Source organism: Nerophis ophidion, linkage group LG18, assembly GCF_033978795.1.
Source record: "Nerophis ophidion isolate RoL-2023_Sa linkage group LG18, RoL_Noph_v1.0, whole genome shotgun sequence".
NCBI classification, from domain to species: domain Eukaryota; kingdom Metazoa; phylum Chordata; class Actinopteri; order Syngnathiformes; family Syngnathidae; genus Nerophis; species Nerophis ophidion.
The window spans coordinates 42,749,158-42,805,116 of NC_084628.1; the positions used below are offsets into that span (position 1 = coordinate 42,749,158).

At 38.2% G+C, this 55,959-nt stretch overlaps 1 protein-coding gene across 4 annotated transcripts; it reads right to left on the reverse strand.

The window, feature by feature from the left end:
- Nucleotides 1–4,260: 4,260 nt before the first annotated feature.
- On the reverse strand, nt 4,261–52,805 carry relb (v-rel avian reticuloendotheliosis viral oncogene homolog B). 4 transcript variants are annotated; one of them, XM_061878147.1, is made up of 11 exons: nt 52,306–52,803; nt 52,216–52,236; nt 49,655–49,818; nt 29,035–29,412; nt 28,729–28,895; nt 17,440–17,531; nt 17,242–17,373; nt 12,567–12,671; nt 12,276–12,491; nt 6,548–6,619; nt 4,261–6,481 (listed from the first exon to the last, which is right to left on the reverse strand). In XM_061878147.1, the coding sequence occupies exons 1-11, from the start codon at nt 52,328–52,330 to the stop codon at nt 5,988–5,990; spliced, it is 1,866 nt and encodes a 621-aa protein (XP_061734131.1). In that variant the 5' UTR covers nt 52,331–52,803; the 3' UTR covers nt 4,261–5,987. The 4 variants fall into 4 exon arrangements, with proteins under 4 accessions (XP_061734131.1, XP_061734130.1, XP_061734132.1 ...); XM_061878146.1 differs by having other exon boundaries at nt 4,261–6,619; nt 52,306–52,805; XM_061878148.1 differs by lacking the exons at nt 49,655–49,818; nt 52,216–52,236; nt 52,306–52,803 and adding an exon at nt 33,263–33,465 and having other exon boundaries at nt 4,261–6,619.
- Nucleotides 52,806–55,959: the final 3,154 nt, after the last annotated feature.

Genomic DNA, 55,959 nt, shown 5'->3' on the forward strand with positions numbered 1-55,959 from the left:
CATCATGTGTTGCCTTCATTATAACACTTATATAAGACTTTTAAAGTCATTTTAATAGTAAGCTATTATAGCTAATATAGACACTTACATCATGTGTTGCCTTCATTATAACACTTATATAAGACTTTTAAAGTCATTTTGATAGTAGGCTAAAATAGCTAATATAGACACATCATGTGTTGCCTTCATTATAACACTTATATAAGACTTTTAAAGTCATTTTGATAGTAGACAATTATAGCTAATATAGACACTTTCATCATGTGTTGCCTTCATTATAACACTTATATAAGACTTTTAAAGTCATTTTGATAGCAGACAATTATAGCTAATATAGACACTTTCATCATGTGTTGCCTTCATAACACTTATATAAAGCTTTTAAAGTCATTTTGATAGTAGGCTATTATAGCAAATATAGACACTCATGTCATGTGTTGCCTTCATTATAACACTTATATAAGGCTTTTAAAGTCATTTTGATAGTAGGCTAAAATAGCTAATATAGACACTTACATCATGTGTTGCCTTCATTATAACACTTATATAACACTTTTAAAGTCATTTTGATAGTAGGCTATTATAGCTAATATAGACACTTACATCATGTGTTGCCTTCATTATAACACTTATATAAGACTTTTAAAGTCATTTTGAGAGTAGGCTAAAATAGCTAATATAGACACTTATATCATGTGTTGCCTTCATTATAACACTTATATAAGACTTTTAAAGTCATTTTGATAGCAGACAATTATAGCTAATATAGACACTTTCATCATGTGTGGCCTTCATTATAACACTTATATAAAGCTTTTAAAGTCATTTTGATAGTAGGCTATTATAGCAAATATAGACACTCATGTCATGTGTTGCCTTCATTATAACACTTATATAAGGCTTTTAAAGTCATTTTGATAGTAGGCTAAAATAGCTAATATAGACACTTACATCATGTGTTGCCTTCATTATAACACTTATATAAGACTTTTAAAGTCATTTTGATAGTAGGCTATTATAGCTAATATAGACACTTACATCATGTGTTGCCTTCATTATAACACTTATATAAGGCTTTTAAAGTCATTTTGATAGTAGGCTAAAATAGCTAATATAGACACTTACATCATGTGTTGCCTTCATTATAACACTTATATAACACTTTTAAAGTCATTTTGATAGTAGGCTATTATAGCTAATATACACACTTACATCATGTGTTGCCTTCATTATAACACTTATATAAGACTTTTAAAGTCATTTTGATAGTAGGCTAAAATAGCTAATATAGACACTTACATCATGTGTTGCCTTCATTATAACACTTATATAACACTTTTAAAGTCATTTTGATAGTAGGCTATTATAGCAAATATAGACACTTACATCATGTGTTGCCTTCATTATAACACTTATATAAGACTTTTAAAGTCATTTTGATAGTAGGCTAAAATAGCTAATATAGACACTTACATCATGTGTTGCCTTCATTATAACACTTATATAAGACTTTTAAAGTCATTTTGATAGTAGGCTAATATAGCTAATATAGACACTTACATCATGTGTTGCCTTCATTATAACACTTCTATAAGACTTTTAAAGTCATTTTGATAGTAGGCTATTATAGCTAATATAGACACTCATGTCATGTGTTGCCTTCATTATAACACTTATATAAGACTTTTAAAGTCATTTTAATAGTAAGCTATTATAGCTAATATAGACACTTATGTCATGTGTTGCCTTCATTATAACACTTATATAAGGCTTTTAAAGTCATTTTGATAGTAGGTTATCATAGCTAATATAGACACTTACATCATGTGTTGCCTTCATTATAACACTTATATAATGTCATTTTGATAGTAGGCTAAAATAGCTAATATAGACACTTACATCATGTGTTGCCTTCATTATAACACTTATATAAGACTTTTAAAGTCATTTTGATAGTAGGCTAAAATAGTTAATATAGACACTTACATCATGTGTTGCCTTCATTATAACACTTATATAAGACTTTTAAAGTCATTTTAATAGTAAGCTATTATAGCTAATATAGACACTTATGTCATGTGTTGCCTTCATTATAACACTTATATAAGGCTTTTAAAGTCATTTTGATAGTAGGCTATCATAGCTAATATAGACACTTTCATCATGTGTTGCCTTCATTATAACACTTATATAAGACTTTTAAAGTCATTTTAATAGTAAGCTATTATAGCTAATATAGACACTTACATCATGTGTTGCCTTCATTATAACACTTATATAAGACTTTTAAAGTCATTTTGATAGTAGGCTAAAATAGCTAATATAGACACATCATGTGTTGCCTTCATTATAACACTTATATAAGACTTTTAAAGTCATTTTGATAGTAGACAATTATAGCTAATATAGACACTTTCATCATGTGTTGCCTTCATTATAACACTTATATAAGACTTTTAAAGTCATTTTGATAGCAGACAATTATAGCTAATATAGACACTTTCATCATGTGTTGCCTTCATAACACTTATATAAAGCTTTTAAAGTCATTTTGATAGTAGGCTATTATAGCAAATATAGACACTCATGTCATGTGTTGCCTTCATTATAACACTTATATAAGGCTTTTAAAGTCATTTTGATAGTAGGCTAAAATAGCTAATATAGACACTTACATCATGTGTTGCCTTCATTATAACACTTATATAACACTTTTAAAGTCATTTTGATAGTAGGCTATTATAGCTAATATAGACACTTACATCATGTGTTGCCTTCATTATAACACTTATATAAGACTTTTAAAGTCATTTTGAGAGTAGGCTAAAATAGCTAATATAGACACTTATATCATGTGTTGCCTTCATTATAACACTTATATAAGACTTTTAAAGTCATTTTGATAGCAGACAATTATAGCTAATATAGACACTTTCATCATGTGTGGCCTTCATTATAACACTTATATAAAGCTTTTAAAGTCATTTTGATAGTAGGCTATTATAGCAAATATAGACACTCATGTCATGTGTTGCCTTCATTATAACACTTATATAAGGCTTTTAAAGTCATTTTGATAGTAGGCTAAAATAGCTAATATAGACACTTACATCATGTGTTGCCTTCATTATAACACTTATATAAGACTTTTAAAGTCATTTTGATAGTAGGCTATTATAGCTAATATAGACACTTACATCATGTGTTGCCTTCATTATAACACTTATATAAGGCTTTTAAAGTCATTTTGATAGTAGGCTAAAATAGCTAATATAGACACTTACATCATGTGTTGCCTTCATTATAACACTTATATAACACTTTTAAAGTCATTTTGATAGTAGGCTATTATAGCTAATATACACACTTACATCATGTGTTGCCTTCATTATAACACTTATATAAGACTTTTAAAGTCATTTTGATAGTAGGCTAAAATAGCTAATATAGACACTTACATCATGTGTTGCCTTCATTATAACACTTATATAACACTTTTAAAGTCATTTTGATAGTAGGCTATTATAGCAAATATAGACACTTACATCATGTGTTGCCTTCATTATAACACTTATATAAGACTTTTAAAGTCATTTTGATAGTAGGCTAAAATAGCTAATATAGACACTTACATCATGTGTTGCCTTCATTATAACACTTATATAAGACTTTTAAAGTCATTTTGATAGTAGGCTAATATAGCTAATATAGACACTTACATCATGTGTTGCCTTCATTATAACACTTCTATAAGACTTTTAAAGTCATTTTGATAGTAGGCTATTATAGCTAATATAGACACATCATGTGTTGCCTTCCATAGAACACTGCATGATGGATAAAGCAGGAGCTGTCCCTCAAACACAGGGAATGAACACCTAAAGAAAAGGTCAAAACCTGAAAAAAAGACTTGGAAAAGAGATGAGTGGTAGTTGAAGTAACATAAACAAATAAATTCACGACAGGAAACGCGACGACCGTTGGAGGTCGGCCCAGAATGTCTGAGTGGGGTTTCCCTTGAGGAAGGTGACCGGATCATTGACGTGAAGATCTGTGCTTCACAGAATGTTAAAAAGTGAGGCGACACAAATGAACAGTGGAATATAATTCAGACTATTCCAGACATAAAGTATTTGTCCGATCAGGTTTGACTTCAACAAAAGACTGAAGAAGTTTGTTATTTTCTTGCTGAGACACGGACTGCTGGTGCAAACATGTGGAAAGTACTTTTTCTTCACAAGAAGTACAAAAAAAAAGATGTGACATTTTGACTATTTATTTACATTTTTACATGGGAACGTTCCACTTTCTATTTAGGTCCTGAACTACGTTGTGATCTGTTGTTTTTCCCAATGATTGTTTTCCAAAGCTTAGTCACCTTTCATGTGTATTTCAGTGTAAACTTGTGTTTAAAAACCTTGTTTAGGGGAAAAAGTGCCAGCATATTTTAGCATAAAAAAGTCCTCACTGACAACAACAAACTAATAGTTACTTCACAAAAAAAATGTCAGGGTTTTGATTTGGTAGCCAAACAAAGTATTTCCTGAAATTGGCTATCGAGGGTTGGGGTCGGACGATGACATGGTTTAAACTTGGGTTTAAAAGGCCTTTTCGTCCTGGTGGTGGAACTGTGGACCAGCTCTATAGTCTGGGCAGGGTTCTAGAGGCTGCCCAACCAGTCTACATGTGCTTTGTGGACTTGGAGAAGGCATTGGACCGTGTCCCTCGGGAAGTCCTGTGGGGAGTGCTCAGAGACTATGGGGTATCGGACTGTCTGATTGTGGAGGTCCGCTCCCTGGAGGATCAGTGCCAGAGCTTGGTCTGCATTGCCGGCGTTAAGTCGGACCTGTTTCCAGGGAGGGTTGGACTCCGCCTATGTCACAGATTCTGTTCATAACTTTTATGGACAGAATTTCTAGGCGCAGTTGAGGTGTTCCGGATTAGGTCTCTGCTTTTTGCAGATGATGTGGTCCTGATGGCTCTTCAGCTCTCACTGGATCGGTTCGCGACTGGGATGAGAATCAGCACCTCCAAGTCCGAGTCCATGGTTCTCGCCCAAGAAAGGGTGTAGTGCTATCTCTAGGTTGGGGAGAAGATCTTGCCCCAAGTAGAGGAGTTCAAGTACCTAGGAGACTTGCTCACGAGTGGGGGAAGAGTGGATGGTGAGATCGACAGATCGTCTTCAGTAATGCGGACGCTGTGTCGATCCGTTGTGGTGAAGAAGGAGCTGAGCTGGAAGGCAAAGCTCTCAATTTACCGGTCGATCTACGTTCCTATCCTCACCTATGGTCATGAGCTTTAGGCTATGACCGAAAGGACAAGATCACAGGTACAATTGACCCAAATGAGTTACCTCCGCCAGGAGATAGGGTGAGGAGCTCTGTCATCCGGGAGGAACTCAGAGTAAAGCCGCCACTCCAACCGGTAGGAGGCCAAGGGGAAGACCCAGGACACGTTGGGAAGACTATGTCTCCTGGCTGTCCTGGGAACGCCCGGGATCCCCCGGGAGTTGCTGGACGAAGTGGCTGGGGAGAGGGAAGTCTGGGCTTCTCGACCTCGGATAAGCGGAGTAAAATGGATGGATGGATGGCCTTTTCAAGTGATGACTGCTATGAAATGCTCTAGTAACTACTAAAATGTTTGCATACATTGTTACCTTACAGAAAATGGCTGGATTCTGATTTCAGGTGCCACCTGCCCTCCCAGGTCACAGCAGACTGCTGTGCCAGTTCACCGCTTTTATGTTGTACAGCTAATTTTTTTGGCGTTCTGGGGGCGGAGCCACAATCTCTCACCTGATTGCACTTTGCAAGCAGGTCTTATTTAAGCCCTGTGGTTTGCCCACCCGTCACCTGACTGTTCCTTTGAACTGTCAGTAGCTCCGGTATGTTTATTCTGGGTGGAGACTAATTTACTTTTTGTTCTTCTGATCTGCATTCAGTTTACGTTTCGTCCCAGTCTTGTTTGTACTTTGTTGTCCTCTCAAACTATTGTGGTGTGGCTTTTTCCCTTTTGTGAAATAAATCATTACAGTCCAACGCTGCCCGACTCTCTGCTTTGGGGTCCAAGTACTCCTCCACACCGGCTTGTGGGATTTCTGTCTTCACCTGGACCGCGTCGGACGGGCTGGCCCGTGTCTCAGGCTGCATGTTCCGGTTCTCGTTGACCAGCATGTTGAACTGCAAGTCCGAGTAGTGGGAAAAGTCCTGGGTGTACGAGCCAAAGGTCTGGTTGAGGTTGGCGTCCATGTTGGCGAAGGGGGCCTGGCCGCCCTCCGGGCCCTGATCGAATCCAGCGGGGATGGCGGAGACTATGGCCTCGTCCGGGAGCAGTTCTAGCAGCTGGCTGATGAGGTTTTCCGTGTCCATGTCTATGTCCTGTGACTCGGTGTACCACATCTCCGCCTGCGCAGAGCACGGCCTCTCGCTCGGCGACATGACGGCTCGAGGGACGTGGAAGGTCTGCTCTGGTGCTGACTCGGCTGCGAGGAGAGGCCTGCTTTCACTTTCCTCAACAGGCACGCAAAGTTGATGACGACCATGCTCACCTTTTATGTTGGCTTTTTCCTGGAAGTTGACATCGGGCTTGATCTTCCTCTTCCGCTTCACATCATAAGGATCTGAATTCATGAGACACTTTTTAGCGTCATCGATACATAAAACCATCTTTTCCTTATTACTAGGGTTGTCCCGATACAAATCATAATAATAATAATAGATTTTATTTGTAAAAAAGCACTTTACGTTGAGCAAACAACCTCAATGTGCAACAGTGTAAAAAAATAGTAATAAAAATGTAATAAAAATAAATAAAATATAAAACTAGAAACAGCCCAATAGCTAGAACCAGCATTCATGTGTATAAAAAGGCTTTTTTTTTTTTTTTTTTAAAGATGGGTTTTTAAGCCTTTTTTAAAAGCATCCACAGTCTGAGGTGCCCTCAGGTGGTCAGGGAGAACGTTCCAATATTTTGGAACTGGTACCAAATTGTATTTCCATACTTTTTGATACTTTCCTAAATAAAGGGTACCACAAAAAATGGCATTGTTGTCTTTATTTTAACAAAATATCTTAGGGTACATTAAACATTTGTTTATTATTATAGCTCGGTTGGTAGAGCGGCCAATATCTAATGTAACTTAGATATTGGGTTTAAATAAATAAATGGGTTGTACTTGTTTAGCCCTTTTCTACCTTCAAGGTACTCAAAGCGCTTTGACACTACTTCCACATTCACCCATTCACACACTGACGGAGGGAGCTGCCATGCAAGGCGCTAACCAGCACCCATCAGGAGCAAGGGTGAAGTGTCTTGCTCAGGACACAACGGACGTGACGAGGTTGGTATTAGGTGGGGATTGAACCAGGGACCCTCAGGTTGCGCATGGCCACTCTTCCACTGCGCCACGCCGTCACTATGTAAAGCGCTTTGAGTCACTAGAGAAAAGCGCTATATAAATATAATTCACACTTCACAGTCTGAGGTGCCCTCAGGTGGTCAGGGAGAGCGTTCCAATATTTTGGTACCGGTACCAAATTGTATTTCCATACTTTTTGATACTTTCCTAAATAAAGGGTCCCACAAAAAATGGCATTATTGTCTTTATTTTAACAAAATATCTTAGGGTACATTAAACATTTGTTTATTATTATAGCTTGGTTGGTAGAGTGGCCGTGCCAGCAACTTGAGGGTTGCAGGTTCGATTCCCGCTTCCGCCATCCTACTCACTGCCGTTGTGTCCTTGGGCAAGACACTTTACCCACCTGCTCCCAGTGCCACCCACACGGCTTTCAATGTAACTTAGATATTGGGTTTCCCTATGTAAAGCGCTTTGAGTCACTAGAGAAAAGCGCTATATACATATAATTCACACTTCACAGTCTGAGGTGCCCTCAGGTGGTCAGGGAGAGCGTTCCAATATTTTGGAACCGGTACCAAATTGTATTTCCATACTTTTTGAAACTTTCCTAAATAAAGCGTACCACAAAAAATGGCATTATTGGTTTTATTTTAACAAAATATCTTAGGGTACATTAAACATTTGTTTATTATTATAGTTCGGTTGGTAGAGCGGCCGTGCCAGCAACTTGAGGGTTGCAGGTTCGATTCCCGCTTCCGCCATCCTAGTCACTGCCGTTGTGTCCTTGGGCAAGACACTTTACCCACCTGCTCCCAGTGCCACCCACACTGCTTTAAATGTAACTTAGATATTGGGTTTCACTATGTAAAGCGCTTTGAGTCACTAGAGAAAAGCGCTATAAAAATATAATTCACACTTCACAGTCTGAGGTGCCCTCAGGTGGTCAGGGAGAGCGTTCCAATATTTTGGAACCGGTACCAAATTGTATTTCCATACTTTTTGATACTTTCCTAAATAAAGGGTACCACAAAAAATGGCATTATTGTTTTTATTTTAACAAAATGTCTTAGGGTACATTAAACATTTGTTTATTATTATAGCTCGGTTGGTAGAGTGGCCGTGCCAGCAACTTGAGGGTTGCAGGTTCGATTCCCGCATCCGCCATCCTAGTCACTGCCGTTGTGTCCTTGGGCAAGACACTTTACCCACCTGCTCCCGGTGCCACCCACACTGGTTTAAATGTAACTTAGATATTGGGTTTAAATAAATAAATGGGTTGTACTTGTTTAGCGCTTTTCTACCTTTAAGGTACTCAAAGCGCTTTGACACTACTTCCACATTCACCCATTCACACACACATTCACACACTGATGGAGGGAGCTGCCATGCGAGGCGCTAACCAGCACCCATCAGGAGCAAGGGTGAAGTGTCTTTCTCAGGACACAACGGACGTGACGAGGTTGGTACTAGGTGGGGATTGAACCAGGGACCCTCAGGTTGCGCACGGCCACTCTTCCACTGTGCCACGCCGTCACTATGTAAAGCGCTTTGAGTCACTAGAGAAAAGCGCTATATAAATATAATTCACACTTCACAGTCTGAGGTGCCCTCAGGTGGTCAGGGAGAGCGTTCCAATATTTTGGTACTGGTACCGAATTGTGTTTCCATACTTTTTGATACTTTCCTAAATAAAGGGTACCACAAAAAATGGCATTATTGTCTTTATTTTAACAAAATATCTTAGGGTACATTAAACATTTGTTTATTATTATTATTGCAGTTACCGTATTTTTCGGACTATAAGTCGCATTTTTTTTCATAGTTTGGCCGGGGGTGCGACTTATACTCAGGAGCGACTTTTGTGTGAAATTACTAACACATTACCGTAAAACATCAAATAATATTATTTATCTCATTTGCGGAAGAGACGAAGAAAACGTCAGCAATCGTCACACACAGCCTGTTGTTCACTATTCTTTATTTATTTTAAATTGCCTTTCAAATGTCTATTTTTGGTGTTGGCTTTTATCAAATACATTTCCCCCAAAAATGCGACTTATACTCCGGTGCGACGTATATATGTTTTTTTCCTTCTTTATTATGCATTTTCGGCAGGTGTGACTTATACTCCGGAGCGACTTATACTCCGAAAAATACGGTAGTTGTTTGGGCTACATTCCATAGTGCTTGAAAAGTAGTAAACGCAATGCATCATGGGAGGGGGGGGACACACCAATTAAATGGGTTTTAATTCATTTCACGTTGATTTGAGATACAAGTGTTTTGGGTTAAGAGCTCTGTCACAGGTTCCGGTGTCGTTGATGAGAGGCTTTTGATGTTCTTTAAGTTGTGACTGTTTCAATGATCATGATCCCTGCCTCTAGCTTGTCATACAAACGGCCTGGACATTTTTTTTGTCATTGGTCTGTTTGGTGTGGTCTGTGAATTCCGCTGAACAAGAAAAGAGCACGAAATCTACAAACCCCGTTTCCACATGAGTTGGGAAATTGTGTTAGATGTAAATATAAACAGAATACAATGATTTGCTAATCATTTTCAAGCCAGTTGAATATGCTACAAAGACAACATATTTGATGTTCCATCCATTTTCTACCGCTTATTCCCTTTCGGGGTTGCGCTGGCGCCTATCTCAGCTACAATCGGGCGGAAGGCGGGGTACACCCTGGACAAGTCGCCTCATCGCAGGGCCAACACAGATAGACAGACAACATTCACACTCACATTCACACACTAGGGACCATTTAGTGTTGCCAATCAACCTATCCCCAGGTGCATGTCTTTGGAGGTGGGAGGAGCCTATCCCCAGGTGCATGTCTTTGGAGGTGGGAGGAAGCCGGAGTACCCGGAGGGAACCCACGCATTCACGGGGAGAACATGCAAACTCCACACAGAAAGATCCCGAGCCTGGATTTGAACCCAGGACTGCAGGACCTTCGTATTGTGAGGCAGACGCACTAACCCCTCTGCCACCGTGAAGCATATTTGATGTTCAAACTCATAAACTTTTTTTTTTGCAAATAATCATTAACTTTAGAATTTGATGCCAGCAACACGTGAGAAAGAAGTTGGGAAAGGTGGCAATAAATACTGATAAATGTTGAGGAATTCTCATCAAACACTTATTTGGAACATCCCACAGGTGTGCAGGCTAATTGGGAACAGGTGGGTGCCATGATTGGGTATAAAAACAGATTCCCCAAAAAATGCTCAGTCTTTCACAAGAAAGGATGGGGCGAGGTACACCCCTTTGTCCACAACTGTGTGAGCAAATAGTCAAACAGTTTAAGAACAACCTTTCTCAAAGTGCAAGAAATTTAGGGATTTCAACATCTACGCTCCATAATATCATCAAAAGGTTCAGAGAATCTGGAGAAATCACTCCACGTAAGCGGCATGGCCGGAAACCAACATTGAATGACCGTGACCTTCGATCCCTCAGACGGCACTGTATCAAAACAGACATCAATCTCTAAAGGATATCACCACATGGGCTCAGGAACACTTCAGAAAACCCACTGTCACTAAATACAGTTGGTCACTACATCTGTAAGTGCAAGTTAAAGCTCTACCATGCAAAGCGAAAGCCATTTATCAACAACATCCAGAAACGCCGCCGGCTTCTCTGGGCCCGAGATCATCTAAGATGGACTGATGCAAAGTGGAAAAGTGTTCTGTGGTCTGACGAGTCCACATTTCAAACTGTTTTCGGAAATATTCGACATCGTGTCATCCGGACCAAAGGGGAAGCGAACCATCCAGGCTGTTATCGACGCAAAGTTCAAAAGCCAGCATGTGTGATGGTATGGGGGTGCATTAGTGCCCAAGGCATGGGTAACTTACACATCTGTGAAGGCACCATTAATGCTGAAAGGTACATACAGGTTTTGGAACAACATATGCTGCCATCTAAGCGCCGTCTTTTTCATGGACGCCCCTGCTTATTTCAGCAAGACAATGCCAAGCCACATTCAGCATGTGTTACAACAGCGTGGCTTCGTAGTAAAAGAGTACGGGTACTTTCCTGGCCCGCCTGCAGTCCAGACCTGTCTCCCATGGAAAATGTGTGGTGCATTATGAAGCGTAAAATAGGACAGCGGAGACCCCGGACTGAAGCTCTACATAAAACAAGAATGGGAAAGAATTCCACTTTCAAAGCTTCAACAATTAGTTTCCTCAGTTCCCAAACGTTTATTGAGTGTTGTTAAAAGAAAAGGTGATGTAACACAGTGGCGAACATGCCCTTTCCCAACTACTTTGGCGGCCATGAAATTCTAAGTTAATTATTATTTGCAAAAAAAAAAATAGCATTTATGAGTTTGAACATCAAATATGTTGTTTTTCTAGCATATTCAACTGAATATGGGTTGAAAATGATTTGCAAATCATTGTATTCTGTTTATATTTACATCTAACACAATTTCCCAACTCATATGGAAACGGGGTTTGTAAGACTCGACCAAAACTTCTGTCAGGGATTCCTGGTTTGGATTTGTTTTTCCGAACTAAATATTTTTTTTTATTATAAATAAATAAATAAAATGATAAATGGGTTGTACTTGTATAGCGCTTTTCTACCTTCAAGGTACTCAAAGCGCTTTGACACTACTTCCACATTCACCCATTCACACACACATTCACACACTGATGGAGGGAGCTGCCATGCAAGGCGCCAACCAGCAACCATCAGGAGCAAGGGTGAAGTGTCTTGCTCAGGACACAACGGACGTGACGAGGTTGGTACTAGGTGGGATTTGAACGGCCACTCTCCCACTGCGCCACGCCGTCCCATCAAATTTAATCAAATCTAGCATTGAAAATGGTGGGAAACGCTTACAACACAGTGTTCGGCCAGTATATAAGACGACCCTGTAAAAGTACGTCCGTGTGAACTGACCTGTGTTGTCTGGCGAGTAGGTGAAGCTGATGGGCTCGCTCTCGATCTGGTCTGAGAGACGGCGTAGCGTGACGCTGACGTCCACTTCCTCCGTGATGTCCTGGTCACAGTAGGGCGGGGTTTTAAACACGATGGCTATCTGCCGGTGGACGTCCGTCTGGGCAAACTCGGCGTTTGCCTTCCACGAGCCGCGCCTGAAAATGATCTCGATGTCGTCTGCGAATGATGAAGGCAAAAGTGCTCTTTTGGTGGAAATTGACAAACAGGAGAAGAGTAACAACAGTAATATACCTTTCTGCACTTTGTCACACAGCATGTAGATCTCCGTCTTGCCAGTGCAAGGTCCTCTGTATTGGTTCAACTGGCTGATTTTTAACTGCGATGTGGTGGTTGCCTCTGACGGACAAAAGCAACGGTAGCATGTGTAAGTATCAACTGGGATCAAGGTTGCAACTGAGAAAACTGTGGACCAAACTAAATAAACGCGACCTTTCACCCGATGCATCTTGATTGCTTTGTGTCAAATATCGCAAAGATCAACATGAAATTAAATCATCTGACCTCAGCTACATCAAACACCTAGATCCGAGGTCCCCGAACTTTTTGACCCCTTTTTGACCCCTGGCTAAAAAAATTTTAGCCAGGGGCAATAAACAGAACTTTCCTCCAGAAGGTCTTATCTTTGTCCATGTGATGTCAGATGATACAAAAAGTGAGCTGTTTGGCCACAATACCCAGCAATATGTTTGGAGGAGAAAAAGTGAGGCCTTTAATCCCGAAACACCATGCCTACCGTCAAGCATGGTGGTGGTAGTATCATGCTCTAGGCTTCACCTCCAAATTCTTCAGGACAACCAAGGTTGGGTCTTGGGCACAGTTGGGTGATCCAACAGGACAATGACCCCAAACACATGTCAAAAGTGGTATGTTTGGAGGAGAAAAGGTGAGACCTTTAATCCCGAAACACCATGCCTGCCGTCAAGCACGGTGGTGGTAGTACTATGCTCTGGACCTGTTTTGCTGCCAATAGAACTGGTGCTTTACAGAGAGTAAATGGGACAATGAAAAAGGAGGATTACCACCCAAATTCTTCAGGACAAGCTAAAATCATCAGCCCAGATGTTGGGTCTTGGGCACAGTTGGGTGTTCCAACAGGACAATGACCCCAAACACATGTCAAAAGTGGAATGTTTGGAGGAGAAAAGGTGAGACCTTTAATCCTGAAACACCATGCCTACCGTCAAGCATGGTGGTGGTAGTATGTTCTAGGCTTCACCTCCAAATTCTTCAGGACAACCGAGGTTGGGTCTTGGGCGCAGTTGGGTGTTCCAACAGGACAATGACCCCAAACACACCTCAAAAGTGGAATGTTTGGAGGAGAAAAGGTGAGGCCTTTAATCCTGAAACACCATCCCTACTGTCAAGCATGGTGGTGGTAGTATTATGCTGCCAATAGAACTAGTGCTTTACAGAGAGTAAATGGGACAATGAAAATTCTTCAGGACAAGCTAAAATCATCAGCCCAGAGGTTGGGTCTTGGGCACAGTTGGGTGTTCCAACAGGACAATGACCCCAAACATACGTCATAAGTGGTAAAGGAATGGCTAAATCAGGCTAGAATTAAGGTTTTAGTGGACTCTCACAATATTACACTAGATCCCCTTGACGTCCATTGCACCGGTTGCTCCTCCATTGTCCCATTGGGTTGAGTTTTTCCTTGCCCTTATGTGGGATCTGAGCCGAGGATGTCGTTGTGGCTTGTGCAGCCCTTTGAGACACTCATGACTTAGGGCTATATAAGTAAACATTGATTGATTGATTGAACTTCAGCTTGATCCATTGTCTAAGGCATTGGTGTCAAACTCTGGTTCGCGGGCCAAATCTGGCCCACTGTGTAATTTCATTTGGCCCTTGAGGCAATATCAAATGAACATTAGAGCTGACCCGCTGCTGTAACACCACATTCACCACTAATACTCATACTCGTCAACCCTCCCGATTTTCCAGGGAGACTCCCGAAGTTCAGTGCTCCTCCCGGATTTCCACCTGGACAATAATATTGGGGGCGGGCCTTTGGCGTTCTCTACATGTCGCCACGTTCGCTTTTCCTCCATACAAACAGCATGCCGGCCCACTCACATAATATATGCGGCTCATACACACACACACAAGTGAATGCAAGGCATACTTGGTCAACAGCCATACAGGTCACGCTGAGGGTGGCCGTATAAACAACTTTAACACTGTTACAAATATACGCCACACAGTGAACCCACAGCAAACAAGAATGACAAACACATTTCGGGAGAACATCCGCACCGTAACACAACATAAACATATGGAATTTAAATGAATTGTGTATATATATATATATATATATATATAAAATTGTACAAATGTATATGTTTGATTTAAATGTTAAGCTGCGTATATGAGACGTGTGCTGCATATTTGTTGCTTATATATTGTTTAAAAAAAAAGTAATAAAGTGAAGCATGTTTTAGATTTTATATATTTTTAACCTTGTTCTTGTTGTGATGGGGTAGGTTTATATAAGCGTTGCTTCAACCTACAACCTTTCGGCTCAGTCATTGCTCAAATGAGTGTTTTTTTTTTCTTCTTTTTTTGTTGTTGTTCTTTGCTTTATGTGAAGATTGCCGAAATAAATAAATAAATAAAATAAATAAATAAACACACCCGAACTCTTCCGGGACGCTACAATATACACCCCAGCTACCACCAAACCCCGCCCCAACTCAAACCCGCCGCCGAAAAGAGGCATTCAATTTGTATTTTTATTTTATTTGATATGCCATTGATATTTTTTAATTATTATTATTATTTTAAACTCGATTTTGCATGTCACTATAAAGTTATATAAGCCTTGCTTGGTCAATATTCAATTCAAAACTTGTTTGGGTCCCTATTAAAGGATTAATTTGTTCAACCTCGGCCCGCGGCTTCGTTCCGTTTTAAATTTTGGCCCACTCTGTATTTGAGTTTGACACCCCTGGGCAGAGGTGGGTAGAGTAGCCAGAAATTGTACTCAAGTAAGAGTACCGTTACTTTAAAGATTTATTACTCAAGTCAAAGTAAGGAGTAGTCACCCAAATATTTACTTGAGTAAAAGTAAAAAGTATGTTGTGAAAAAACTACTCAAGTACTGAGTAACTGATGAGTAACCTGTTTGTTTAATGATTACGGCAACAAGTAATGCACAAAAATAGCAATGAACAAATTCAGAGCCAGGAATATATCTTAAGCAACTAAAAAAATAATATATATTAAATATTAGTACATTAAATTTAAAAAAAATAAGGCAAATTGAGCCACAATAACTTAACAGCACCATAGGCTCAGTAGGCATTTATTGATTTGATTGATTGATTGATTGAAACATGTATTAGTAGATTGCACAGTACAGTACATATTCTGTACATTTGACCACTAAATGGTAACACCCCAATAAGTTTTTCAACGTTAATCAATTACTTAATAAATGACCAAGTCGAGGTGATCTACCTCATATACACACACATATATATATATATATATATATATATATATATACTGTATATAATTTATATTTATTTATTTTGCCGTTTTTGTTGACATGTTGAAGGTGTTTTAATGAATATACATGCATGTTTAACATATAGATTCCTATCTTTCATGAAGACAAGAATATAAGTTGGTGTATTACCTGATTCTGATGACTTGCATTGATTGGAATCAGACAGTATAGTGCTGATAATGTCCACATTTTCAAATGGAGAAGAAAAAAAGTTCCTATTTTCTGTCTAATACCACATAAAAGTTGTTGGTTTTTGGCATTTTATTTGTCCAGCTTCCATATTCGTTTTCTACACTTTACAAGAAATACATTGGCGGCAAACTCCGTAGCTTGCTAGCGCTGGCTTTCGGAGACTCTTATTTTGTTAGTGCAGGCGCGATGGAGCGGCACTTTTATTGTGAAGACAGGAAGTGTGCGATCAGTCTTTAGGCTTTTGACGGGAAGTACGGTTGAAATAAAAAGTGTCTTTTTTCCTTTACACTTTTGATTGATTGATTGAAACATGGGCTTCACGGTGGCAGAGGGGTTAGTGCGTCTGCCTCACAATACGAAGGTCCTGCAGTCCTGGGTTCAAATCCAGGCTCGGGATCTTTCTGTGTGGAGTTTGCATGTTCTCCCCGTGAATGTGTGGGTTCCCTCCGGGTACTCCGGCTTCCTCCCACTTCCAAAGACATGCACCTGGGGATAGGTTGATTGGCAACACTAAATTGGCCCTAGTGTGTGAATGTGAGTGTGAATGTTGTCTGTCTATCTGTGTTGGCCCTGCGATGAGGTGGCGACTTGTCCAGGGTGTACCCTGCCTTCCGCCCGATTGTAGCTGAGATAGGCGCCAGCGCCCCCCGCGACCCCGAAAGGGAATAAGCGGTAGAAAATGGATGGATGGATGGATGATTGAAACATGTATTATTAGATAGCACAGTACAGTACATATTCCGCACAATTGACCACTAAATGGTAACACCCCAATAAGTTTTTCAACTTGTTTAAGTCGGGTTTTACGTGTGACGGTCACGTGACCGCCTGGCTCTGTGACTGCATGTGATTGGTGAAAAACAGGCATGCGTAGATCCTACTTTGAAAACCAAAACAAACATTAATAGATCGATAAAAAAAAAAGGTAGCGAGTAGCGAGCTGAATGTAGATAAATGGAGCGGAGTAAAAGTAGCGTTTTTTCTCTATGAATATACTCAAGTAAAAGTAAAAGTATGTTGCATAAAAACTACTCTTAGAAGTACAATTTATCCCAAAAGTTACTCAAGTAAATGTAACGGAGAAAATGTAGCGCGTTACTACCCACCTCTGCCCATGGTCTAAGGTCTTGTTTAAATAAATGGGGACCTTTGTTTTACAACAGCACACAATTCCAAGTTAGTCGCCGACGTGTTTCCTACTTTTGTCATAGACGGGGTTGGACACCACGGGGCTGAGGCTGTCCGTCCTGCCGTCCTCCCACTCCAGTTCAGACTGGAAACACAGACGCACCGCGTTCATGTCCATGTCCTCGATGCCCTTGGAGTGACCAGCTGGAGGAAGACCAAACCATGACACGGTGTTGAAGCAGGCCTGAAGTGAGACTGTGTGGGTCTTACTTTGAAAGGGGTCAATATTCTGGCTTTTTCTCCTCTGAAGTGAGATGTCCAGTTCTCTCCTCGTCACACACTGGATGCCCAGGTTAGCAAAGCTGAGGAATCGTCACAGTTTGAGATCATTTGGAGCATGCAAGCATACGACATGATGCATCACAATTTACAGTTTCTCTATTCAACATGTCGGAAAAAAAGTAGGAAGAAGCAGAGCTTATTTAATCCTAGAGTGTAACGGTACACAAAAATGTCGGTTCAGTACGTACCTCGGTTTAGAGGTCACGGTTCGGTACAGTAAGAAAACAACAAAATATACATTTTTTGGTTATATATTTACCAAATTTGTAAACAATGCCATAAGACACATACTGTATACACACAAGGTCCATTGCCAGGGTCAATGTGGTCAACATATATAAATTAAAAACTAAATAAGATAAGGCTCAGAATGGTTTCTTAACAAAACCTTTCTACATATAAAGTGCTTTTTTTGATTGATTGATATAAACTTTTATTAGTAGATTGCACAGAACACTAAATATTCCGTACAATTGACCACTAAATGGTAACACCCCAATAAGTTTTTCAACTTGTTTAAGTCGGGGTCCACTTTCATCAACAATAAACTGCCTCAAGTTGTTGCTCAGAACAAAATAAATTACAAAACTTTTCTTCTACATATAAAAAGTGCAACAAAGATATATGGGCTTATTGTTCTTCCACCATAGAAGTGGGTCAAAATATAGTTTTAATGCAATACAGCAGGGGTCACCAACCTATTTGTAACCAAGAGTTACTTCTTGGGTACTGATTAATGCGAAGGGCTACCAGTTTGATACACATTTAAATAAATTGCCAAAAATAGCCAATTTTCTCAATTTACCTTAATAAATAAATCTATATATATATATATTAAAAAATATGAGATTTCTGTCCGTCATTACGTCGTGCATTTTTTTTCCTTTTACGGTTGAACGGTTTAAAAGAGAAGAAAACAGGGAAAAAAATAAATAAATTTTGAAACATAGTTTATCGTCAATTTCGACTCTTTAAAATTCAAAATTCAACCGAAAAAAGGAAGAGAAAAACAAGCTAATTCGAATGTTTTGGAAAAAATTAAAAAAATAATTTATGGAACATCATTAGTAATTTTCCCTGATTAAGATTAATTTTAGAATTTTGATGACATGTTTTAAATAGGTTAAAATCCAATCTGCATTTTGTTTGAATATATAACAAATTGGACCAAGCTATATTTCTAACAAAGACAAGTCATTATTTCTTGTAGATTTTCCAGAACAAAAATATTAAAATAAATGTAAAAGACTTAGAAATAAGATTTAAATTTGATTCTAAAGATGTTGTAGATTTGCCAGAATATTTTTTATTTATTTTTAAGCATAATAAGTTTGAACAAATATTTCACAAATATTGTTTGTCAAAAAAACAGAAGCTAAAATGAAGAATTAAATTAAAATATATTTATTATTCTTTACAATAAAAAAAATTATTTACTTGAACATTGATTTAAATTGTCAGGAAAGAAGAGGAAGGAATTTAAAAGGTAAAAAGGTATATGTGTTTAAAAATTCTTAAAATCATTTTTAAGGTTGTATTTTTTCTCTAAAATTGTCTTTCTGAAAGTTATAAGAAGCAAAGTTAAAAAATAAATGCATTTATTTAAACAAGTGAAGACCAAGTCTTTAAAATATTTTCTTGGATTTTCAAATTCTGTTTGAGTTTTGTGTCTCTTAGAATTAAAAATGCCAAGCAAAGCGAGACCAGCTTGCTAGTAAATAAATAAAATAAAAAAAAATAGAGGCAGCTCACTGGTAAGTGCTGCTATTTGAGCTATTTTTAGAACAGGCCAGCGGGCGACTCATCTGGTCCTTACGGGTTACCTGGTGCCCGCGGGCACCACGTTGGTGACCCCTGCAATACAGCAACCCCCCGCGACCCCGAACGGGACAAGCGGTAGAAAATGGATGGATGGATGGTCTTAAATGTGCTGCTATAAAAACATTTGTTATTGCTTTAGCCCTGCCTGGCTAGCCAAGGAGAGGCTGCTTGAATGCGGTGTTTGTACCACGCTCCTCTTTCGCTTCCTTACAGTGAGCTTGACTTAGCATGTTTGACGTGTTGGCAGAAGCGTACCCTACTGCTGCTGAACAATGTCGGCAAACCTCCGTCCTCCATTGTTGTTTCGCACCGCGAAGCCAAAGTGTTCCCAAAGGGGAGATGTTAACGAGGCAGGAGGGTCTTCCAGCTCTGGCTTTTGCATGTTGTCCTAGCCTGGTCGCTGCTAGCATGCCATGTGTTGTGCCTCGCTCTGCATTGTTTACACAACGTGCGGTGCGCTACCTAATATGTCCGTGTGGAAACCCGTCGGTTCAACTCCGAACCGAACCGGAACCCCCGTACCGAAACGGTTCAGTACAAATACACGTACCTTTACACCCCTATTTAATCCCACTCCTTTTCTTTTACATAAAAGTTGCTAGAACTTTTGATCACTTCCTGTTCTTAATTTATCCACAATGTACTCCATAAGTTATCACAATAAAAAATAAATAAATGTTTCTCGGTGAAGTAAGTTACATTTCATATGGTGAGATGAGTAAGATTATCTAGGAAATGAATGGATGGATGAAATGAATTCAGAATACTTATCTTGGTTCTTCTTCTTTGTAAACACTTTATTTTGAAGAGTTTCTTGAAGTGGATCATATCAGTACATTTCTTAGCTTAATCCAATCCATCATTTAATTCCACATACTGATATACTAAAGGTTTTAAGTGTTGTACGAACAAACCATAATCGAGCTCGCCTGCAGATGATTTAGCAAAGCTGTCTAGTGTGAAACTACAGAGGAACATTAATTTACAAACCCCTTATAGTACACACTTGTCGATTTATTAACCACACACCAAATAAAAATATGCTTTTTTGTACAAACATTGTCTTAGTGTACAAACATTTCATCCACCCAGTGAATAGAATAGAATAGTCTATTATACAGCATTATTCACATGTGAATAATATAAATACAGTCTATTATACAGCATTATTCACATGTGAATAATATAAATACAGTGTATTATACAGCATTATTCACATGTGAATAATATAAATACAGTCTATTATACAGCATTATTCACATGTGAATAATATAAATACAGTCTATTATACAGCAGTATTCACATGTGAATAATATAAATACAGTCTATTATACAGCATTATTCACATGTGAATAATTTAAATACAGTATTATACAGCATTATTCACATGTGAATAACATAAATACAGTCTATTATACAAGCATTATTCACATGTGAATAATATAAATACAGTCTATTATACAGCATTATTCACATGTGAATAGTATAAATACAGTATTATACAGCATTATTCACATGTGAATAATATAAATACAGTCTATTATACAGCATTATTCACATGTGAATAATATAAATACAGTCTATTATGCAGCATTATTCACATGTGAATAATATAAATACAGTATTATACAGCATTATTCACATGTGAATAATATAAATACAGTCTATTATACAGCATTATTCACATGTGAATAATATAAATACAGTCTATTATACAGAATTATTCACATATGAATAACATAAATACAGTTATTATACAGCATTATTCACATGTGAATAACATAAATACAGTCTATTATACAGCATTATTAACATGTGAATAATATAAATACAGTCTATTATACAGCATTATTCACATGTGAATAATATAAATACAGTCTATTATACAGCATTATTCACATATGAATAACATAAATACAGTTATTATACAGCATTATTCACATGTGAATAACATAAATACAGTCTATTATACAGCATTATTCACATGTGAATAATATAAATACAGTCTATTATACAGAATTATTCACATGTGAATATAAATACAGTCTATTATACAGCATTATTCACATGTGAATAATATAAATACAGTCTATTATACAGCATTATTCACATGTGAATAATTTAAATACAGTATTATACAGCATTATTCACATGTGAATAACATAAATACAGTCTATTATACAGCATTATTCACATGTGAATAATATAAATACAGTCTATTATACAGCATTATTCACATGTGAATAATATAAATACAGTCTATTATGCAGCATTATTCACATGTGAATAATATAAATACAGTATTATACAGCATTATTCACATGTGAATAATATAAATACAGTCTATTATACAGCATTATTCACATGTGAATAATATAAATACAGTCTATTATACAGAATTATTCACATATGAATAACATAAATACAGTTATTATACAGCATTATTCACATGTGAATAACATAAATACAGTCTATTATACAGCATTATTAACATGTGAATAATATAAATACAGTCTATTATACAGCATTATTCACATGTGAATAATATAAATACAGTCTATTATACAGCATTATTCACATATGAATAACATAAATACAGTTATTATACAGCATTATTCACATGTGAATAACATAAATACAGTCTATTATACAGCATTATTCACATGTGAATAATATAAATACAGTCTATTATACAGAATTATTCACATGTGAATATAAATAGTCTATTATACAGCATTATTCACATGTGAATAATATAAATACAGTCTATTATACAGCATTATTCACATGTGAATAATTTAAATACAGTATTATACAGCATTATTCACATGTGAATAACATAAATACAGTCTATTATACAGCATTATTCACATGTGAATAATATAAATACAGTCTATTATACAGCATTATTCACATGTGAATAATATAAATACAGTCTATTATGCAGCATTATTCACATGTGAATAATTTAAATACAGTATTATACAGCATTATTCACATGTGAATAATATAAATACAGTCTATTATACAGCATTATTCACATGTGAATAATATAAATACGGTCTATTATACAGCATTATTCACATATGAATAACATAAATACAGTTATTATACAGCATTATTCACATGTGAATAACATAAATACAGTCTATTATACAGCATTATTAACATGTGAATAATATAAATACAGTCTATTATACAGCATTATTCACATGTGAATAACATAAATACAGTTATTATACAGCATTATTCACATGTGAATAACATAAATACAGTTATTATACAGCATTATTCACATGTGAATAACATAAATACAGTCTATTATACAGCATTATTAACATGTGAATAATATAAATACAGTCTATTATACAGCATTATTCACATGTGAATAATATAAATACAGTCTATTATACAGCATTATTCACATATGAATAACATAAATACAGTTATTATACAGCATTATTCACATGTGAATAACATAAATACAGTCTATTATACAGAATTATTCACATGTGAATAACATACATACAGTCTATTATAGAGCATTATTCACATGTGAATAATATAAATTACAGTCTATTATACAGCATTATTCACATGTGAATATAAATACAGTCTATTATACAGCATTATTCACATATGAATAATGTACATAGTCTATTATACAGCATTATTTACATGTGAATAATATAAATACAGTCTATTATACAGCATTTTTCACATGTGAATAATATAAATACAGTCTATTATACAGCATTATTCACATGTGAATAATATAAATACAGTCTGTTATACAGAATTATTCACATGTGAATAACATACATACAGTCTATTATACAGCATTATTCACATATGAATAATGTACATAGTCTATTATACAGCATTATTTACATGTGAATAATATAAATACAGTCTATTATACAGCATTATTCACATGTGAATAATATAAATACAGTCTATTATACAGCATTATTCACATGTGAATAATATGAATACAGTCTATTATACAGAATTATTCACATGTGAATAACATAAATACACTCTATTATACAGCATTATTCACATGTGAATAATATAAATACAGTCTATTATACAGCATTATTCACATGTGAATAATTTAAATACAGTATTATACAGCATTATTCACATGTGAATAACATAAATACAGTCTATTATACAGCATTATTCACATGTGAATAATATAAATACAGTCTATTATACAGCATTATTCACATGTGAATAATATAAATACAGTCTATTATGCAGCATTATTCACATGTGAATAATTTAAATACAGTATTATACAGCATTATTCACATGTGAATAATATAAATACAGTCTATTATACAGCATTATTCACATGTGAATAATATAAATACGGTCTATTATACAGCATTATTCACATATGAATAACATAAATACAGTTATTATACAGCATTATTCACATGTGAATAACATAAATACAGTCTATTATACAGCATTATTAACATGTGAATAATATAAATACAGTCTATTATACAGCATTATTCACATGTGAATAACATAAATACAGTTATTATACAGCATTATTCACATGTGAATAACATAAATACAGTTATTATACAGCATTATTCACATGTGAATAACATAAATACAGTCTATTATACAGCATTATTAACATGTGAATAATATAAATACAGTCTATTATACAGCATTATTCACATGTGAATAATATAAATACAGTCTATTATACAGCATTATTCACATATGAATAACATAAATACAGTTATTATACAGCATTATTCACATGTGAATAACATAAATACAGTCTATTATACAGAATTATTCACATGTGAATAACATACATACAGTCTATTATAGAGCATTATTCACATGTGAATAATATAAATTACAGTCTATTATACAGCATTATTCACATGTGAATATAAATACAGTCTATTATACAGCATTATTCACATATGAATAATGTACATAGTCTATTATACAGCATTATTTACATGTGAATAATATAAATACAGTCTATTATACAGCATTTTTCACATGTGAATAATATAAATACAGTCTATTATACAGCATTATTCACATGTGAATAATATAAATACAGTCTGTTATACAGAATTATTCACATGTGAATAACATACATACAGTCTATTATACAGCATTATTCACATATGAATAATGTACATAGTCTATTATACAGCATTATTTACATGTGAATAATATAAATACAGTCTATTATACAGCATTATTCACATGTGAATAATATAAATACAGTCTATTATACAGCATTATTCACATGTGAATAATATGAATACAGTCTATTATACAGAATTATTCACATGTGAATAACATAAATACACTCTATTATACAGCATTATTCACATGTGAATAATATAAATACAGTCTATTATACAGCATTATTCACATGTGAATAATTTAAATACAGTATTATACAGCATTATTCACATGTGAATAACATAAATACAGTCTATTATACAGCATTATTCACATGTGAATAATATAAATACAGTCTATTATACAGCATTATTCACATGTGAATAATATAAATACAGTCTATTATGCAGCATTATTCACATGTGAATAATTTAAATACAGTATTATACAGCATTATTCACATGTGAATAATATAAATACAGTCTATTATACAGCATTATTCACATGTGAATAATATAAATACGGTCTATTATACAGCATTATTCACATATGAATAACATAAATACAGTTATTATACAGCATTATTCACATGTGAATAACATAAATACAGTCTATTATACAGCATTATTAACATGTGAATAATATAAATACAGTCTATTATACAGCATTATTCACATGTGAATAACATAAATACAGTTATTATACAGCATTATTCACATGTGAATAACATAAATACAGTTATTATACAGCATTATTCACATGTGAATAACATAAATACAGTCTATTATACAGCATTATTAACATGTGAATAATATAAATACAGTCTATTATACAGCATTATTCACATGTGAATAATATAAATACAGTCTATTATACAGCATTATTCACATATGAATAACATAAATACAGTTATTATACAGCATTATTCACATGTGAATAACATAAATACAGTCTATTATACAGAATTATTCACATGTGAATAACATACATACAGTCTATTATAGAGCATTATTCACATGTGAATAATATAAATTACAGTCTATTATACAGCATTATTCACATGTGAATATAAATACAGTCTATTATACAGCATTATTCACATATGAATAATGTACATAGTCTATTATACAGCATTATTTACATGTGAATAATATAAATACAGTCTATTATACAGCATTTTTCACATGTGAATAATATAAATACAGTCTATTATACAGCATTATTCACATGTGAATAATATAAATACAGTCTGTTATACAGAATTATTCACATGTGAATAACATACATACAGTCTATTATACAGCATTATTCACATATGAATAATGTACATAGTCTATTATACAGCATTATTTACATGTGAATAATATAAATACAGTCTATTATACAGCATTATTCACATGTGAATAATATAAATACAGTCTATTATACAGCATTATTCACATGTGAATAATATGAATACAGTCTATTATACAGAATTATTCACATGTGAATAACATAAATACACTCTATTATACAGCATTATTCACATGTGAATAATATAAATACAGTCTATTATACAGCATTATTCACATGTGAATAATTTAAATACAGTATTATACAGCATTATTCACATGTGAATAACATAAATACAGTCTATTATACAGCATTATTCACATGTGAATAATATAAATACAGTCTATTATACAGCATTATTCACATGTGAATAATATAAATACAGTCTATTATGCAGCATTATTCACATGTGAATAATTTAAATACAGTATTATACAGCATTATTCACATGTGAATAATATAAATACAGTCTATTATACAGCATTATTCACATGTGAATAATATAAATACGGTCTATTATACAGCATTATTCACATATGAATAACATAAATACAGTTATTATACAGCATTATTCACATGTGAATAACATAAATACAGTCTATTATACAGCATTATTAACATGTGAATAATATAAATACAGTCTATTATACAGCATTATTCACATGTGAATAACATAAATACAGTTATTATACAGCATTATTCACATGTGAATAACATAAATACAGTTATTATACAGCATTATTCACATGTGAATAACATAAATACAGTCTATTATACAGCATTATTAACATGTGAATAATATAAATACAGTCTATTATACAGCATTATTCACATGTGAATAATATAAATACAGTCTATTATACAGCATTATTCACATATGAATAACATAAATACAGTTATTATACAGCATTATTCACATGTGAATAACATAAATACAGTCTATTATACAGAATTATTCACATGTGAATAACATACATACAGTCTATTATAGAGCATTATTCACATGTGAATAATATAAATTACAGTCTATTATACAGCATTATTCACATGTGAATATAAATACAGTCTATTATACAGCATTATTCACATATGAATAATGTACATAGTCTATTATACAGCATTATTTACATGTGAATAATATAAATACAGTCTATTATACAGCATTTTTCACATGTGAATAATATAAATACAGTCTATTATACAGCATTATTCACATGTGAATAATATAAATACAGTCTGTTATACAGAATTATTCACATGTGAATAACATACATACAGTCTATTATACAGCATTATTCACATATGAATAATGTACATAGTCTATTATACAGCATTATTTACATGTGAATAATATAAATACAGTCTATTATACAGCATTATTCACATGTGAATAATATAAATACAGTCTATTATACAGCATTATTCACATGTGAATAATATGAATACAGTCTATTATACAGAATTATTCACATGTGAATAACATAAATACACTCTATTATACAGCATTATTCACATGTGAATAATATAAATACAGTCTATTATACAGCATTATTCACATGTGAATAATATAAATACAGTGTATTATACAGCATTATTCACATGTGAATAACATAAATACAGTCTATTATACAGCATTATTCACATGTGAATAATATAAATACAGTGTATTATACAGCATTATTCACATGTGAATAATATAAATATAGTCTATTATACAGAATTATTCACAAGTGAATAATATAAATACAGTCTATTATACAGCATTATTCACATGTGACTAATGCTGTATAATAGACTGCATTTATATTATTCACATGTGAATAATATAAATGCAGTCTATTATACAGCATTATTCACAAGTGAATAATATAAATGCAGTCTATTATACAGCATTATTCACATGTGAATAATATAAATTACAGTCTATTATACAGCATTATTCACATGTGAATAATATAAATACAGTGTATTATACAGCATTATTCACATGTGAATAATATAAATACAGTCTATTATACAGCATTATTCACAAGTGAATAACATAAATACAGTCTATTATACAGCATTATTCACATGTGAATAATATAAATACAGTCTATTATACAGCATTATTCCCATGTGAATAATATAAATACAGCATTATTCCCATGTGAATAATATAAATACAGTCTATTACACAGCATTATTCACATGTGAATAATATAAATACAGTCTACTATACAGCATTATTCACGTGTGAATAATATAAATAGTCTATTATACAGCATTATTCACATGTGAATAACATAAATACAGTCTATTATACAGCATTATTCACATGTGAATGATATAAATACAGTCTACTATACAGCATTATTCACGTGTGAATAATATAAATACAGTCTATAATACAGCATTATTCACATGTGAATAACATAAATACAGTCTATTATACAGCATTATTCACATGTGAATAACATAAATACAGTCTGTTATACAGCGTTATTCACATGTGAATAACGCTGTATAATAGACTGTATTTATGTTATTCACATGTGAATAATATAAATACAGTCTATTATACAGCATTATTCACATGTGAATAATATAAATAGTCTATTATACAGCATTATTCACATGTGAATAACATAAATACAGTCTATTATACATCATTATTCACATGTGAATAATATAAATACAGTCTATTATACAATATTATTCACATGTGAATAATATAAATTCAGTCTATTATACAGCATTATTCACATGTGAATGCCTCGCAACATAGCCATTTTGTGCCCGGCGTTCATTCTTCATTCTATCAGCACAGCAGTACTGTTGTACGCATTTTCATGAAAAGAATAAAAATAAATGATGATGATAATGAAGGAGGAGTTTAAAGATGCCCACCTGTGTCGTCTGTTGCTGTGAGGGTTCAGCGTCACCACGCAGATTCCCGACTTCTCGGGGCAGTCCTTTCCCACCAGGCAGTGGGGGTGCGGCCGATGTGGGGGGTCTTTGGTCACCAGGGAAACGGTGACGGTCACCTTCTTCAAGTGGTCTATGGGGCCTTCAATCTGAAAGGTGCATTCAGATGTCAATACAAAAAAAATGCAGAAAACTATAGGCATAATCTATTTATCTGTTTATGCAGAGCGTTCATCCTTCAAGCTGCCTCTGCTCATGAAAAGTAGTAAAAAAAAAACCCATCTGTACCTCGATGGCAGGCTGAGTTTTGTTGCTTTCCGTCCCGGACGCCCCCATGATGCTGCCGGCCGAGCGGCCCTCGCACACGTAACGGAACCTCATGCCTCGCTCTTTGGGCTGCTCGACCACCACCAGTTTGGGCTTCTCCAGGACACGCTCCAGCATATTGGTCTCCGCCCCGCCACGCCCCTGAGAGGAGGCGGGGCCGGCGGCCTTTGAGGTCATCGGGCACCCTGGACCACGCCGAGAGGGGTCGGCTTGGAGATGATGATGAGGATGATGAAGATGGTGATGATGGAGGTGACGAAGGCCCGAGGACGATGAAGGTCGGGACATATTCTGGGAGGTGCAGGGCTGCTGGGGAGGCAGTGCGTAGCTGCAGCTTGACTGAGGGACAAAATAACATTCTTACAGTTCAATCTTATCTTGTACAAGAGCTGATGGAGTGCAGTTCCACAATATTATATCATATTGTTCATATCTAACAATGTCAATCAAAACAAGCATAGAGGGCTGCAGTTATTGATTAGTTTAGTAATCGAATAAACGATGGATTACTTTGTTTGGTTGTTTGTGTTTCTTATTGCAATTTAGTCCTTAAAGAAAATAGTGAACATACTAGACAACTTGTCTTTTAGTAGTAAGTAAACAAACAAAGACTCCTAATTAGTCTGCTGAGTGCAGTTCTACACTATAAAATCATATTGTTCATATCTAACAGTGTCAATCAAAACAAGCATAGAGGGCTGCAGTTATTGATTAGTTTAGTAATCGAATAAACGATGGATTACTTTGTTTGGTTGTTTGTGTTTCTTATTGCAATTTAGTCCTTAAAGAAAATAGTGAACATACTAGACAACTTGTCTTTTAGTTGTCTAGTATGTTCACTATTTTCTTTAAGGACTAAATTAGACTCCTAATTAGTCTGCTGAGTGCAGTTCTACACTATAAAATCATATTGTTCATATCTAACACTGTCAATCAAAACAAGCATTGAGGGCTGCAGTTATTGATTAGTTTAGTAATCGAATAAACGATGGATTACTTTGTTTGGTTTATTGGATAAAACACTTTATAGCCTCCACACATATTTTAGAAATAGTTTTAAAAAATCAAGGTTTTTGCTGTTTGCCATAATTTAAATCATAAAAATGTAGATAAATGCGCATCAGCAACATTAAAATTTGTGTGCTAGGGTTGTCTCCATACCAATATTTTAGTACCGGTACCAAAATGTATATCTATACTTTTGGCATCATTGGCTATATTTTAACAAAAAATCTTAGAGTACATAAAACATGTGTTTCTTATTGCAATTTAGTCCTGAAATAAAATAGTGAACATACGAGACAACTTGTCTTTTAGTAGTAAGTAAACAAACAAAGACTCCTAATTAGTCTGCTGAGTGCAGTTCTACACTATAAAATCATATTGTTCATATCTAACACTGTCAATCAAAACAAGCATTGAGGGCTGCAGTTATTGATTAGTTTAGTAATCGAATAAACGATGGATAACTTTGTTTGATTAATCAGATAAAACACACTTTATAGCCTCCACACATATTTTAGAAATTGTTTTAAAAAAGCAAGGTTTTTGCTGTTTGCCATTACTTAAATCATAAAAATGTAGATAAATGCGCATCAGCAAAATTAAAATTTGTGTGCTAGGGTTGTGTCGATACCAATATTTTAGTACCGGTACCAAAATAATTATCGATAATTTTGGCATTATTGGCTTTATTTTAACAAAAAAAATCTTAGAATACATAAGACATGTTTTTTTATTGCAATTTAGTCCTTAAATAAAATAGTGAACATACTAGACAACTTGTCTTTTAGTAGTAAACAAACAAAGACTCCTAATTAGTGTGCTGAGTGCAGTTCTACACTATAAAATCATATTGTTCATATCTAACACTGTCAATCAAAACAAGCATTGAGGTCTGCAGTTATTTATTAGTTTAGTAATCGAATAAACGATGGATTACTTTGTTTGATTGATCAGATAAAATACACTTTATAGCCTATTTTAGAAATAGTTTTAAATAAGCAAGGTTTTTGCTGTTTGCCATAACATAAATCATAAAAATGTAGATAAATGCGCAACAGAAACATTAAAATTTGTGTGCTAGGGTTGTCTCCATACCAATACTTTAGTACCAGTACCAAAATGTATATCGATACTTTTGGCAACATTGGCTATATTTTAACAAAAAATCTTAGAGTACATAAAACATGTGTTTCTTATTGCAATTTAGTCCTTAAATAAAATAGTGATCATACGAGACAACTTGTCTTTTAGTAGTAAGTAAACAAACAAAGACTCCTCAGTCTGCTAAGTGCAGTTCTACACTATAAAGTCATATTGTTCATATCTAACACTGTCAATCAAAACAAGCATTGAGAGCTGCATTTATTGATTAGTTTATTAATCAAATAAACAACCGATTACTTTGTTTGATTAATCGGCTAAAACACTTTATAGCCTCCACACATATTTTAGAAATAGTTTTAAAAAAGCAAGGTTCTTGCTGTTTGCCATAACTTAAATCACAAAAATGTAGATAAATGCGCATCAGCAACATTAAAATTTGTGTGCTAGGGTTGTCTCCATAGCAATATTTTAGTACCGGTACCAAAATGTATATCAATATTTTGGCATTATTGACTTAATTTCAACAAAAAAAATCTTAAGAGTACATAAAACATATGTTTCTTATTGCAATTTAGTCCTTAAATAAAATAGTGAACATACGAGACAACTTGTCTTTTAGTAGTAAGTATACAAAAACTCCTAATTAGTGTGCTGAGTGCAGTTCTACACTATAAAATCATATTGTTCATATCTAACACTGTCAATTAAAACAAGCATTGAAGGCTGCAGTTATTGATTAGTTTAGTAATCGAATAAACGACCGATTACTTTGTTTGATTAATCAGATAAAACACTTTACAGCCTCCACACATATTTTAGAAATTGTTTTAAATAAGCAAGGTTTTTGCTGTTTGCCATAACGCAAATCATAAAAATGTAGATAAATGCGCACCAGAAACATTAAAATTTGTGTGCTAGGGTTTTCTCCATACCAATATTTTAGTACCGGTACCAAAATGTATATCGATACTTTTGAAATTATTGACTTAATTTTGACCAAAAAAAATCTTAGAGTACATAAAACATGTGTTTCTTATTGCAATTTAGTCCTTAAATAAAATAGTGAACATACTAGACAACTTGTCTTTTAGTAGTAAACAAACAAAGACTCCTAATTAGTGTGCTGAGTGCAGTTCTACACTATAAAATCATATTGTTCATATCTAACACTGTCAATCAAAACAAGCATTGAGGGCTGCAGTTATTGATTAGTTTAGTAATCGAATAAACGACCGATTAATCGGATGAAACACACTTTAAATTCACTTTTCCACTTTGCATCAGTCCTTCTTAGGTGAGCTCGGTCCCAGGAAGCCGAAGGCGTTTCCGTGTGTTGTTGATCAATGGTTTTCGCTTTGCATAGTAGAATTTTATCTTGCACTTACAGACGAACGGTATTAACTGACATTTGTTTTCTGAGGTGTTCCTGTGCCTATGTGGTGATATCATTTACACACTGATGTTGCTTTTTGATGCAGTACCGCCTGAAGGACCAAAAATCCGTAATATCATCACTAAGGTGCAGTGATTTTGATATTAGTTTATGGTGAAATCCTCAAATTCCTTGCAAAACCTCGTTGAGAAATATTGACTAAGTGGTGACCCTCGCCCCATCCTTGTTTGTGAATGAGTGAGCATTTCATGGAAGCTGCTTTTATACCCAATCATGGCACCCACCTGTTCCCAATTAGCCTGTTCACCTGTGGGATGTTCCAAATAAGTGTTTGATGACCATTCCTCAACTTTCTCAGTTTTGCCACTTGTGCCAGCTTTTTCATTAAATTCCAATTGAGCTAATATTTGCAAAAAATAAAGTTTTCCAGTTCAAATGTTAAATATCTTGTATTTGCAGTCTATTTAATTGAATATAAGTTGAAAAAGGATTAGAAAATCACTCCCTACTATTTACACAACGTGCTAACTTCACTGGTTTTGGATTATGTACAACTAAGTCGACATACATGCAGATTTTCCGAAACTAATTTCAGTTCCTCCGCATAAAAGCATGACTCCGTGACTTAGTATGACATCATTCAGAAAGAATTCAAACCTGCAGAGAACAAAAGGAGAAGAAACATACTGGAGCAGGGAGGAGAAGATCCTTCCTCTCAAATTCTCACCATCCAATTCATGTTCATGTCATGGCCGGCTAGCTTAAGAGAAACTAAACAACAACGCCAAACAAAAGGCTTAAGCTGTGCGGAAAAAGGAAGTGGCCTCAGAAAAATGGACCAATGGAGGAACAGTTCGGTGCTAAGAATGCGACCTTGCACACTGCGGAGTGGGCTCGGCCAGCAGAGGACGACTAAAACGAAAGTAGGGATCAGGTTACAGCTGGGCTTCTTAGCAACCGTCTCTCTCACTCTCTCACACACACACACACACACACACACACACACACACACACACACACACACACACACACACACACAAACACACACACACACCAACAGACACACCAACAGACACACACCCACACACTCGTATTTCTTACCTTCATGAGACCTCTGAAAAAAGCCTACCTCTTTAGGACCACCCTTTCTAGATATATAAAGATTTGTATTTACAACATTAATACTATATACATATATATTACGCGAAAAGTCAACTTTTCACGAGAAAAATGTCATAATTTCACAAGAAAAACTGAACATTTGTGCAATATTATGACAAAAGTTGGAATTGTACTCAATAACAGTCGCAAGTTTACAAGAAAATCTTACAATGTTGGCCATTTTATGAAAAGAGTCGTCATTTTACGCGACAAAAAGTCACAGTTTTAAAAGAAAACTTAAAAATGTTGGCAGTATTATAATAATAATCGGAATTTTACTGGGCCAAATTATGACAAATGTCATATTATGATAAATTACGATAAATGTCACTATTTTACCAGGACAACAAAAAATATTTTGCATTAAAAGTAATATTCCAATCTTACAGAAACTGAAAGAATATAAGAAATAGTTCCCAATTTTATACAAAAAAAGTCGACACATTATGAGAAAAAGACTGCTTTTAGTAATTTTTTTGTTAGCAATTGATTTTTAATCTTCATTATTTACTTCAAGTTATTACAGTATGTCTCAGTATACATATTTATTACATTTGTTTATTAATTTTGGCACATTTTAATTTCTTACACACACTTGTTATTTCATATATTGACCAGAAAGAGAGCACTTTAGGACCACCCTTTCTAGATGTATAAAGATTTGTATTTACAACATTAATAATATATACATATATATTATGCAATAAGTCAACTTTTCACAAGATAAATTTCACAATTTCACAAGAAAAACTGAACATTTGTGCAATATTATGACAAAAGTTGGAATTGTACTCAATAACAGTCGCAAGTTTACAAGAAAATCTTACAATGTTGGCCATTTTATGAAAAGAGTCGTCATTTTACACGACAAAAAGTCAGTTTTAAAAGAAAACTTAAAAATGTTGGCAGTATTATAATAATAATCGGAATTTTACTGGGCCAAATTATGACAAATGTCATATTATGATAAATTACGTTAATGTCACTATTTTACCAGGACAACAAAAAACATTTTGCATTAAAAGTAATATTCCAATCTTACAGAAAAAGAAAGAATATAACAAATAGTTCCCAATTTTATACAAAAAAAGTCGACACATTGTGAGAAAGACTGCTTTTAGTAATTTTTTTGTTAGTAATTGATTTTTAATCTTCATTATTTACTTCAAGTTATTACAGTATGTCTCTGTATACATATTTATTATATTTGTTTATTCATTTTGGCACATTTTAATTTCTTACACACACTTGTTATTTCATATGTTGACCAAAAAGGGAGAACTTTAGGACCACCCTTTCTAGATGTATAAAGATTTGTATTTACAACATTAATAATATATACATATATATTATGCAAAAAGTTAACTTTTCACGAGAAAAATGTCACAATTTCACAAGAAAAACTGAACATTTGTGCAATATTATGACAAAAGTTGGAATTGTACTCAATAACAGTCGCAAGTTATCAAGAAAATCTTACAATGTTGGCAATTTTATGAAGAGAGTCGTCATTTTATGCGACAAAAAGTCACAGTTTTAAAAGAAAACTTAAAAATGTTGGCAGTATTATAATAATAATCGGAATTTTACTGGGCCAAATTATGACAAATGTCATATTATGATAAATTACTTTAATGTCACTATTTTACCAGGACAACAAAAAACATTTTGCATTAAAAGTAATATTCCAATCTGACAGAAACAGAAAGAATATAAGAAATAGTTCCCAATTTTATACAAAAAAAAGTCGACACATTGTGAGAAAAAGACTGCTTTTAGTAATTTCTTTGTTTTTAATTGATTTTTAATCTTCATTATTTACTTCAAGTTATTACAGTATGTCTCAGTGTATATATTTTATTTATTTATTAATTTTGGCACATTTTAATTTCTTACACACACTTATTTCATATGTTGACCAGAAAGGGAGCCCTTTAGGACCACCCTTTCTAGATGTATAAAGATTTGTATTTACAACATTAATAATATATACATATATATTATGCAAAAAGTCAACTTTTCACGAGAAAAATGTCACAATTTCACAAGAAAAACTGAACATTTGTGCAATATTATGACAAAAGTTGGAATTGTACTCAATAACAGTCGCAAGTTTACAAGAAAATCTTACAATGTTGGCAATTTTATGAAACGAGTCGTCATTTTACGCGAGAAAAAGTCACAGTTTTAAAAGAAAACTTAAAAATGTTGGCAGTATTATAATAATAATCAGAATTTTACTGGGCCAAATTATGACAAATGTCATATTATGATAAATTACGATAAATGTCACTATTTTACCAGGACAACAAAAAACATTTTGCATTAAAAGTAATATTCCAATCTTACAGAAACAGAAAGAATATAAGAAATAGTTCCCAATTTTATACAAAAAAAAGTCGACACATTGTGAGAAAAAGACTGCTTTAGTAATTTTTAATTGATTTTTAATCTTCATTATTTACTTCAAGTTATTACAGTATGTCTCAATATATATATTTATCATATTTGTTTATTAATTTTGGCACATTTTAATTTCTTACACACACTTGTTATTTCATATGTTGACCAGAAAGGGAGCACTTTAGGACCACCCTTTCTAGATGTATAAAGATTTGTATTTACAACATTAATACTTTATACATATATATTATGCGAAAAGTCAACTTTTCCCGAGAAAAATATCACAATTTCACAAGAAAAACTGAACATTTGTGCAATATTATGACAAAAGTTGGAATTGTAATCAATAACAGTCGCAAGTTTACAAGAAAATCTTACAATGTTGGCCATTTTATGAAACGAGTCATTTTACGCGACAAAAAGTCACAGTTTTAAAAGAAAACTTAAAAATGTTGGCAGTGTTTCAATAATAATCGGAATTTTACTGGGCCAAATTATGACAAATGTCATATTATGATAAATTACGATAAATGTCACTATTTTACCAGGACAACAAAAAACATTTTGCATTAAAAGTAATATTCCAATCTTACAGAAACTGAAAGAATATAAGAAATAGTTCCCAATTTTATACAAAAAAAGTCGACACATTATGAGAAAAAGACTGCTTTTAGTAATTTTTTTGTTAGTAATTGATTTTTAATCTTCATTATTTACTTCAAGTTATAACAGTATGTCTCAGTATACATATTTATTACATTTGTTTATTCATTTTGGCACATTTTAATTTCTTACACACACTTGTTATTTCATATATTGACCAGAAAGGGAGCACTTTAGGACCACCCTTTCTAGATGTATAAAGATTTGTATTTACAACATTAATAATATATACATATATATTATGCAAAAAGTCAACTTTTCACAAGAAAAATGTCACAATTTCACAAGAAAAACTGAACATTTGTGCAATATTATGACAAAAGTTGAAATTGTACTCAATAACAGTCGCAAGTTTACAAGAAATTCTTACAATGTTGGCCATTTTATGAAAAGAGTCGTCATTTTACTCGACAAAAAGTCACAGTTTTAAAAGAAAACTTAAAAATGTTGGCAGTATTATAATCATAATTGGAATTTTACCGGGCCAAATTATGACAAATTATGACAAATGTCATATGATAAATTAATGTCACTATTTTACCAGGACAACAAAAAACATTTTGCATTAAAAGTAATATTCCAATCTTACAGAAACAGAAAGAATATAAGAAATAGTTCCCAATTTTATACAAAAAAAGTCGACACATTGTGAGAAAAAGACTGCTTTTAGTAATTTTTTTGTTAGCAATTGATTTTTAATCTTCATTATTTACTTCAAGTTATTACAGTATGTCTCGGTATATATATTTATTTTATTATTTTATTAATTTTGGCACATTTTAATTTCTTACACACACTTATTTCATATTTTGACCAAAAAGGGAGCACTTTAGGACCACCCTTTCTAGATGTATAGAGATTTGTATTTACCATCCATCCATCCATCCATCATCTTCCGCTTATCCGAGGTCGGGTCGCGGGGGCAACAGCCTAAGCAGGGAAATCCAGACTTCCCTCTCCCCAGCCACTTCGTCTAGCTCTTCCCGGGGGATTCCGAGGCGTTCCCAGGCCAGCCGGGAGACATAGTCTTCCCAACGTGTCCTGGGTCTTCCCCGTGGCCTCCTACCGGTTGGACGTGCCCTAAACACCTCCCTAGGGAGGCGTTCGGGTGGCATCCTGACCAGATGCCCGAACCACCTCATCTGGCTCCTCTCGATGTGAAGGAGCAGCGGCTTTACTTTGAGTCCCTCCCGGATGGCAGAGCTTCTCACCCTATCTCTAAGGGAGAGACACAAACTCATTTGGGCCGCTTGTACCCGTGATCTTATCCTTTCGGTCATGACCCAAAGCTCATGACCATAGGTGAGGATGGGAACGTAGATCGACCGGTAAATTGAGAGCTTTGCCTTCCGGCTCAGCTCCTTCTTCACCACAACGGACCGGTACAACGTCCGCATTACTGAAGACGCCGCACCGATCCGCCTGTTGATCTCACGATCCACTCTTCCCTCACTCGTGAACAAGACTCCTAGGTACTTGAACTCCTCCACTTGGGGCAGGGTCTCCTCCCCAACCCGGAGATGGCACTCCACCCTTTTCCGGGCGAGAACCATGGACTCGGACTTGGAGGTGCTGATTCTCATTCCGGTCGCTTCACACTCGGCTGCGAACCGATCCAGCGAGAGCTGAAGATCCCGGTCAGATGAAGCCATCAGGACCACATCATCTGCAAAAAGCAGAGACCTAATCCTGCGGTTACCAAACCGGAACCCCTCAACGCCTTGACTGCGCCTAGAAATTCTGTCCATAAAAGTTATGAACAGAATCGGTGACAAAGGACAGCCTTGGCGGAGTCCAACCCTCACTGGAAATGTGTTCGACTTACTGCCGGCAATGCGGACCAAGCTCTGGCACTGATCGTACAGGGAACGGACCGCCACAATAAGACAGTCCGATACCCCATACTCTCTGAGCACTCCCCACAGGACTTCCCGAGGGACACGGTCGAATGCCTTCTCCAAGTCCACAAAGCACATGTAGACTGGTTGGGCAAACTCCCATGCACCCTCAAAAACCCTGCCGAGAGTATAGAGCTGGTCCAGAGTTCCACGACCAGGACGAAAACCACACTGTTCCTCCTGAATCCGAGGTTCGACTATCCGACGTAGCCTCCTCTCCAGTACACCTGAATAAACCTTACCGGGAAGGCTGAGGAGTGTGATCCCACGATAGTTGGAACACATCCTCCGGTCCCCCTTCTTAAAGAGAGGAACCACCACCCCGGTCTGCCAATCCAGAGGTACCGTCCCCGATGTCCACGCGATGCTGCAAAGTCTTGTCAACCAAGACAGCCCCACAGCATCCAGAGCCTTAAGGAACTCCGGGCGGATCTCGTCCACCCCTGGGGCTTTGCCACCGAGGAGCTTTTTAACTACCTCAGCGACCTCAGCCCCAGAAATAGGAGAGTCCACCACAGATTCCCCAGGCACTGCTTCCTCATAGGAAGACGTGTTGGTGGGATTGAGGAGGTCTTCGAAGTATTCCTTCCACCTGTCCACAACATCCGCAGTCGAGGTCAGCAGAACACCATCCGTACCATACACGGTGTTGATAGTGCACTGCTTCCCCTTCCTGAGGCGGCGGACGGTGGTCCAGAATCGCTTCGAAGCCGTCCGGAAGTCGTTTTCCATAGCTTCCCCGAACTCTTCCCATGTCCGAGTTTTTGCCTCCGCGACCGCTGAAGCTGCACACCGCTTGGCCTGTCGGTACCTGTCCACTGCCTCCGGAGTCCTATGAGCCAAAAGGACCCGATAGGACTCCTTCTTCAGCTTGACGGCATCCCTCACCGCTGGTGTCCACCAAGGGGTTTTGGGATTGCCGCCCCGACAGGCACCAACTACCTTGCGGCCACAGCTCCGATCTGCCGCCTCGACAATAGAGGTGCGGAACATGGTCCACTCGGACTCAATGTCCAGCACCTCCCTCGTGACATGTTCAAAGTTCTTCCGGAGGTGGGAATTGAAACTTTGTCTGACAGGAGACTCTGCCAGACGTTCCCAGCAGACCCTCACAATGCGTTTGGGCCTCCCAGGTCTGTCCGGCATCCTCCCCCACCATCGCAGCCAACTCACCACCAGGTGGTGATCGGTAGAAAGCTCCGCCCCTCTCTTCACCCGAGTGTCCATAACATGAGGCCGCAAATCCGATGACACAACTACAAAGTCGATCATGGAACTGCGGCCTAGGGTGTCCTGGTGCCAAGTGCACATATGGACACCCTTATGTTTGAACATGGTGTTTGTTATGGACAAACTGTGACGAGCACAAAAGTCCAATAACAAAACACCACTCGGGTTCAGATCCGGGCGGACATTCTTCCCAATCACGCCTCTCCAGGTTTCACTGTCGTTGCCAACGTGAGCGTTGAAGTCTCCCAGTAGGACAAGGGAATCCCCCGGGGGAGCACTTTCCAGTACTCCCTCGAGCGTTCCCAAAAAGGGTGGGTACTCTGAACTGCTGTTTGGTGCATAAGCACAAACAACAGTCAGGACCCGTCCCCCCACCCGAAGGCGGAGGGAGGCTACCCTTTCGTCCACCGGGTTGAACTCCAACGTACAGGCTTTGAGCCGGGGGCAAACAAGAATTGCCACCCCAGCCCGTCGCCTCTCACTGCCGGCAACGCCAGAGTGGAAGAGGGTCCAATCCCTCTCGAGAGAAGTGGTTCCAGAGCCCTTGCTGTGCGTCGAAGTGAGTCCGACTATATCCAGCCGGAATTTTTCGACTTCGCGCACTAGCTCAGGCTCTTTCCCCCCCAGTGACGTGACGTTCCACGTCCCAAGAGCTAGCTTCTGTAGCCGAGGATCGGACCGCCAAGTGCCCTGCCTTCGGCTGTCGCCCAGCTCACAATGCACCCGACCTCTATGGCCCCTGCTATGGGTGGTGAGCCCATTGGAGGGGTGACCCACGTTGCCTCTTCGGGCTGTGCCCGGCCGGGCCCCATGGGAACAGGTCCGGCCACCAGGCGCTCGCCATCGTGCCCCACCTCCGGGCCTGGCTCCAGAGGGGGGCCCCGGTGACCCGCGTCCGGGCGAGGGAAATCTGGGTCCATGATGTTTCTTCTTCATAAAGGTCTTCGAGCTGCTCTTTGTCTGATCCCTCACCTAGAACCTGTTTGCCTTGGGAGACCCTACCAGGGGGCTTTATGCCCCCGGACAACATAGCTCCTAGGATCATTGGGACACGCAAACTCCTCTACCACGATAAGGTTGCAGCTCAGAGAGGAGATTAATAATTACATTAATAATATATACATATATATTATATATAATATATATAATATATATACATATATATTATGCAAAAAGTCAACTTTTCACGAGAGAAATGTCACAATTTCACAAGAAAAACTGAACATTTGTGCAATATTATGACAAAAGTTGGAATCGTACTCAATAAAGGTCACAAGTTTATTACTTTGACCAAAGGCGGCGCGTTCAATTTCTTACACACACATGTTATTTCATATGTTGACCAGAGGGGGAGCACTTTTAAAAGCGACACACGGTCAATTTGCAAAATCTCTCCATTTTGATAGACATCACCACAAATGAGACATTGTCTATTAGATGCATCCATGATTCATGTCATCACTTGTTCACACCTCCTCATGTGGAAGATACTTTTCCTTCTTCATGTCTCAAGAAGGGCAGAAATACACAGTTAAAGATGTACTACAAAATAGTCCAGTCGCTAGGTCACATGCTTTGCAGTAAGACCTGCCTGACTGCTCTGTACAACTCAACTGCACTCCACCTATAATCCACATGATGTCACATGATTCCACGTCCTAACAAACCACACAGAAAAGAGCCTGACCACTTCCTTGTTGGGACTGTATTGTCACGGAGCAAACATGCCTTAAAATAATAATACAGTCTGAGGTTAAACATGCAACTATTCCCATGGACAGAAAAGAATATGTGTTCCAGGGTCAAGCTGTGGCCATCATGCAATTCTGATTAACTGTCTCGCCAGTATTTGAAGCCACATTTACTCGTATTGCAATGCCGCACATATCACTTCCTAGATCAGTGGTTCTTGACGCGCGTGGCCACCGCTGCTGCTCACTGCTCCCCTCACCTTCCATGGGGTGTTTAAGGGTGATGGATCAAATGCAGAGAATAATATCGCCACACCTGGTGTGTGTGCCAATTTAACTTTAACTTAACGATTTTAAAGAATTGTGGTCATTTTTATGATGATTTTATTTTTACTTTATTTTCCTTCTTGTGGTTTGATGGGTCCTTAAAGCACTTTGCCTTGAGTGCCAATTGTGCGTGCTAAAAATCTTCCTTGCTTGAGTAAACACAGCATGGGAATATAGGTAATTTCCCATCCCTCACATAGTAACATGACTGCCGTAAAAGCTCATATTTTGCCTTTAAATCAGCATATGCATTAAAAAAATATTGTGTGATTGATCTATGTGTCAGAATAATTTCATATAAAATATCGCACAACTTTGTGTTCCCATGAGTTCTGGTCGCCAAGCTGTCTTTGTTCTTATCAAGCAAAAAGGCTTGTAAACCTCCACTGTGTGCGATGGGATGTGACGTGGAGGTGTCGGTTTCTTTGATCTATTGGACAGCCACACTGGAGATCTACAAAGCAGAGAGGGAGCAAACCTGACACCGCTCCATGCACCTTTTCTTTAAACTGTTTACGACCGTGTGCAGCAGCGGTTTATGACCCCCCTTCCCTTAGAAACAGCAGCAGCCATGTAATCAGGAAATGCCCAAATAAATGAGGAGGCGTGGCGCTCCCTCCTCAAAACAGCAAGGCGACATTGTACATTGTGCTCTCCACGTGAGCTAGACTGAATCCTGTCTCTGTTTGACTGCTTGTCTAATAGATGTCATCGGTGTTTGAACCTGACACTGTTTATACATAATTAACGCAATTATTTTTTGTAATTAATCACGAGTTACAAACCCTGTTTCCATATGAGTTGGGAAAATGTGTTAGATGTAAATATAAACAGAATACAATGATTTGCAAATCCTTTTCAACCCATGTTCAGTTGAATATGCTACAAAGACAACATATTTGATGTTCAAACTCAAACTTTTTTTTTTAATAATTAACTTAGAATTTCATGGCTGCAACACGTGCCAAAGTAGTTGGGAAAGGGCATGTTCACCACTGTGTTACATCACCTTTTCTTTTAACAACACTCAATAAACGTTTGGGAACTGAGGAAACTAATTGTTCAAGCTTTGAAAGTGGAATTCTTTCCCATTCTTGTTTTATGTAGAGCTTCAGTCCTTCAACAGTCTGGGGTCTCCGCTGTCGTATTTTACGCTTCATAATGCGCCACACATTTTCCATGGGAGACAGGTCTGGACTGCAGGCGGGCCAGGAAAGTACCCACACTCTTTTTTTACGAAGCCACGCTGTTGTAACACGTGCTAAATGTGGCTTGGCATTGTCTTGCTGAAATAAGCAGGGGCGTCCATGAAAAAGATGGCGCTTAGATGGCAGCATATGTTGTTCCAAAACCTGTATGTACCTTTCAGCATTAATGGTGCCTTCACAGATGTGTAAGTTACCCATGCCTTGGGCACTAATGCACCCCCATACCATCACACATGCTGGCTTTTGAACTTTGGGTCAATAACAATCTGGATGGTTCGCTTCCCCTTTGGTCCGGATTACACGATGTCGAATATTTCCAAAAACAATTTGAAATGTGGACTCGTCAGACCTCAGAACACTTTCCCACTTTGCATCAGTCCATCTTAGATGATCTCGGGCCCAGAGAAGCCGGCGGCGTTTCTGGATGTTGTTGATAAATGGCTTTCGCTTTGCATAGTAGAGCTTTAACTTGCACTTACAGATGTAGCGACAAACTGTATTTAGTGGCAGTGGTTTTCTGAATTGTTCCTGAGCCCATGTGGTGGTATCCTTTAGAGATTGATGTCGGTTGTTGATACAGTGCCGTCTGAGGGATGGAAGGTTCCGGTCATTCAATGTTGGTTTCCGGCCATGCCGCTTACATGGAGTGATTTCTCCAGATTCTCTGATCCTTTTGATGATATTATGGAGCGTAGATGTTGAAATCCCTAAATTTCTTGCAATTGCATTTTGAGAAAGGTTGTTCTTAAACTGTTTGACTATTTGCTCACGCAGTTGTGGACAAAGGGGTGTACCTCGCCCCATCCTTTCTTGTGAAAGACTGAGCATTTTTTGGGAAGCTGTTTTTATACCCAATCATGGCACCCACCTGTTCCCAATTAGCCTGCACACCTGTGGGATGTTCCAAATAAGTATTTGATGAGCGTTCCTCAACTTTATCAGTATTTATTGCCACCTTTCCCAACTTTTTTGTCACGTGTTGCTGTCATCAAATTCTATAGTTAATGATTATTTGAAATGTTTATGAGTTTGAACATCAAATATGTTGTCTTTGTAGCATATTCAACTGAATATGGGTTGAAAAGGATTTGCAAATCATTGTATTCTGTTTATATTTACCATCCATCCATCCATCCATCTTCTTCCGCTTATCCGAGGTCGGGTCGCGGGGGCAACAGCCTAAGCAGGGAAGCCCAGACTTCCCTCTCCCCAGCCACTTGGTCTAGCTCTTCCCGGGGGATCCCGAGGCGTTCCCAGGCCAGCCGGGAGACATAGTCTTCCCAACGTGTCCTGGGTCTTCCCCGTGGCCTCCTACCAGCTGGACGTGCCCTAAACACCTCCCTAGGGAGGCGTTCGGGTGGCATCCTGACCAGATGCCCGAACCACCTCATCTGGCTCCTCTCGATGTGGAGGAGCAGCGGCTTTACTTTGAGTTCCTCCCGGATGGCAGAGCTTCTCACCCTATCTCTAAGGGAGAGACCCGCCACACGGCGGAGGAAACTCCTTTCGGCCGCTTGTACCCGTGATCTTATCCTTTCGGTCATGAACCAAAGCTCGTGACCATAGGTGAGGATGGGAACGTAGATCGACCGGTAAATTGAGAGCTTTGCCTTCCGGCTCAGCTCCTTCTTCACCACAACGGATCGGTACAACGTCCGCATTACTGAAGACGCCGCACCGATCCGCCTGTCGATCTCACGATCCACTCTTCCCTCACTCGTGAACAAGACTCCTAGGTACTTGAACTCCTCCACTTGGGGCAGGGTCTCCTCCCCAACCCGGAGATGGCATTCCACCCTTTTCCGGGCGAGAACCATGGACTCGGACTTGGAGGTGCTGATTCTCATTCCGGTCGCTTCACACTCGGCTGCGAACCGATCCAGCGAGAGCTGAAGATCCCGGTCAGATGAAGCCATCAGGACTACATCATCTGCAAAAAGCAGAGACCTAATCCCGCGGCCAACAAACCGGAACCCCTCAACGCCTTGACTGCGCCTAGAAATTCTGTCCATAAAAGTTATGAACAGAATCGGTGACAAAGGACAGCCTTGGCGGAGTCCAACCCTCACTGGAAACGTGTCCGACTTACTGCCGGCAATGCGGACCAAGCTCTGACACTGATCATACAGGGAGCGGACCGCCACAATAAGACAGTCCGATACCCCATACTCTCTGAGCACTCCCCACAGGACTTCCCGAGGGACACGGTCGAATGCCTTCTCCAAGTCCACAAAGCACATGTAGACTGGTTGGGTAAACTCCCATGCACCCTCAAGAACCCTGCCGAGAGTATAGAGCTGGTCCACAGTTCCACGACCAGGACGAAAACCACACTGTTCCTCCTGAATCCGAGGTTTGACTATCCGACGTAGCCTCCTCTCCAGTACACCTGAATAAACCTTACCGGGAAGGCTGAGGAGTGTGATCCCACAATAGTGGGAACACACCCTCCGGTCCCCCTTCTTAAAGAGAGGAACCACCACCCCGGTCTGCCAATCCAGAGGTACCGCCCCCGATGTCCACGCGATGCTGCAGAGTCTTGTCAACCAAGACAGCCCCACAGCATCCAGAGCCTTAAGGAACTCCGGGCGGGTCTCATCCACCCCCGGGGCCTTGCCGCCGAGGAGCTTTTTAACTACCTCAGCGACCTCAGCCCCAGAAATAGGAGAGTCCACTGCAGCTTCCCCAGGCACCGCTTCCTCAAAGGAAGACGTGTTGGTGGGATTGAGGAGGTCTTCGAAGTATTCCCTCCACCGATCCACAACATCCACAGTTGAAGTCAGCAGAACACCATCCGCACCATACACGGTGTTGATAGTGCACTGCTTCCCCTTCCTGAGGCGGCGTATGGTGGTCCAGAATAGCTTCGAAGCCGTCCGGTGAGTGATCAGGTGAGTGATCAGACAAAGAGCAGCTCAAAGACTTCTATGGAATTACAAAAAAAAAAAAATGTTTATATTTACATCTAACACAATTTCCCAACTCGTATGGAAACGGGGTTTGTAGTTACAAACTCTAATTACAAACAGTTAACGAGTTAATCGTTAAATTTGACATTCCTTTTAGTTTCCGCACCTTGTTGCACATTCACATGGACTGCATCAGAAATAAGCCATTTATGATACAACCCTGACACTGACTATCAGTACATCTTCTCCATTTTGTTGGATTCTGTGGCGTTCAATAAGAGTCTGAGCCGTGTGGGAAAAAAATGCAATGTGTCATGAAGAAAAGTAACTTAATCGTCAGAGTGGATGTGAAAACCCCACCACTGAAGATGTGATGTGACATGCAGCCTCCACGCGTTAATTCAGGCGCTCAAAACGAAATCCATTAGAGACATTTACCATTACAATACTTGGATGAAATGACCGTTTTTCCACTGAGGCGTGATTGTGTAAATCTCAGAACTGGATCACAGGTTTCAAACTCAAGGCCCGGGGGCCAAATCTGGCCCGCCACATTAAATCTGTGTGGCCGCCGAAAGCATGGAAATAGTATGTGAAGTGAAGTGAATTATATTTATATAGCGCTTTTTCTCTAGTGACTCAAAGTGCTTTACATAGTGAAACCCAATATCTAAGTTACATTTAAAGCAGTGTGGGTGGCACTGGGAGCAGGTGGGTAAAGTGTCTTGCCCAAGGACACAACGGCAGTGACTAGGATGGCAGAAGCGGGGATCGAACCTGCAACCCTCAATTTGCTCGCACGGCGGTTCTACCAACCGAGCTATAATAATAAACAAATGTTTAATGTACCCTAAGATATTTTGTTAAAATAAAAACAATAATGCCATTTTCTGTGGTACCCTTTATTTAGGAAAGTATCAAAAAGTATGGAAATACAATTTGGTACCGGTTCCAAAATATTGGAACGTGCTCCCTGACCACCTGAGGGTACCTCAGACTGTGGATGCTTTTAAAAAAAGCTTAAAAACCCATCTTTTTTTTAAAATAAAAAGCCTTTTTATAGACATGCATGCTGGTTCTAGCTATTGGGCTGTTTCTAGTTTTATATACTCTACCAACCGAGCTAAACCGCTACAGGTTTAGCTCGGGGTACATTATTATGTGTTAATAATGTACCTTATCTTTTCTTAATAAATGTATTACAATAGATGTACTGCGTACAATTACATATATTTACAATTTAATCATCTCTAATAATAAAAAAAAATATTATTAAAAAAAATAAACCAGTGAAGTAAATCGTAACAAAAAACAAAAAACAGGTTACAATGATTTGCTAATCTTTTTAACCTTAAAATCAATAGAATAGACTGCAAGGACAAGATATTTAACACTCAAACTGGTAAACTTTGCTATTTTCTGCCAATGTTAACTCATTTGGAATTTGATGTCTGCAACATGTTTCAAAAAAGCTGGCACAAATGTCAAAAAAGACTGAGAAAGTTGAGGACTGCTCATCAAACACTTATTTGGAACATCCCACAGGTAAACGGGCTAATTGGGAACAGGTGGGTGCCATGATTGGGTAAAAAAGCAGCTTCCATTAAATGTTCAGTCATTCACAAACAAGGACGGGGCAAGGGTCATCACTTTGTCGACAAATGCCTGAGCAGATTGTTTAAGAACAACATTTCTCAACCAGCTATTGCAAGGAATTTGGGGATTTCACCATCTACGGTCTGTAATATCATCAAAAGGTTCGGAGAATCTGGAGAAATCACTGCATGTAAGCAGCTAAGCCCGTGACCTTGGATCCCTCAGGCGGTAATGCACCAAAAAGCGACATCAGAGTGTCAAGGATATCACCACATGGGCTCAGGAATACTTCAGAAAACCAATGTCAGTAACTACTGTTCGCCTGAAAGTGCAAGATAAAACTCCACTATCCAAAGCGAAAGCCATTTGTCAACAACACCCAGAAACACCACCGGCTTTGCTGGGCCTGAGCTCATCGAAGATGGACTGATGCAAAGTGGAAAAGTGTTCTGTGGTCTGATGAGTCCACAATTCAAATAGTTTTTGGAAACTGTGGATGTCGTGTCCTCCGGACCAAAGAGGAAAAGAACCATCCGGATTGTTATCCGTAATATCATAAAAAGGTTCAGAGAATCTGGAGAAATCACTGCATGTAAGCGGCTAAGCCCGTCACCTTGGATCCCTCAGGCGGTCGGTACTGCACAAAAAAGCCACATCAACGTGTAAAGGATATCAGTTCAGAAAACCACTGTCAGTAACTACTGCTCGTCTGTAAGTGCAAGATAAAACTCCACTATGCAAAGCGAAAGCCATTTGTCAACAACACCCAGAAATGCCACCGGCTTTGTTGGACCAGAGCTCATCTAAGATGGGCTGATGCAAAGTGGATAAGTGTTCTGTGGTCTGACGAGTCCACATTTCTAATAGTTTTTGGAAACTGTGGACATCGTGTCCTCCGGACCAAAGATGAAAAGATCCATCCGGATTGTTATCCGTAATATCATCAAAAGGTTCGGAGAATCTGGGGAAATCACTGCATGTGAGCGGCCAAGCCCGTGACCTTGGATCCCTCAGGCGGTACTGCACCAAAAAGCGACATCAGTGTGTAAAGGATATCACCGCATTGGCTCAGGAACAGTTCAGAAAACCAATGTCAGTAACTACTGCTCCTCTGTAAGTGCAAGATAAAACTCCACTATGCAAAGCGAAAGCCATTTATCAACAACACCCAGAAACGCCACCGGCTTTGTTGGGCCCGAGCTCATCTAAGATGGACTGATGCAAAAGGTTCAGAGAATCTGGGGAAATCACTGCATGTAGTGAAGTGAATTATATTTTTATAGCGCTTCTTCTCTAGTCACTCAAAGCGCTTTACATAGTGAAAACCTAATATCTAAGTTACATTTAAAGCAGTGTGGGTGGCACTGGGAGCAGGTGGGTAGTAAAGTGCCTTGCCCAAGGACACAACGGCAGTGACGAGGATGGCGGAAGCGGGGATAGAACCTGCAACCCTCAAGTTGCTGGCACGGCCACTCTATCAACCGAGCTATACCGCTGTAAGCGGCTAAGCCTGTGACTTTGGATACCTCAGGCGGTACTGCACCAAAAAGCGACATCAGTGTGTAAAGGATATCACCACATGGGCTCAGAATCAGAAAACCACCGTCCGTAACTACAGTTCGTCGCTACATCCGTAAGTGCGAGTTAAAACTCTACTATGCAAAGCGAAAGCCATTTATCAACAACACCCAGAAACGCCGCCGGCTTTTTTTGCATTCACTGTTAAAATCGGCCCTCTGAGGGCAACCATAACTGCGACGTGGCCCTCCATGAAAACGAGTTTGACACGCCGAGGCTAGATTTTGCGACAATATTCATCATTGAGTCTTGAGTTTCAAACCATAAATGTCATTTTAGTCACATGATGTGGTAAAATAGACTGTATTTTCTACCTATAAGATACTCATTGAAGAAAGGCATTCACACAATGATTGATGATGATGTAAAGTCGATGGCTGTGTTGTGCGTGCAGGTATAGTATCGCCTCACTCACCTGACACGCAGTACCTCTGGCCACCAGAACTTGCTGAGATGGCGGCGGAGAGGCGTTGTGATGCAGCTTCCTGTGGTTCTGGCTGCACGGCTCGGCAGGAGGAGGCGGCGGCCGGGGGAGAGACACGCCCGTGCGCTCCTCTGTGATGATCTCCTGGATGAGGTCTGCGGAGGAGGAGTGGTTAGTAACCCTTTCTCTCGTGCCATTGGTTGGTAATATCATAGTTTGAGATAACATTCCATCTTCATTATCGACAAGCTTTTGAAGAGAATGAAAACATCTTGAAATCTATTTTTTTTAAACTCAGATTTCTCAATAAACTTCAGTTCTAAACAAAAACGGGCTTCCCTGCTTAGGCTGCTGCCCCCGCGACCCGACCTCGGATAAGCGGAAGAAGATGGATGGATGGATGGGCTTCAGCCTACTCCTTTTTTGGTCATTCTTTTTTCTTTTCTAAATGGTTGATGGTTGATTATATAACCGAAATAAACTTATTTCATTCCATTCCTTCAAATTGATGTTTGTGTGATTGTTTATTTGTAAGAAATAATTATGGGCAATTACTTCATAACGCCGCTCAACACCCGGGATCCGTTTTTGTGTAGCAGTCGTTTTATGTGCAAATTGTATCACATTCTGATCATCCATCCATCCATTTTCTACCGCTTATTCCCTTTGGGGTCGCTGGTGCCTGTCTCAGCTGCATTTGGGTGGAAGTTGGTGTACAGCCTGGAAAAGTCGCCACCTCATCACAGGGCCAACACAGATAGACAACATTCACACACTAGGGACCATTTAGTGTTGCCAAGCAACCTATCCCCAGGTGCATGTCTTTGGAGGTGGGAGGGGCCTACCCCCAGATGTATGTCTTTGGAGGTGGGAGGGGCCTATCCCCAGGTGTATGCCTTTGGAGGTGGGAGGGGCCTATCCCCAGGTGTATGTCTTGGGAGGTGGGAGGGACCTATCCCCAGGTGCATGTCTTTGGAGGTGGGAGGGGCCTATCCCCAGGTGCATGTCTTTAGAGGTGGGAGGGGCCTATCCCCAGGTGCGTGTCTTTGGAGGTGGGAGGGGCTTATCCACAGGTGCATGTCTTTGGAGGTGGGAGGGGCCTATCCCCAGGTGCATGTCTTTGGAGGTGGGAGGGGCCTATCCCCAGGTGTATGTCTTGGGAGGTGGGAGGGACCTATCCCCAGGTGCATGTCTTTGGAGGTGGGAGGGGCCTATCCCCAGGTGCATGTCTTTGGAGGTGGGAGGGGCCTATTCCCAGGTGCATGTCTTTGGAGGTGGGAGGGGCCTATCCCCAGGTGCATGTGTTTGGAGGTGGGAGGGGCCTATCCCCAGGTGCATGTCTTTGGAGGTGGGAGGGGCCTATTCCCAGGTGCATGTGTTTGGAGGTGGGAGGGGCCTATCCCCAGGTGTATGTCTTTGGAGGTGGGAGGGGCCTATCCCCAGGTGCATGTCTTTGGAGGTGGTTTATATATCAATGATGAAATATTAACATTGCAACACATGCCAATACGGCCTTTGCAGTTTACTAAATTACAATTTCAAATTTCCCGGGAGTTTCGTCTTCGAAATGTCATGTAATGATGACGCGTACGCAAGACATCACGGGTTTTTAGGAAGTATGAGCGCTGCACACACACACAGCTAAAAGTCGTCCGCTTTAACGGCATAATTATACAGTATTTTGGACATCTGTGTTGCTGAATCTTTTGCAATTCGTTCAATTAATATTGGAGAAGTCACAGTAGAAAGATGGAGTTGGGAAGCTTTAGCCTTTAGCCACACAAACACACGGTGATTCCTTGTTTAAAATTCCTGGAGGTGAAACTTTCCTATGGATCAGAGCGCGGTCAAGAGAACATGGATCCCGACCAGATGTCAACCAGCAGGTTTCGGTGAGAAAATTGTGGTTAAAATGTCAGTTCTTACCGGTAAAAAGCTGAGCTGAGAAACTGCGCGTCAAGACACCCTTCCGACTATCAGGTACTATTTAACTCACTAAAACACTAGCAACACAATAGAACGATAAAAGGGATTTTCCAGAATTGTCCTCGTAAATGTGTCTAAAAACATCGGAATCCGTCCCAATGCAATCGTGTTTTTTTTCTAGTCCGTCGCTATCAATATCCTCACACACGAATCTTTCATCCTCGCTCAAATTAATGGGGAAATTGTCGTTTTCTCGGTCCGAATAGCACTTTTTGTTGGAGGCTCCCATTAAAAACAAGGTGAATTTGTGAGGAGCCATCACACGGGTGACATCATTGTCTGCTACTTCAGGTAGAGGCTTTTCTCTTAGCACCGAAAGTTGCGAACTTTATCGTGGATGTTCTCTACTAAATCCTTTCAGCAAAAATATGGCAATATTGCCAAATGATCAAGTATGACACATAGAATGGACCTGCTATCCCCGTTTAAATAAGAAAATTGAGGTTGTAGTGGAAAAGAATTAGCCCGACATGGCAGCATCAGGTCACGTGAGGTCAGCGTCACGCTCACACACACCATGTGAACTTACTTGAAGTCGGACCCAAATCGGATCAGTAGCTACTCACCAAAGTCGGAGAGTCCACGCTCTGCGGGACAAACAGAAAGTCAAGTCGATGACGTCATCTCACTCACGTCAACACAAACGGGACACTCACCAGCCGCGCCGTTAAAAACGTCCATGTCTTCAGCCGCGGGAGCACACGCCGAATGGACTAAACGGCGGGAGAGTAAAGATGGTCCCGGCCAGGGAGGAGAGTGTCGACAACAACAACAACAACAACAATAACAACAACAACAAGAAGCAGCAACATGTGAAAAGCGTCAAATGAAGAAGTAGACGAGGAAGAGGTTTGACTTCACTTTTAGCGTTTCCGCATCCAGCTGGCCTCCTATTGGCTGTTGGCGCATCCAGCTAGCCTCCTATTGGCTGTTGGCGCATCCAGTTGGCCTCCTATTGGCTGTTTCCGCGACTGGAAATCCCCAAACGTCACTTGGTTCCACGGAGTGACTTCTCAACAAACTTGGTCCCAAACGAACAACGGTGGAGGAATACGAGCTTTAAGCGTTTTTAAGTAAATATCTAACCCTTTTTGAGGGAGCTCTCCTCCTACAGCGCTTATTTTTCTGACATGGTTGTGGGTTGGTAGACAGTGGCCAGTCTGGTGACGTCATTTCACTGCGACTCCATATATATATATACATACACATGTATATACACGTTTTCATTTTTGCATTTTTTTTATTTCTTTATTTACCTATGATTCTGTAACCTATTTTTATGGTTTGCCTCTTTGTTATGTTTAGTTCCTGTTATACCGTATATGCCTTGAGCTCTTATTTTGAAGGGAAATAGAACGGAAAGATGTCATCTTGGAGTGGAGCGGAGGTCTTGAAAGGAACGAAAATAAAGTGGTCTTCGTGTGAAACTGGAGCCTCCGTGTTTGTTATTTTGTAGTGTGATACAGTTTAGGCGACTTATATAAACCCCTCGGTTACATTTGGTGGCAGCGGTGGGATGTAAGTCCCGTGAAAGATGACCTTTCCGTTCTATCTCCCTTCAAAATAAGAGCTCAAGGCATATACTTTATAACAGGAACTAAACATAAAGAGGCAAACCATAAAAATAGGTTACAATTCTGTACTGATTCTGGTTTATTTTGTACAATTTTCAATTTTGTCTTTTATTTGTGCACTTTAATTATTGAAGTTATTCTTGATTTATTATGTCAATTAATTGACTGACTGACCACAGCTGTGACTTTTTAAGTGCATCCATTTACTGCCTTTTTCACATCCTGGTCAGGGGACTACAGATGAAAACTAGCCTTCTGGCTAATTAATTCTCCCTTTTTGAATCATGTGTTTTTGTGGAATTGCATTGTCCCTTTTGAAATAAACTATCTTTAATCACTTCCTGGTGAAAATTGCACACAGACGAAGACATTTTCGAAAAGGGTCTATTTGGTAGCGCAGGCGCAGTTTGTATTACACTTATTAAAAAGACGAGTGTTGCTGTTTCTCTAAGTACACTTTATTTTATTTTTTTAAGTTGTTTGGAGAGTGCGTGTTTTCCTTTATTGTACAGGGTACATTGTTTAATTTTAAATTCATAATTTAGCTTGGGCCAGACACTGCATTTTAATAGTCTTTAAATGAACCAGCGACACCTGCTGGCCGCACATTGTTATTGCGTCATTAGAGAAAGTGAAAGTTGAGGCTTCAGCGTCTCGTTTCCAGGAATGTATAACTGTTATGATAAACCGTCATTCAAATAAGAGTTGAATAGGTTGTTGTTGCAAAATGTCGAGCAAAGTGTCCCAATTCTAAACCTTCCAATGAACCAAAGATGCAGGTTGTTGATGTGTGAGGAAGACTACCCGGACAAAGCCACTAAATGCTGGCCCTTAACTGTCAGGGACCCTTGCAAAGTGTACTTTTAATCAATCAATGTTTACTTATATAGCCCTAAATCATGTGTCTCAAAGGGTTGCACAAGCCACGACATCCTCGGCTCAGATCCCACATCAGGGCAAGGAAAAACTCAACCCAATGGGACATTGAGAAACCTTGGAGGGGACCACAGATGGGGGAGGGCGACTGGTGCAATGGACGTTGAGTGAATCTAACATAATAGTGTGAGAGTCCAGTCCATAGTGGATCTAACATAATAGTGTGAGTCCAGTCCATAGTGGATCCAACATAATAGTGTGAGTCCAGTCCATAGTGGATCTAACATAATAGTGTGAGAGTCCAGTCCATAGTGGATCTAACATAATAGTGTGAGAGTCCAGTACATAGTGGATCCAACATAATAGTGAGTCCAGTCCATAGTGGATCTAACATAATAGTGTGAGTCCAGTCCATAGTGGATCTAACATAATAGTTTGAGAGTCCAGTCCATAGTGGATCTAACATAATTGTGTGAGTCCAGTCCATAGTGGATCTAACATAATAGTGTGAGAGTCCACTCCATAGTGGATCTAACGTAATAGTGTGAGTCCAGTCCATAGTGGATCTAACATGATACAGAGTCCAGTTCAAAGTGAATCTAACATAATAGTGTGAGAGTCCAGTCCATAGTGGATCTAACATAATAGTGTGAGAGTCCAGTCCATAGTGGATTTAACATAATAGTGTGAGAGTCCAGTCCATAGTGGATCTAACATAATAGTGTGAGTCCAGTCCATAGTGGATCTAACATAATAGTGTGAGAGTCCAGTCCATAGTGGATCTAACATGATAGTGAGAGTCCAGTCCATTGTGGATCTAACATAATAGTGTGAGAGTCCAGACCATAGTGGATCTAACATAATAGTGAGAGTCCAGTCCATAGTGGATCTAACATAATAGTGAGAGTCCAGTCCATAGTGGATCTAACATAATAGTGTGAGAGTCCAGTCCATAGTGGATCTAACATAATAGTGTGAGAGTCCAGTCCATAGTGGATCTAACATAATAGTTTGAGAGTCCAGTCCATAGTAGATCTAACATAATTGTGTGAGTCCAGTCCATAGTGGATCTAACATAATAGTGTGAGAGTCCACTCCATAGTGGATCTAACGTAATAGTGTGAGTCCAGTCCATAGTGGATCTAACATGATACAGAGTCCAGTTCAAAGTGAATCTAACATAATAGTGTGAGAGTCCAGTCCATAGTGGATCTAACATAATAGTGTGAGAGTCCAGTCCATAGTGGATTTAACATAATAGTGTGAGAGTCCAGTCCATAGTGGATCTAACATAATAGTGTGAGTCCAGTCCATAGTGGATCTAACATAATAGTGTGAGAGTCCAGTCCATAGTGGATCTAACATGATAGTGAGAGTCCAGTCCATTGTGGATCTAACATAATAGTGTGAGAGTCCAGACCATAGTGGATCTAACATAATAGTGAGAGTCCAGTCCGTAGTGGATCTAACATAATAGTGTGAGAGTCCAGTCCATAGTGGATCTAACATAATGGAGTGAGAGTCCAGTCCATAGTGGATCTAACATAATGGAGTGAGAGTCCAGTCCATAGTGGATCTAACATAATAGTGTGAGAGTCCAGTCCATAGTGGATCTAACATAATAGTGAGAGTCCAGTCCATAGTGGATCTAACATAATAGTGTGAGTCCAGTCCATAGTGGATTTAACATAATAGTGTGAGAGTCCAGTCCACAGTGGATTTAACAAAATAGTGTGAGAGTCCAATCCATAGTGGATCTAACATGATACAGAGTCCAGTTCAAGGTGAATCAAACATAATAGTGAGAGTCCAGTCCATAGTGGATCTAACATAATGGTTTGAGACTCCAGTCCATAGTGG

Bases quoted from the DNA above. Each gene is read 5' to 3' on its own strand.
- relb (XM_061878146.1), bottom strand. From the start codon at position 52,330: ATGGACGTTTTTAACGGCGCGGCTG. The intron at 49,819-52,215 runs GTGAGTAGCTAC...CCTCCTCCGCAG, and splicing joins GCGTGGACTCTCCGACTTTG to ACCTCATCCAGGAGATCATC. The intron at 12,672-17,241 runs GTAGGAAACACG...TTTGTCCGTCAG, and splicing joins CAACCCCGTCTATGACAAAA to AGGCAACCACCACATCGCAG.